Source organism: Muntiacus reevesi, chromosome 12 (genome assembly GCF_963930625.1).
Source record: "Muntiacus reevesi chromosome 12, mMunRee1.1, whole genome shotgun sequence".
Taxonomy (NCBI): Eukaryota; Metazoa; Chordata; class Mammalia; order Artiodactyla; family Cervidae; genus Muntiacus; species Muntiacus reevesi.
In genome coordinates, this window is record NC_089260.1 from 56,605,584 (window position 1) to 56,677,258 (window position 71,675).

General features: G+C 43.2%; 1 protein-coding gene across 3 annotated transcripts; it reads left to right on the top strand.

The window, feature by feature from the left end:
* Window positions 1-1,599: 1,599 nt before the first annotated feature.
* On the top strand, window positions 1,600-46,379 carry ATP6V1H (ATPase H+ transporting V1 subunit H). Of its 3 annotated transcripts, none has more exons than XM_065902996.1 (14): window positions 1,600-1,775; window positions 3,296-3,439; window positions 4,702-4,804; window positions 5,747-5,836; window positions 7,699-7,812; window positions 8,827-8,931; window positions 11,689-11,742; window positions 20,089-20,186; window positions 23,691-23,883; window positions 27,285-27,463; window positions 29,760-29,885; window positions 30,501-30,602; window positions 32,197-32,310; window positions 45,911-46,379. In XM_065902996.1, the coding sequence occupies exons 2-14, from the start codon at window positions 3,327-3,329 to the stop codon at window positions 45,969-45,971; spliced, it is 1,452 nt and encodes a 483-aa protein (XP_065759068.1). In that variant the 5' UTR covers window positions 1,600-1,775; window positions 3,296-3,326; the 3' UTR covers window positions 45,972-46,379. The 3 variants fall into 3 exon arrangements, with proteins under 3 accessions (XP_065759068.1, XP_065759069.1, XP_065759067.1); XM_065902995.1 differs by having other exon boundaries at window positions 1,601-1,777; window positions 3,293-3,439; XM_065902997.1 differs by lacking the exon at window positions 11,689-11,742 and having other exon boundaries at window positions 1,600-1,777; window positions 3,293-3,439.
* The last annotated feature ends 25,296 nt before the right edge of the window (window positions 46,380-71,675 follow it).

Genomic DNA, 71,675 nt, shown 5'->3' on the forward strand with positions numbered 1-71,675 from the left:
AAAACTTAGGAGAAAATTTATTTGTGATCTTAGATTAGGCAAAGCCTTCTTAGATACGATACCAAAAGTGCAACCGACAAAAGACAAAACAGGCAAACTGGATTTCATTAAAATGAAAACCTTTTGTTTTCCAAAGGACATCATCAAAAGAGTGAAAAGACACCCACAAAATAGGGTAAAATATGGCAAATCATACATACATAGTAAGGGGCTTATATCCAGAATATATAAAGAGCTCTTAAAAAACAACTAGAAATGGGTGAATTATGTTAAAAAGACGTTTCTCAAAAGAAGACACGCAAATGGCCAAAAAGCATATGAAAAGATGCTCAACATCTTTAGCAACTGGGGACATGCAAGTCAAAATCACTAAGGAGATACCAATTCAGTTCAGTTCAGTTCAGTCACTCAGTCGTGTCCGACTCTTTGCGACCCCATGAATCACAGCTCGCCAGGCCTCCCTGTCCATCATCAACTACCGGAGTTTACTCAGACTCAAGTCCATCAAGTCAGTGATGCCATCCAGCCATCTCATCCTCTGTCGTCCCCTTCTCCTCCTGACCCCAGTCTCTCCCAGCATCAGGGTCTTTTCCAATGAGTCAACTCTTCGCATGAGGTGGCCAGAGTATTGGAGTTTCAGCTTCAGCATCAGGAGATACCAGTAGGTAGGCTTTAATCAAAAAAACCGACAATGACAAGCTTTAGTGAGGATGTCAAACACTGGCACCCTCACACACTGCTGGGGGGAATGTAAAGTGATACCTTCACTTTCAAAAACAGGGTTACCATTCAATGTAGCAGTTCCCTTGTAGATATCCACTGAAGCCAGAGAAGTGAAATATGTTTACCAAACACTGGCATGCAAGGGTGCAGTATTGTAAATCAACCCACATGCCCATCAACTAGTGAAAGATAGACAAAGGTATACCCGCACAATGGAATATTATTCAGCTGTAAAAAGGAATGAAGTACTAATATGTATTGACACAATACATATGCGAGTCTTGAACATATATGAAGTGAGAGAAGCGAATCACAAAAGATCACGTGTTGTATAATGCCACTCCTAAGAGGTCCAGAATCGGCCACTCCTTAGATACATAAAGTAGAGGAGAGGCTGCCTAGGGCAAGAGGGTTTGGGGAGAGATGGAGAATGATGGCGAAAGAGTAAGAGGTTTCTCTTTGGGGCGATGAGAATGTTACAACACTGACTGCAGTGATGGTTGCCAACTCTGAGAATACAGTAAAAACCTGACATTTGTGATCTATGTCTCAGCATCAGCTTCATAACTGAGTCGCGTTTTATAAAAGCCCGATTCGCTGAATTGTCAAATCCACGTGAAAGTTAACCGATTTCAAAGCTCTAAATTAACCTTTTCGGAATGACGGTTGCGATAAATGATCAGTGAGCTTTGGCCCGGTTCTCCGCCTCTGGCGCTCCCCGGCCCGGTCCAGGGAAGCGCCGGGTGTCGGGGTGGGGAGAGTCCCTGCATGCCCGACCCTCAGAGAAACCCTCGTAGGCGAAGGGCGCTCCGTGAGCCGTTTTGGGCTCTCCCGGCATCCGCCTTCCGGGCGGTCACGTGCTCCGGTTCACGTGACCCGCGCTGCTGTCATTCGGCCGCGGCCGCTCCGGCTTCTTCCAGCTTGTGCCGCCCTCAACGTCTCCACCGTGCGGGATCGCCCCCGCCGCCGCCACCTCCCAGGCCTCCGGACCGGGAGGGCCCCCGACTCGCCTGTGACTCGCGCCCGGACCGCCGCGTCCTCCCGCCTCCTTTGGGTGCGTCGGGGGGTCCCGTGGTTCGCGGGGTGAGGCTGCTCTCGGGTCGTTCCGGCTGCGGCCCCGGACCGGCGAGCCTGCGGTTTCCCCGCGTCCCTGGCGCGCTGGGTCTCTTCTCCGCCCAGGCGCCCCTGGGCCCTTCTCCGGCCCCGGGTTCCCAGGTGTCTTTCCTTCCAGGCCTCAGCGGCGTTTGGGGAACCGCAGAGTCTCCCCCGCAGGGAAGGGCAAGGGAGAGCGTGGACCGGCGAGAGGTGCTTTCCCCGGGTCGGGGCCGCGGCCGTGGCCGGCGCGGGGTTCGGGTTGTCCAGGGCCTAGGTGACTGCCCCCCCGCAAGCCCCGTCGGCCGCCGCGGGAGGGCTCGCCGAGGCTGGGCCTGCTGGATTCCGCGATCCCAGCTTGGCCCGGGCGGAGCCTGTTTGTACCTGGGCCCTGCCCGTCCGCAGTGCCTCTGTTTGTTTAGACAGCAAATCCTCAGATGTAGAGATTCCTTCCAGATTGACTTAAAGTCATTGGGACCCTGGAGAAGAATTTGGGTTGTGGTTTTAGCTTGTTTTTGGTCATAACTAACTGTGAGCTTTTATTTTGTAAACTGAATCTTATATTTTGTATCGTGATACAATGAGGCTTAAGGTTTTATCTTTGAATTTAGGAGTGAGAATTACTTAAAAGCTCATTATTGTGCGTTCATATCATCTGATCAGTCTCCCATTGTTGACTGAGCCTAAAATGTAATCTGTTTCAAAAAATTCTCTCAATATTGATTTTCAAACTGCTATTAATTTTGATTGAAAAAAGAAAGCTCTGCCTTCTAAGATCTTACAGTCCCACTTTGAATGTTTTAATTTGAATAACGTTATAAAAAGACATGTAGGTTTTTCATATGTCACTTTAAAATTGTGCTTAGTAAATGTGAAGAAAATAGTTGGTTCTGTCTATGTTATGCAAGTTCTTATTTTTAAGTCGATCTCAACCGTATGTATTTAAAATCCTTTTTATCTTGTATGCCTATTCTAGTAAGTATGATTTCTGAATTCAGTATCTTATGAAAGTGAAAGTCGCTCAGTCCTATCCAACTCTTTGTGACCCCATGGACAGACCCTATGGACTGTATAGGCTAGAATACTGGAGTGGGTAGCCTTTCCCTTCTCCAGGGCATCTTCCCAACCCAGGGATCAAACCGGGGTCTTGCGCATTGCAGGCAGATTCTTTACTATCTGAGCCACAAGGGAAGCCCAATATCTTATGATTACTTTTAAAATCTTACTGTGATATTAGTGCCAACAATTGGAAATCATTTCCTGAAAAAGTGAAAACCTATAGAGGACACTCTTATGGAGTTAGTGCATAACTGGACAAGATTTGAAATATAATGATGTTAATGTTTAGGCTTTTTAATGTTGGAGATGAATGCTCCTAGAGATTATGGCGATAATGATGCTATTGATGATAATAGTAGCAGTTGTTAAAAAACAATCACACCTTGTATTCTGGTTTTGCCTTGCATGCAAATTGAAGATCGGTAGAAGAACATTCAAGATCATAAGTTTAGATGACCAAGATGGATATCCGGGGCGCTGTGGATGCTGCTGTTCCCACCAACATCATTGCCGCCAAGGCTGCGGAAGTCCGTGCGAACAAAGTGAACTGGCAGTCCTACCTGCAGTAAGTGCTGGTGTGCTGTGAATCAGGGCTGTCATGTGCTTTGGCCTTCTTCATGATCATGCTTCTGTGAGAGGAACACTGGAAAAAGCCTAACAAATGTGGAAGAAAACACTTCCTCCTTAGAACTGTTAGCTGTCACCTGCTTAGTGTGATGGAAACAGCTTGGGGCTCCAGTGGGCAGGCTGTGCTGCTCACAGTGCTTAAAAAATTAAAAAAAATATATATATATATTTATTTTTGGCTGTGCTAGGTCTTCATCACTTTGCCTGGGCTTTGTCCTGTTGCAGCAAGCAGGGACTGCTCTCTGGTTGCAGCGCACAGGCTTCTCATTGCAGTGGCTTTTCTTGTTACGGAACGTGGGCTGTAGAGTGTGAGAGCTCAGTAGTTGTGGTGCACGGATTTAGCGGCCTCGCGTTACGTGGGATCTTCCTGGACCAGGGATTGAACTGGTGTCTCCTGCATTGGCAGGTGGATTCTTTACCACTGGATCACCAGGGAAGCCCCTGATAAAGGTTTTAATTTGTCAACTGACTCAAAAAGGACTTTTGTTGAAAGCCTTTGCCTAGGTGCTAGGTAGAACTGCCTTTTAGATTCATAGTCTGATCAGGTGAAAGGAGTAAAGCAGTCAGACGTGTGCTTGACAGGACTGCAGGGTCAGGGGGGCGTTGGGGGGATGGAATTGGAACTAGGAAGCCCACTGGGCTGTGACTCTGGGGCTGAGCCACCCCGGAGGGGCATGGAGGAGGGTGGGATTGGAAGCCAGAAACCTGTTGGGCCGTGGCCTTGGGACTGAGCCGTCGGAGAGACAGGGAAAGGGGGAGCAGAGTGAGATCAGGAGGAAGAATTGTCAGGATGGCTCAACTGGGCTGGCTGTCATGGAAGGGGCTGGAGCCACCGACCTGTTGGGTTGGCTTGGGTGGGGACAGGCAGAAACCTGGCTAGTGCCCAGAGGTGGTATTTTATCGAGTTTCGGTGGACCAGGCCTGTGCTGACCACCTCATGAAAGTAAATTGTTTCATCTTCAGTCCAATCCCTTGAAGACAATGTGGTTCTTGTTCCCATTTTGTGGGTCGGTGAGCTCAAGTCCTGGGAGGCCCGTGAGCAGGAAGGAGGTGGTACAGCTGAGCTCTGAAGACAGGTCTGTGGGTGCCAGGTGTGGGGTCAGCGCTCGAAGAGAGAGGAGAGAGGCAGGCATTCTGTATCATTAGCTCATAGGGAGCCTTCAGCCCTTAATGAACAGAAACCTCATTCTCTCTTTCTAGGGGGCAGATGATTTCTTCTGAAGACTGCGAGTTCATCCAAAGATTTGAGATGAAAAGAAGTCCTGAGGAGAAGCAGGAGATGCTTCAGACTGAAGGCAGTCAGGTGATCGGTACAGATAGAAGACCATGAGCCTTGCCCTGGGTTGTTAGACATTCTAGAGGTTTTCTCAGTGATTCTTTGACATTCCTCTTAAGCAGCTGTCATAGTTTTACTAAAAATTCTCTTTTATTGGAAGACATTTGAGTGATTTCTAGTTTTCTTTGTTAATGTTGGAAAAAATGTCATACTGAGTTTGTAGATGTTCCTCCATCCTTTTCTGCATTTTCTGAAACACTTTTTTTTTCGAAATAGCATAGATTCCTGGCATGAAAATTACTGTTTCAAAGTATACAGTATTTTCAAAGTTGCTTAACTTTTTTTTTTTTTAAAGAAAATTCTTTGTCTACTTTGTATTTTCACTAGAACAACATCTAACTCTGCCACCCATGAGATTTTCTGATATGGGGTCCTGATGGGCTGAAGGAGCTGGTACAGGCTAACCTGAATGTACAATCCTGGGAAGTGTGGGAGGAGGCATGTTGTGGGTGCCAGTCTTGTTGAATTCTAGAGCTGTCATGACTCAGTTATTAAATTGTAGGATGGAGCTTTCTTATTGCAGCGCCTGAACTGAATTCCTGTACTTTTGCTGCCCTGGTATTCTGCTTCCATATAAGTGCAAAAGCCCTCGCAAAAGACCAAAAAGACCCAAACACCAAAACAAAAATTGAATATTAGATTGTCCATGTAACTCCTTTATGGTATCAAGAGTTGATGATGGCTAGGTCTATCTATTTTAAAATAGTAAACATTTTGATGTGACTAGAAATTATAAAAAATCTGATGTGAGTATGGCCCTCCTGTACTTCATCACATATATGTGAAAGGATGCATCTTCTATATTTGCATCCTCATTTAGGCAAGAGAATAATATCTTACTGAAATTCCATTAGAGCATTGTGTTTGCAGTTGAAAAAAGTGATTAATGTTCATTTCCTTTTTTTTTAGTGTGCTAAGACATTTATAAATCTGATGACTCATATTTCCAAAGAGCAGACAGTTCAGTACATACTCACCCTGGTGGATGATACGCTGCAGGTGGGTGTCTTCCTCAGCAGACATGTTCAGTCCTCACCTTATTGTATTCTCCCGGGAGCAGCATTTCTGAAAGGTTTCACTTAAGCACTTGTTCACTTTCAGGGTGTGATGGTGTATTTTTCTTCACCGTGGGAGTTGTCATTTGCTGATCGTGGTGAAGACGGGGCTGTCCCCACACTGGCTGTTGTTGTGATTTTCAGGATGTTGGGGGACTGGTGTGTCTTTTTTCCACGTTTCCTCTGAGTTCTGTGCTGAACACAGCAGTGCACCCCCCCACACCCCCACAGAAAGCACCCCCACAGGCTTTCTGGATGCTCTGCATACTCACAGATGACACAGCTCCCTCTCCTTCAGTCTTTCAACAGATTTCAGCATCCCTGTGTCCTGGGCCAGGGCCGAGTATTGGGAGCTCAGTACTGACTGTAGGCAAGGTGTTCGTCCTCAGAAGCACGGTGTGTTTGGAGAACATTTTGCTCATCATTTGGGACCTTTCCACTGGCTTACAGTTTCTATTTACTGCTCTGTTGTCCCTCAACACAGAGACTCCCTTATTCACAGTTTTGTATTTTTACATCCGAGTGTAATCTCGGTTTAGGTTGTTGGAATCCAGAGTAGTCCTTTATGAAACAGGCCAACTGGCTGCAAAATCCACAGCCTATCGAAGTTAATGATGAACTACTTGAACTTAGAGTTCTTTGATGAAGTCATTACCATGACTATTTCAGTTATTACTCTAGACTCTGATAATGTGTTATTGAAGGAGATAGTTTTCTACTCTTCAAATATGTAACTGCTAGTATAAACCAAAATGAAAATCCTTGGGGATTTCCCTGGTGTCCAATGTCTCCCAATGTAGGGTGCATGGATTCCATCCCTTGTCAGGGAACTAAGATCCCAAATGCTGCAACTAAGACCTGGTGTGACCAAGTGAATGCATATTAAAAAATATATTGTATATATTTATTTTGGCCCCGTCTTAAAGCAAGCATATGGGTTCCTAGTTCCCCAAAGGGGATTCTGACCTGAGTCCCCTGCATTGGCAGCACAGAATCTTAACTACTGAACCGCCAGGGAAGTCTCAAAACCATTGCATTTAAAAATATTTAAATATTGATCTGAGAATGAAAATGACTGTTTATGTGGTTTTTTGTGTCATTGGCAAATACTGCTACTTAACCACTGTATTCACTTAGTGAGTCAGATAGTGGATTTCAGCCATCCACACACAGAGAACATTTCAGTGAGAGGTAGAGCTTGTATTATTTGAACTAAGAAGCTAAGAATTAATTGTTCCTCAGATCTGTCTGCTGGTATATGTTGGTTTTTGCCATCTTCATCTGCCCTGATTTTTCTATCACAACATACTAGGAGTAACCATGAACATTCGAGATTTCTTTAATTCCCTGTTTCCCCTGTCTGCCTAGAAGTAGCTTGAGGTGCTTCCTGCGAATCCGTCCATCTAGAGCTAAATTGGCATCTTTCTGCCTCCTCCCGACTTTGTTTGCGTGGATGGAGGGTGGAGGTGTCCAGACAGCACTGGGAGGGGCGGGGCAGGTCAGGAGGGGGACAGACTGAGAAGTGGAGCTAGGGCTGCTCCACCTGCAGGCCTCTGTTAGCATGGCTCACCAGATTTAAATTAATCATAATACATTGGAGGTGATTTTTATTTAAAGACATCTACCCCTGCCCCCAGCACCACCCTCTCCTCCACTGTAATAATAATGGGGGGACAGATCTCATACAGACTGGAAAAAAACACACTGATTGAGGGGATGGAGAATGAAAGGGTGAGAAGGCAGTGCATAATCGTCATGTTCTTTAACCAGATGCATTCTGATCAGTGATTATTCTTTGTTTCTAAGGAAAATCACCAGCGTGTTAGCATTTTCTTTGACTATGCTAAACGTAGCAAGAACACCGCCTGGTCCTACTTCCTACCGATGCTGAATCGCCAGGATCTCTTTACTGTTCATATGGTGAGTTTTGAATTGATCACGTTTCTGATTTCAGGAAGAACATCAGTTATGACTAGGTGACCTCCCACTTGCCAGGAGGAGTAGCTGCTCTGATGCTGAGCAGAGCTCCATTTCCTTATTGGTGGTTAGTGACAGGGGTGTTGGGGGCAGGGGTGGGGGGGTGGGAACAGGGCTGGGAGCTCAGAGGAGGTGGGGTTGCCCTGATACAGTTCAGTAATTTTGCAGAGTGTTCCATGAATTCATTGACATAAAAGCCTGGAATTTTGAAACAATGACTTGCTTATAAAAAGTACTGAAAGAATATTTACTAAATTGAGTTTGTGTGAAGTAGTATTTTATATTGCCTTTCCCCCCTGTCTATATCTGTCAATTTCCAAGTTTATTGATGTGTAACTGGCAAAAACTGTAAGATACTTGAAGTATACATCATGATGATTTGATAAACATATGCTGCTTATTTAATAAAAAAATTTTTGATTCACTTTATAGTTTGAATAAAATTGAGAAATTTTTCAATGAGGAGAAAAGAGTATTTGTTTCTATTGCAAGAAATGACTATTTCATACCCAGAATATATTTTGTATCAAGATACAGATATTTAAGTATGAGACTCGCAGGGGCTTGAATGAGTGAGGTGGTGCTGGCAATGTGTTGTGGAGATGGCTCAGGACTCTGGCAAGTGGTTTGGTGAGAGTCTCTAAGGACTTCTGTGTTCTTTTGATCTTTGCTGGTCTTGAATGAACCCCAGTCTTACTTTTGAAACTCAGAATAATGTAGGCAATGTTGTGAAATTCTTAACATACTATTGATTTTGGTTCACTTTGATGGAAATATTTAAAACTACATTTGACTGTATTAAAATATTTTTAAAAATGAAATATAATCTGTTATCTTGGGACAAGTTGAGTTCTAGAAGAAGTCATGCCGCAAAATGGTTACAAGTCCTGATTTTTAGGGTTGATGTTGTGATTTTTAGAATCAGAATAATGGTCAAATGCTTTTCTTGTTTTTCAGGCAGCAAGAATTATTGCCAAGTTAGCAGCTTGGGGAAAAGAACTGATGGAAGGCAGCGACTTGAATTACTATTTCAACTGGATAAAGACTCAACTGAGTTCACAGGTAAGAGACTCTCCTCTTAGTATTCTTAAAAGAATATAACATCTGGTTCTCTAAAGCTACTTAAGATATTTATGTGAAGTTGCAGAAAAAAAAAAAAAAAGTGAAGTTGCAGAAATTGTTAAACTAGAGCCATCCTGAACTCTGACTCAGCCATGCTGCTCACAGGTCTTATAGGGGCTTCACCTTTTCTATCTTTGACTGGCTTCAATGCAGACCTTCCTGTCTCTTCTGCACTCGGGATTTTCCCATCATGCATTTCTGCAAGTGGGGAGGATTGTCCTTCCCAGAAGGTGGCTGCCGAGGTCACGTGGATTGGAGGATTGGGAGGACTCACACAGCTTCAGAAGACACACTCTGGGTGGCCTGGGCTGCTGTGTCTAGCTGGAGATGCTGTCTCACACAGCAGCTGCCTCTGGATCCTCCCGTGTCCTCCTGGGATTGAGTTTACAGTCACAGGGAAACAGGTGGCCTGCTTGCAGGTTGTCTCGCTGCTGTCAGGCCTCTTGAACCTCGCTGCCCCGTGGAGGAAGACAGCTCGCGGGTGTGACAGCTGGCAGATGACAAGTTGTCCCTTTTGTCTTTGTGGTTCCCTGGAGCAGGACAGGTGACCGGACACTTCCAGTGGCTGAGCTGAGGGTTCTTTCCTTCTGGGGGTCCAGTGAGCAAGAGTGAGGTGGTAAGGGGGCATGGAGGGAGTAGCCTCAAGGGAGGAGTGAGCCAAACTGGGTGGGGAGGAGATCTGTGGAAGGACAGGTAGGAGAGGGGGTGGTGTGTGTGGCGGGGTGGGTGACAGCAAGGGTGAGACCAGGAGAAGCGTTGCTGGTAGGTGTGGTGGTGACAGTGTTAGATCACAAATAAAGATCTGCTTGAAATAAAGGTTTGGAAAGGTGTCATTTAGACTTTAGGTGGCTTTATGATCTTAATAGATTTTAATTTGAAGCATAAGAGAGACACCATGACATTTTGCTTGGATTTATTTTTTGTCTTATCCTCCCTTGCCTTCGTTTGGGTGGGGGGTGGTGGAGCCTCATAGTCTTTTCTGTTTGGACAGGGAGATTCTGAAGTGTCTTGAACAAAATCAGTTATTTTCTCTGTCAACAGCATACATTTTAACAGGTTTTGGGCTTAATTTTTAAAAGTATCTTTACATGAGCCACAAGTTTGCAGATTTTATAGAATTGGTGAGGGATTTCAAAAAGAAAATATTTAGAAAGTGAAAAATAGCTATGTGAAGACAAGGTTTAAAATTCTTGAGTGTGTACCATTTGGGATCAGAATGTTTAGTTACGTAGTTAACCTCCCATCCCCATTTCCCCCCCTCTATTTTGAGGTTAGTTCTCCCTTTGAGCAGACATCATCTTGCTTTGGGGTCAGCTGTGAGGCTCTTTGGTAGCTGGACTCCTAAAACCAGAGTGAATAGCAGAGACTGCATGCTGCTGTGTGCCTTCAGCACGCTGGGTTGTTTCAGCTTAGACATCTCCTCGTGGGAGTAACGATTGTGTTGTGCCTCACAGACTGTCTGTCCCTGTTAGCACCATTAGCTGCGGTTGTAACCATGGCCAGCGGTTGGGGGATATTCTTCCAGTCCCTAGTAGAAGCAGGTGTTTCAGTGTTTGGAACAATTTTCATCAGACCCGAGCTTCTTGGTGCGAGGTGATTGCTCTTAGAGACCTTTCTGTGTCTTTCCAGCGTGCTGGCTCTCTTTTTTTTAATCGCCGAGTCTCTGGCCTTGTTCAGTTCTGGCTTCTCTGCTTTGCACATCGTGCTCCAGGGAGAGTCTTCGGCCCGTCTGCTCTGAGTCTCGTCACTGCTTCCGCAGGGCCCGGCTGCTGTGGGCAGACACTCCTCCCCAGCCTCTGGTCAGGAGTCAATTATAGGCCTCTTGTCTGAGGAATGAGGTGTTGGCTTGTTGGGGATTTTTTTTCTTCTTTGCTTAAAGGCCATGTGATAACATTGTCTCTGCAAGGTCTCTTTCTCTCTGTCATAAGCATTTTTTCTCTCATAAAAAAGGACCACACTTTCATGATTCTAATAAAAATAAACTTTCAAAAGTCTGAATTAGGTGCAAATTTGAATATTTTGTTTTTCAACTTCACAGTGACATTTAGGAGCCTTTTTTCTGATTGCTTGAGTGCTATACTTGTGTTATAGGGGCTCATGCCTGGCACTTAGTCAATAATAGTTGTTGAATAAAACAAAAGAAGAATTTTCTTGAAGAAATTCATTATCAGTTTTCTCTTGCATACCCAGTTTCTGACTTTCTACTTTAAATTTCCTTTGCCCATTACTGTATAACATGTGAGGCTCTGATTGTCATTATAGTGTGTTAGCCTTGCTGTGAATAGTCTCATCTTTGAGTCCCATATAGTATCTTTCCATCATCAGACACCCGTTTTGAAAGCTTTGAAGCAGAACACAGTGTAGATAGTTGCGCTTAAGACATTGTCTTATTGGAAAAACAATTCAGACAGTAAATCTTGAGACTTGGAAATTTTGTACCAGCTTCACTTAAACAATTTAGCTGGAACTTAGTATTGAGTTTATTATTTTAAGATAATTTAAGATAAGTTACTGATTAAGGTATTATCTGGAAGAATGTAATGATGTTTAGAATATTTTATGTCATCCCCATGCTTTTTATTTGTTGATGATACTCCATTAAATAGGGCTAGAAAAATAATGATAAAACTAGTAAGCTAATAAAGTAGGATAAGATTAAAAACAAAACTAAGTAATGAGTTATTTATTTCATAATAGAAACTGCGTGGTAGCAGTGTCGCTGCTGAAACAGGAACAGTCTCTTCAAGCGATGTAAGTACACTCCCTCTTCGTTCGTTGGCCTCCTCCCGCCCCGAGCATAAGTTACTTTGAGTTGTAGACAGTTAGCATCCCCTGGATGTAAATCCACGGATTTGGTGCAACCTCCATTTGGGTTAGTGGCGTCCTGAACGCTGTGCGTGAGGCTTCCTAGGCTGTGGGGTCACTTTCTGCTCTCGCTGGACGTGGGATGCCCTCTTCCTGTTGCGTTCCTCTTCAGGCGGCTGTATCTCAGGCCTAAGAGTCAGAGTGACTCGAGTGAGTTCACCAGAGCTGCTGTCTTGCTTCACCATCAGCCCTGATGTCCGACAGATCCATGAGCCCTCTGCCAGGCAGCTGGAAACAGTTCAGTTCCCTGCTGGCCCAAAGACCCACTACTTGCCCTTGTTGCTCAGAGCTTTCTGGAGGGCTGTGGTGGGGACAGATCCCCCCTTTTCAGGCCAGACATGCCCCACACTTCTGTAGAGCCCAAAGGTTAAATGTTAAAACTAATCATATCTCACCAAATTCCTTTCCTGGTTAGAGTAATCTCCCCTGGTTGGGAATGGTTTGATTTCACTGTATTCAGAAGAGTTCAAGAATTGGCAATAAATGTGGACAAATAGGAGCTGGCATGATTAGTGCCACTTGAGAGAGAGGTGGGAAAAGAGTTAAAAATATAGAAGAGTTGTGTCTACATTCCCACCTGCCTGTGATAGACCTCAGCCAAGTTCAGGGGGAGCCACGTGGGATCCGTGTTCATAACCTGCAGCAAACACCCCATGTGTGTGTTCGCACTCTAGGGAGGGCAACAGAATCCATTTCAGAGCCTAGAGGGGTGCTTCTCTTGGGGCATGGGTGGGGGGACTTGACCTCTTGACCCTAGCACACTTGGGTGTGTTAGGCCAGAAATTGGCACGCGCCTTCTGAGGTGGAATCAGAACAAGGTGTAGAACCAGGTGAGCAGTTTGGGGGCGGGGTAGGGAAGGTAGAGGTAGGCTCCAAGTCTAGATGCTCAACCACAAGCAGATGTTTAAGTTGGGAATCTTTGTCTTATATGACTTGAGTTTTTTCCTATCAGTTAGAAATTTTGAAAAATTGTTTGAAAAATTATCTGGTTAGATTTATTTGTCAAAATTTTAAAAGGTGTTTTGACTCACACGTGTCTATAAACTGAAGTGGTTGTTAAAGGGTCTGGAAGTTATTTAGGCTTCCGCAGTGAGTGAGCTCTGGTCACGTGACATCCCTTTCTTGCTCTCTTCTGTCCGTCATGTGGAACACATGATCCTGATGACGTGGGTGGTCAGTCAAAGTGGGTTGTCTGGTGGACTTGACACATACATCTCAGCAGAGTTTGTAGCATCGAGGGTGATTCTGGGTGGAGAGAAGATGGCCTTTGATGTCTAGTCTCTTCCCTTTAGTGCCTTGCACACCTGAACACACTCCTTGTCTCCTCCTGAAGGGTCCTACTTCTTCAGAAGGCTCTCCGCCTGGAAAGCAGATGAGAGAGGGGTGTTAGCACTTCCTTTGACGGTTTCATTTTAGTAGGGGGATCGGAATTGGTAACTGGTATTTATGGTGCTCCTACTATATGCCTGGCACTGTTTCAGTCACCTGGCATTTACATCACCTTGAGTATTCACAGCTCGTCTTTGACGTGGGTCTTACCATAAGCTAGCTGCATTTCAGGGATGAGCAGTGAGGCCGCTGAAAAGGCACACGGGCTCGCCTAAGGTCATCTGCTTGCCCACGATCATCTGGTCATGGTTGCAAAACCGCCAGGGAGATAGAGTCCTTCCCAAGAGGGGTTCTAAGACCTGTGGACTGAACCTGGAGCTATAGACATTCTCCAAGTTGCCTCGCCTACTCAGACTTTTAAAAAATAGCCATGTTGCATCTTAAAATCCGTTTAGGGTTTCAGGCAGTGTACAAATGGGTTTTGGTAAACTGCATTCCCTACTGCTGCCACTTGATGTCTGTATAAGACAAACGGCTCAGCTCTGCACTGCAGTGTGAGAAGCGTGATGCCACAGTCCTGGCTTCTAAAATGGCACAGAAGTGACATCCTAAGTTATGAGTGGACCTGTGTAGACATTGTTATTTAAATGATGTTCCATAGATGAACTTTTCTTAAAATGCGTTGTGTTGTTTTTACCTCAATGTGAAGATCATGAATGACTTCAGATTTCTCATACTTAGGCTGACTGATCTTCTACTGTTGTTCAGCTCTTTGCTGACTCCTGCATGTGGATTATTAGTTTTCGATTTTTTCGAGGAAGTCATATAGCCTTGGCATTGATTGCTCTGTTGATGCCCTGACAGAAAGAGGAACCCTGTGATATCTCCTGGCCTTTGGAGGAGTTAGAAGAGTCTGGGCATCCTTTTCCCTTTGTCCAGGTTCTTCCATACCTCTGTGCAGGGGAGCAAGGGGACTGCCTGCTCCCATGTCTGGCCATGTCCTTTTCTCTGGCCATCTCTGCTGTAGACCCAGCTCAGCCCTGGTTATTGCTGGTTGGACGTAGTTTCATCGGCAATAAGTAACACAGTGAAGTTGCCAGGTTCTCTTATCTGTCTTGCTATTTAATATTCTGGAGCAGATCTGTCCAGTGGAACTTGCCATGATGATGGAAGTGTTGTTCTTCTTGTTCTCATTGTCTACTCTGGGAGCCCCTCGCACACATGGGTCTTGAGCCCAGAAATGTGGCAAGTGTGAGTGAGCAGATCAGCTTTCCATTTTATGCAGGCTTTTTGGTTGCTTTGTTTGCAACTTTATCAAAGTATGTTTCTCATACTATATAGTCCTTCCACTTGCAATTCAACAGATTTTCATATATTTACAGGGTTGTACAACCATTGCTACAGTCTAGTTTTGTAGCATTTTCAACACCCCAGGAAAAAACCGTGTTCTTATCAACAGTTGCCCTCATCCTAACTCCCTGCCTGCCTCTGGCAAGCACTCACCTGCTTTCTGTCTCTGGGCTTGCCTCTTGCAGCCACTTCATGTGAATGAGTCATGTGATACATGGTTATCTGTGACAGGCTTCTCTCACCTAAAAGTGTAATGTTTTCAGTAACAGCATTTTAGAATGGAAGGAGAAAAAAGACCTTAGCATTTTTGACTTTTGGCCAAATTCCTTAAACTGTATTCTCTGGCAGTTCCGATATCCTTGTTAACGTGAAGTTAGTTTTACAGCTTTGATTCTATTTTAAATTTAAGGCTGTGTTTTTTCTTTTTTATAAGTTTATTTATTTCATTTTTGGCTGTGCTGGGGCTTCGTTGCTCTCTTGTTGTGTGTGCAGACTTCTCATTGTGGTGCCTCTTGTTGCAGAGCGCGGGCTTTAGGGTACAGGCTTCAGTAGTTGGTGCTGTACAGGTTTAGTTGCTCCACAGATTGTGGGATCTTCCCAGACCAGGGATTGAACCCTGGTCCCCTGCATTGGCAGGCGGATTCCTAACCGTTGGGCCACCAAGGAAGCCCAGCTGTGTTTTTTTTTAAAGACTTTTCAGTCTTTCAGAGGAGGTGGAGAACTTTCAGGATTTGCTTCTTTACTGTCTGTTGATGAGTTTATCAGAAGTGCTGCCCAGTAGCAGATGTGAGTGAGCTGCGTCAAACACCTGGATAGGGCAGGCTTGTTATTAACTCCAGTCCCCTCTCGCTGGTGACTTGTCAAGTCTGCGAGGACCTCAAGAAGTTCATGACCAATTATGTGTCTTTGTGCAGGTTTCCAGAGCATTGCTATTTACCACAAGCACTTCCTGGATCATTTTCATTGTTCAATTGCCTTTTATTTTCTTGTCATAAAATTAGTATGTTTTAAACATTGAGGATCATTAAAGTATATGCAAAGAATGAATGTTACAAAAAGGAGAACATATAAGAAGCTATTAGTTTTGCTTTTCTGATCAGATGTGTGGAAGGATTGTGTATATTCTAGCAATGCAAAGGAAAATTAAATGGTAAAGTATTTCAGTACCAGACTTTCCTTTACATAACATTTGTTACCATGGCTATATATTATCATAATAAAGTAACCTAATATTGTGCTTCAAATATGTTCTTGGAGTTGCATACAAAGCAATCATTTACAAAGTAAATCATATTTTCTGAAGTCCACAATAATTTTTCCCTACAATAAAAGATCCCTGTAGTCATGTAATTAAATTACATGACTAAGCAAATTAGATTGAAAGCAGTACTTGAAGGAGATTTATAAGTTTGTAAATTAATAGTGAAATTACTTTTTTGGTAAGACTGAAATCTAAGATGAAATTATTTTAATTTAGGTATTAATTTAATATAGGTGTTCTATGAACGTTGACTGGAGAGTCTCTTTTAATAAGCCAACATCAAGAGAATTCTTGCACTGTGTGTGTTTTAGTTCCTGAATATGAGGTAATAATGATGATGATGTACATTATGTTTTGTGTTTAATGGAAACTGATGTCAGTTCAGATTTGAGTAGCAGAGGTTTGTTGTTTTTTGATTTGGTGGGCTGGTATTGTTTTCTTGTGTTGATGAGGCAAAAATTTTGAAGAGTTTCAGTGATATGCCAGAGATAATTTAGGAAAACTTCTGATTGCTAAAACCTCTCTCCCTCTTTACCTCCTTTCCTTTCTTTGGTCACTTTTTTTTTCATGTCATAACTTTTTGGGGAGAAAAAAATTACGCTGTCCTCTTTCTGGGTTCTTCTGGCTGGTCAAAGAATTAAATTGACATGAGACAGAGGAACCGGAGAAAGTCAAATGTAATTACACATATACAGGGTTACGTCATTTTAAGTAGCTTCCGGTAGATGTAACCACCCATGCCTGGAGCGCTTGATTTCTGGAATGGAGTTGCCAGGGCACCGGGCACATGTGAATTTAGATCTAGCAGTCCAGTCACTTTTCTAAACCCGTTTGCACATCCGTCAGCAAAGGGAGACAGTTCCCGTTTCCTCCTGACACTGGCATTGTCCTGCATTATTCTCTAAAGTGGGTGTCATGATAGAAGCAAAAACTACACGTGCACACTTGTGTGTGTGTGAGGTGTGCACACTGACTTTCTAGCTCTATGAGTAAAGATTTGTTTCATAGTCATGAAACATTGAGTGCATTGGGGTGGGTTAATCCCCAGTCCTGGGGGATTTCACTTACAGCTGGCTTCTGGGCTTTGTTTTGGTTGGTTGTGTGCGTGATGGGTTCAGCTCTGTGCTTCACTGACACCCTCAGACACATGTGTGTTTCCAGTATCTCTAGACAGCTGTTCTTCTCTGCACTGCAGTCTTTTTCTTTTTTTTAAGTGCCCATGATTGCAAAATTTAGAGGAATATTATCTTTACACTTTCTCTTTTAGTTTGTACTTGAATCCCTGCATTATGGAGATGGGTGTTGAAAAGTGGTCTATAAACACTGTTGCAGCTCTAGTGTAACTTTGGCATAATGTCTCTGCAATTCCTATGTGTATCTTTTGTTGCCTTCCTGCTTTATCATTTATCGCTGCTTGAATTATTTTTAATTCTCCAGAATATGGATCTGGGGGCCCCTCTTGAATTCTGCCAGTTGCTGTTTTCCTTAGGTGCCTAATCCACCATAATGTAGGAGAATTCCCATTGTCAGCCATATTGGAGAGTGTATTTGATGATCTTCTCTTAAATGTGTTGAGAAGTCAAGTTGCTTTTTCTCTACCAGGGAGGCTTGTGCACATTGTAGCTAGATCTCCGCCTAGCCTGTCACATGTTAGCTAACGAAATAATCCCACACCCCGTGGGATGTGCTGTCTTATTCCCCCACTTTATTGGCGGGAAGCTCACTCAGGGACCTGAGGCTTGGAGGTGGCCGAGTATGGCAGGCTGGTCTCAGAGCCTTTGTTCTTAACTGTGATACTCTGTTACTGCCTTTCTTTCCTGGTGGAGGAGTCGATGTTTGAGCCTGTGAGTCAGTTCATCTGGAGAGAGGAGGGGCCGGAGTTCTGGGAGGTAACTGGTGGTGGAGGTCTGGTCCTCAGCGGGGAAAGTAACTGTTGGACCTGGCACTTGAAGGTCACTGCTGACCCTGGCAGTTGCCATGTTAGTGGGGTAGTAAGATGGAAGAGAGGTAAGAACCTGGATGAATCTTTACAGAAACCTTCATGTATTAGGAGGAAGAGAGATGCAGAGGTTGGTACCACATTTAGGGATAACATGAAGATGAGAAAGATAAGAGTATGTTTAGGTGGTGAATAGAGGAAACCAACAGACCCTGGAGCTCCAGATTGCGCTGTGAGGGAGGAGTGGGCTGCAGGCCATGTGGGGCTGGGGGTCTGGACAGGAAGCACTGCCCACCTCTGCTGGAAGAGAGGGAGGTGGAAATGGCTGTAGGTTTAGTTCCATGTAGGGGTGTGGTGTTGGCAGCTGAGCGGCTCTCTGGCTGATGGTCTCTTTCTTCTCTGGCTGCTGAAACGAGGGAGGAAAGCAGGGCAGGAGGGTAGAGGTGACGGTAGTGGTGACAGCATGGGTGTGGATCGGAGAGGGCAGAGAACGGGCAGAGCTGCCTGGGCGCCACATGATGGTGCACCGTCTCCAGCAGGGCCTGCATTATGCCTGTGTGGGAGCAGAGGCGGTGACTCACTGGGTTGATAGAAGGCTGATTACTCTCTTTAAAAATAAATCATTGAATAATTTTATACGTGAGACTAATAGGATGATGTGAGAGAAAGCTAAGGAAGTGATATAGTTTCCTTTGTTCAATTGAAGGCAGTCATTCAGTTGTCTGTCAGCATTGCCTTCACTGAAAATAATTTCTGTGCTGGTGTTGGACTGCCTGGCGGTGCATCACAGGGGAGAGTGTGGTTTTACAAGCAACATCTTTTATCTGCTCGTTTATATGTGAATGCTGAAGCTGTAACTAGCAACGAAGAAGCCATTTTTAAAAGGTGTCACGTATTGCAGTATAGAATGGTAAATGGACTCGGAAAAAGAGAGCAAACCAAGAAATTTTTGTGTTGAGATCGTTGATAAGTGGAAGAGAAGAGTGTGCCCTAGGCTGCCTTTTTGTTCATTATTGGAGAAAGCCTGCCCAGACTCTGTCTCTAAACAAGAAAGAGGGACTTCTCCTTTCACAAAGGGCTACTTACCTGCTGACCTAATTGGAAAAATACATATATATTTTCTCCCATTATGGAAGGTTGTTTTAGAACTGAAAATTCACCTTTTTGGGGGGTCATTAGTTTTTGCTAACATTTTTGAGTTTTTAGGCAAATTATGTTAGTAATACTGGATATATTGTACTTTCGGTAACTGTGTTCACTACTTTCTAGGTAAAACCTAAGATAACCTTTCCATGATGACTTTTGATTATTCTACCAAATACAGTCATATCATTGTGTTTCTGTGTTTGAGTGCCTGGAATTTCTTTAAAGTGTTAGTTTTTAACAAACTTAGTTTAAATTGAAACATTGAGCTTCAGTAGCATCATGTGTGTTAGGTTTTGAGTATTTATGTGACGTCCACTGTCCTCTCCTTCCTTTTTTCTTTTTGTCAGCATGCTCTTTGAGGCCAGAGTCTGAAATTTCCCCTTGTTCCTTCATTTCTTACAGATGTAAGCCTCATGGTAATATTTAGGGAGAAGCCCAGGCCAGATGTCACCACCCGCTTTTCTAATATGGAGGTTCCTGTAACTTCTTGGGGATTATTTACTCATATTTATTTCAAGCTTCAGATTTAACCTCAGTTTCTCTAAGAAAGTGCCGCTGAACTGATAGTTTTTAAAAGTCATAATCTTTTTCACGTGTTTAATTAGGTTTGCATATGCTGTATAGTTTTTTTTAAGTTCTTTTTTATTGAGTTTCTGTGAAATGTTTTAACTCTGTGCTGTATGAACTACTTTACTTAATCCTAAGAGTACTTTTTCAGAGTGCTTAGTGGTATCATCCTTACTAAGGATGGAGAAATTGAGCATTAAAAAGGTTCGGCAACCAGCTTCATATCATTCAGATATGGGCCCATCTCAGAGAATACACTGCTGTCTTTTTCATTCTATTGTTGATTTTGATATTTATATAATTATGAAGAGCAGTATTGTCTGTATCGTGCCTCTCTTCAGGGCTAAGTGAAACACTGCAGGATAATAAGCCATTTTATCAAACCATATCAAAGACATAATTACTGTGTTCCTTGATTTCCCTGACTGGATGTAGGCTTGAACCATGTAGGCTTAATTTCACAGAAGAAGAAAGCTTCATTTCTGAGAGTCAGAGAGGAAAGTGAAAAGGAGAACTGACTTTTGAGAAAATAATAGAGACCTTTGGGCATTATGATATTACCATCAGAAGCTCTAGCAGACAAACTCCAGACTCTGGCATCTTTGCAACCTGGTGACCTGAGGTGCTTTCTCCCACGCAGAGTTCCCAGTATGTGCAGTGTGTGGCCGGGTGTCTGCAGCTGATGCTCCGAGTCAATGAGTACCGCTTCGCCTGGGTGGAGGCAGATGGGGTGAACTGGTGAGCCCTCACTTGTCATGTGGGATAACGTTTAAGAGCATCTCTCCTTGACATTGTCAAAGAAATTAATATGTTTAATCACTGAAATGAAGGTGTTTTTTAAAAGGATTTTTTGTCAAATGTCTTGTGTGATGTTTTTCCCCAGGAAACATGCTGGAGACTCAGGGCCCCCAGTTTTCACTGTTAGTATTTATGTATGTCAGGATGGTACTCTCCACCTTGCACGAAGCAATATTCCAGACTCCAGAGGGAAAGCAGGCCTTCAGCATAGACATAGACATAGACATCTTGTTTGTGTACACAGTTTAGTCCTGGTGGCTCAGCGGTAAAGAGTCCTCCTGCCAATGCAGGAGACACAGGTTCAATCCCTGGGTTGGGGAGATCCCCTGGAGGAGGAAATGGCAACCCACTTCAGTATTCTTGCCTGGAAAGTCCCACAGACAGAGGAGCCTAGTGACCATGGGGTCACAAAAGACACACAACTTAGCAACTAAACAACAACAGCATCTTCTAGGCAAAGTTCTATTTCTGTGTAGGGGGCTGATCGCCAGTCATGTTCCCAGAGGCCAGCCAGGGGCCTGCTGTGCAGGCAACCTACTTCTTAGGACAGCTGTCTTATGTGTTAGCTCTCCTCCACATAGAAACCTGAAGGTGACTACACAGACGGTGTTTCTGGTCTATTTATCTTTTTATAAGTGATGTGATATTTTGGGCAATGCAATAAGAAAAGATAGTTATTCATTTTACTATTATATCATCTTCTAGGTGATTCCATCCAATTTTTTATAACTTTAGTCTTTACTGTTTTTTTTTAATCACACTTGAGAATAATGAGTGAATAATGACGAAATAAGATCTAGGATGGTGAAATAATGTGATTCTTCAAATTATAGTTAACAAACTCACAGTATATCTTAGGCTTGTAAATGGGTCCAGTAGACCTGTATTGTGATCGTAAAATATATTGAATTTTATCCTATTAAACAAAAAGTGCATTTTCTTTTTGTTCTTTGAAAGACCTGTAAGAGAGAATAAACGTCATGAAACAGCTGTTTCTAAAAATAGTTATAATTTCTCAAAAGATAAACTCAAACACCTAAAGTTTGGTCTAGTGGACCCTAACGGCATACAGAGAGGCTAACCAGATGCTGCTCTTCTAGTTATTGGCACTCGTATTTTGGAGGACGGTAACGTCAAAACCTTTGACTGTGTGGATCACAACAAACTGTGGAAAATTCTTCAAGAGATGGGAATACCAGACCACCTTACCTGCTTCCTGAGAAATCTGTTTGTAGGTCAGGGAGCAACAGTTAGAACTGGACATGGAACAACAGACTGGCCCCAAATCGGGAAAGGTGTACATCAAGGCTGTATATTGTCACCCTGCTTATTTAACTTATATGCAGAGTACATCATGAGAAATGCTGGGCTGGATGAAGCACAAGCTGGAGTCAAGCTTGCCAGGAGAAAAATCAATAACTTCAGATATGCAGATAACACCACGCTTATGGCAGAAAGTGAAGAAAGAACTAAAGAGCCTCTTGATGAAAGTGAAAGAGGAGAGTGAAAAAGTTGGCTTAAAAAGCTCAGCATTCAGAAAACTGAGGTTACGGCATCTGGTCACATCACTTCATGGCAAATTGATGGGGAAATAGTGGAAACAGTGACAGGCATAATTTTGGGGGGCTCGAAAATCACTGCAGATGGTGACTGCAGCCACGAAATTAAAAGATGCTTGCTCCTTGGAATAAAAACTATGACCAACCTAGACAGCATATTAAAAAGCAGAGACATTACTTTGCCAACAAAGGTCTGTCTAGTCAAAGCTATGGTTTGTCCAGTAGTCATGTATGGATGTGAGAGTTGGACTATAAAGAAAGCTGAGCGCCGAAGAATTGATGCTTTTGAACTGTGGTGTTAGAGAAGATTCTTGAGAGGCCCTTGGACTGCAGGGAGATCTAGCCGGTCCATCCTAAAGGAAATAATTTCTGGGTGTTCATTGGAAGGACTGATGTTGAAGCTGAAATTCCAGTACTTTGGCCACCTGATGCGAGGAACTGCCTCATTTGAAAAGACCCTGATGCTGGGAAGGATTGAAGGCAGGTGGAGAACAGGATGACAGAAGATGAGATGGTTGGATGGCATCACTGACTCAATGGACATGAGTTTGAGTAATCTCTGGGAGTTGGTGATGGACAGGGAAGCCTGGCATGCTGCAGTCCTTGGGGTATCAAAGAGTCGGACACAACTGTGCAACTGAACTGAACTGAACCAGTATTAACTATTCAGTTTAGCAACAGTAAAAGGCATTAATACAATCTAGAATATGTCATGTCCAACCTACACTCTTTGATATGGTAATACCCACCAACAAGGTTGAAAGTGAAAGTGAAGTCGCTCAGTCGCGTCCAACTGTTTGTGACCCCATGGACTGTAGCCTACCAGGCTCCATGGGATTCTCCAGGCAAGAATATTGGAGTGGGTTGCCATTTCCTTCTCCAGGGGATCTTCCCGACCCAGGGATCGAACCCAGGTCTCCCGCATTGCAGGCAGACGCTTTAACCTCTGAGCTACCAGGGAAACTCATAGTTGTAATCAAATTAATACAGAGACTTTTAAGTTGAGAACAGGTATTACTAAAGGTAGTATATATTAACTTGCTGAGATTGGGACAGTTTAGAAGAGTCATTGAATTTTTCATTTTTCATTTTTTAAAGAAAGAAAACGTGTAATTTCTACTCTGCCATTTCTTTTGTTTAGGATTGAAGGTTTTCTTTTTTTCCTTTTTGGTGCTCCTCAAATCACAAGCAGGGATCCTGGGAGGAGAAAAAATTGTGAGCATAGCCTGTTTGAGGAGAGTGGAAGGGGACTGTGGTTTAAGAGCCCAGGACCTGTTTTCTCTGTGTAGTTTCCTTTTCGGTTACATGACTGGCACACACTGTTTTGAAAGTTTATGTGCCTGGATAAGACCAAGAATACACTCTTACATTACTGGAAAGTCTGGAGGTCAGCGCTGACGTTTTAACTGCTGGAGCTAAGGTGGATGGGCTTCCGCTGAAGTAATTGCTCCCCCCTGCCCCATTCACCGGCCCTTTGTGAACATTTGTACTCTGACATTTGAAGTTTTTTTTTTTTTTTTTTTTTTTTTATTTGAAGTATTTTTAAAGTATATAGTAATATAAAGTAGCATATAAGTGAAAGGTAAGATTCGGAAGGAAATTGCGTGCTGAGTTGCAAGGGTCGTGTCCTGAATGCCAGTCAAGCCCTCCTGCTGTTCGCTGTGTGACTACGCGCCCTGCAGCAAGGGGGCAGCGTCCTGAGACTCCGGCCGTGTGGGCTGGCCCTCTGAGGGCAGGGGTCTGGCTCGCTCCCTCCTGCAGGAAGAAAGGAGAGGATGTGACTCTGAGAGACTGGCCCACTGGGGCCGAAAGAGCAGTCAGGTATTTCCACTTCCGGTCGCACTGTCCTATTACTAAACGTCGTCTCCACCTGTGTTCCTTTCAGCATCATGGGCGTCCTGAGTAACAAGTGTGGCTTTCAGCTCCAGTATCAGATGATCTTTTCTGTATGGCTCCTGGCTTTCAGCCCGCAGATGTGTGAGCACCTGAGGCGCTACAACATCATCCCTGTCCTGTCTGACATCCTGCAGGAGTCGGTCAAAGAGAAGGTGACGAGGATCATTCTCGCAGCGTTCCGTGTAAGCATTGTGGGGAGTGTGTCCCGTGGGGGGTATGTCCTGTGGGGGGGTGTGTGTGTGCTGTGGGATTGTGTGTATGTGGTGTTCTGCTGTGTGTCCTGTGGGTGTGCGTATGTGGGGTGTGTTCTGTGGGATGTGTGTGGTGTTCTGTAGTATATGATGTGTGTGTGGTGTGTTCATTGCAGTGTTTGTGTTTTCTATGGGGGGTGTGTGTGTGTGGGATGTGTATGGTGTTCTGTAGAGTGTCATGTGTGTGTGGTATGTGTGTGGTGTATTCAGTGGGGGTGTGTGGTGTGTATGTGGTGGTCTGTGGTGTGTGTGTGGTGTGTTCTGTGGGGGGCTGTGTGATGTGTGTGTGTGTGAGGCATTTTTTGTGCAACCTGAGGCCTTTCAGCAGGTGCAAATGTTGCTTGTTCTCCCAGTGGTCTTGGAGCTGTGGATTCTTGGTGAGCTTAGACTGAAATATCACAGATTGTATTTATGGCAGGAAAGGGGACAAGGGAGGAAGCTGTCTCTATGGATGATATGTGAGGATTGAAGACACTTGTTGGGAGTGTGACAGTGCTGTATTCAGGTGGCCTTGTTTTCCAGGAGGCTGTTTGAGGTTTTTTTTTTTTCTGTCCAGGGCCCTTCTTTTAGAAGGGAGTTGTATTTCTGATCCTGGGTCTGCTGACCAGCAGTCATTTCTAAGACAGCTTTAGAGATCTACAGTTACTTTGAGCAGCGAAGTTGTCCTCTTAGGATGTTAGGATGTTGGCCATGAGCTCAGTCAGCATCTTCCCTTAAATAGACCAGGAAGTTGAGGGTGCAGGGGGCCATGCTGGACTCTCTAGAAGTCACAATGTTCAAAAAGTCACAGGAAGTGTACAGCCAGACTGAGATTCTTTATTTTCTTTGGCCCTGATTTGGGAGCTCTCCAGATTGTTGATCAGCTTTTTATGGACATCTTAGAAGTAGGATAGTGTCACTTTTTTCTAGTTTTCCTTTCTACGTGGTGTGTTAGCAAGAGTGTTGGCTCTGGAGTGGGCAGACCTGGAATGAGTCCCGGCATGGCTGGATGGGAGGGTGGTGTGAGCTCTCAGAGCTGATTCCTCCATCTGTAGAAGGTGTTGAGTGAAACTTAACTCACTTCAACATTGGGTAAGGATTCAATGAAGCAACAGACAAAGGGCCTGGCGATAGTAAAAATACAGGAAATATTTCTTTTCCTCCTTTTCTGTCCATAAAAGCACAAAATAATAGTCATCTGCTTCTTTAACCCCCACCTCTATGAATTGCATTCTAGGTTAATGTGGCATGTAGGCAGAGGTCAAGGGCTGTTCTGTTAGATTTAGAAGAGGCAGCACGAATGTTTTACTAATATTTAGCAATATTTAACAATCTTATTTAAACTTTATTTGCAGATTCAATTTTTCTATCCACACACACTGCATGGAACTTATGTTAATTTCTGGACTTCTGTTGTCCAATTTGAATTTCAGAGTATTTAAAATAGACTCAATCTATTGACAGGTATATTAGTTTTTTAGACTTTCCTTACTAAACTGGGACAATATAGTCATTTGTATGATTAGACTGAAGACTGAATATCAGAAGAACATCCTTAGACATCCAAAACTTTGATGTACATAACTGAGTTAAAATCGAACCATTAGTAAGGACATAGTAAAGCCATTTGATTTAAACCATCAAATAGGTGAAAAAAATGACAATGACATGTTCTTCTTTTTTTTTTTATCATTCTCAAATTCCTGTAACCTTTAATAAAGATTTCACTGATGAGGTTGTTTGAGGATCATCTAATTATACATTTTCCCCCACATCCTGAGGAAGAAAATTTTTATGCTGAAGACTTTAGGAAGCTTGCTGAGCTGCTGTGAGCTGAAGAAATCTAGCAGCTGTTTTGGCTGGGTGAAATTTTATTTTTGAAAATGTCAGTCTCACTTATTCATAGCAGGTGCTGAACTCCAGGTCTCCATAAATGTTATTCCATCGGTTAGCTTGATGTGTCAGTCTTCTGTTTCTAAAATAAATTAGAATGTTTTGAGGCTGTGACTGAGAAAGACACTTCGGACTGTATTTGTTGTTTAGGGCTCTTCATCTGTTGTGATTTTCTTTCTCTTTTTTGGCTCTGCTTAGTCCAGACCCTACCTAATATGTCACATAATAAGATAAATTATATTTTATAACTGCATGAAAGCTTGGAAAGGCTCGGGAAGAAACCCCACCCAGTTGAATTTGGATTTATATTAGCTTGTGTTAACTATGATGTTTAATTCACACCCACACACGTATACTGCTCACGGGCACAAACTTGCACAGACTTGCATATTCTCTGCAGAGAGTTCACAATCATAACCCTTCAGAGAGGCCCTCCATTCTGTCTCATTGATCTGTGTATCTGTTTTATGCCAATGCCATCCTGTTTTGATCACTGTAGCCTTGTAATTTAGTTTGAAATCAGGAAGTGTGACCTCCAGCTTTCTTCTTTCTCAAGATTGCTGTGGACATTTGGAGGCTTTTGTGTTTCCAACCAGATTTCAGGATTGTTTTTCTGTTTCTGTGAAAAACGTCATTAGAGTTCTGGTAGGGATGGGTCTGACTGATTTTCATACACTAAGCCAAAGCCTCTCTGCATTTATTTAGTATAATTGTTAGAAATGTGACATCCTTGCAGAAATAAAGATTAAAATTTTGGTACATTTGATTTAGAATTGTTATTGCAGGATTTGTGTGGAAGCATGGAGGAGGGGATTAGACAGCCTTCCTTGCCAACTTTGTCTAAGTGGCTTTCTTGAGAGTTTGTTTGTCCTTATTCCAGTCCTGAGCATGGGCATGGTCCTTGCTTAGAAACATTGGTTAATTCAGTGAACACTTTATCTTTAGAAATGCTTAGATTCTTTTGCTGCTTTCATAAGTACTCCTAAAAACAGAAAATTGCTTCTGATAATTGTTGAAGCAAGAAAGTTCTTTATTGCTGTCCTGTGTGCACTGATAGGTTGATGTGGGGAAGAAAAAGGTCACCGATTGGGAACAAGGGGATACTGAGAAAGCAGTCTTTCTTAGCATGCTATGGGCTTTGTGTGGCTGATGAACGGAGTGTTCATAGTGGTGCTCCCAGGAGCAGGGCTGTGACCAAAGATGGGGACGGCCCCATTGTAAATATGTGCAGGGTTTTGAGGCTTGTCTGGGGCAATAATTTAAAATGTTCAGTGAGCCAGTAGAGAAAGAGGGAATCAGAAGGATGCTTCTGAGGTGGAACAGGTGCTTAGGAGAGAAGTCAGAGTTTGCAGCGCAGACATCCACTTAAGGTGATGGATAGATACCCTGAGAACAGGTGGAGGATAACAGGATCACATAACAGGTTACATCATTTCTCATCATGTCTCCGTCTAATCCAGAACTTCTTAGAGAAGTCTAGTGAACGAGAAACTCACCAAGAGTATGCCCTGGCGATGATTCAGTGCAAAGTCCTGAAACAGCTGGAGAACTTGGAGCAGCAGAAGTACGATGACGAAGACATCAGTGAGGATATAAAGTTCCTCTTGGAGAAACTCGGTGAGAGTGTCCAGGACCTCAGGTGTGCTGTCCTCTTTGATTCTCACGGGCTGGCTATCCCGGGCTGTTGCCTGGCCTCCTATTTTAAGGAAGTCTCCATTTGTTACTAACTACGAACTCCGAAGATTGCGCTAAAACGTGGTGTCTTCTGTTGAAAACTGAGGGATGTGGAAACACTGGCTCATCACCATGGGGACAGTTGGTCAGAGCTGTGTGTGCTCTCTGCTCTTCTGGGGGGAGAACCAGAACCCACCACTCTCTGTTGTCTGAAATCCCAGCCACTGTTCTCCCTCAGGTTGTGGACGCCACCCTCGGAAAATCTGCCGGTTTAGAATCTTTTTTTAAGCAGCAGTCATTTCATTTATGGAGGAGGTTTGCTCATATAGGGAAAGAGTATTTTTTTCATGCTTTTTTTTTTGTTTCTGTTGCTTTATTGTTTATATTAGAAAATTATGCAAGTGATGTACATGCAGTATAAAGAAGAATCCCTCCCTTATTACAGTCCAGAAGGGACTCCAGGACACTTCCCCATCTTCCTCACCTCTTCCCCCAACACTCTGATTTCTAAACAGCTTCTAGCCCCCACCCCCAACACACAAATGCAAATGGGCTCCACATATTCTTCTGGTATTGTTTCTTTTTTGTTTAATAATAGCTTGACAATCTTCCCCATTAACCAGTGCATTCTTTGTTTTTAAAGTACTGACACATTCTGGAAAGAGAGTTATTTACTAAGAAGAGTTGGGGTTTAGGAGCTGGGGTTTGAATTATTGGGCTACTTTGTCCATGTGTGGCCTTGAACAAGTTTCTTGACATCTTGAAGTCTCAGTTTTCCTTTTGGTAAAATAGTGATAGACGTTCTAATCTTGTAGAATTTTCCGTGAGGTGTCCAGCACATGCCTTCAGTGTAATGTGTGCTCTGGGAATGTATTTACCAGATAACTCAGTGAAGTCCATAGTCTTCAGGCCCAAATGCCTTTGTCAAGGTGGGAGCTGTCACCTGCATCAGTGGTTTTTACAGAGTTTTATGGAAGAAAGCCAAATGAGTTTTCTCTTTTTATAATTGCAAATATGAGTAAATTATTTGTAGTATAATAGGCCAGCCATGGGCTTGCAGTTTATATAAGTTCCATTTTATTATGTTTATTTTTAAAAATTATCATTAGTTCTTTTATAATAATGATTTGAGATCCTTTTAAAAATAATTAAGATTAGTGATAGTTTTCTAAATTATTTAATCCATGGTCGCCAGTTTTTACTACTTAATGATTCTTCTGACTGAAAACCACAGTCACAGAAAACTAACCCATCTGATCACATGGACCACACAATCTTGTCTAACTCAATGAAACTATGAGCCATATTGTATAGGGCCACCCAAGACGGACGGGTCATGGTGGAGAGTTCTGACAAAATGTGGTCCACTGGAGAAGGGAATGGGAAACCACTTCAGTATTGTCTTGAGAACCCCATGAACAGTATGAAACGGCAAAAAACTAGGACAAGGAAAGATGAACTCCCCAGGTCAGTAGGTGCCCAATATGCTACTGGAGATCAGTAGAGAAATAACTCCAAAAAGAATGAAGAGATGGAGCCAAAACAAAAACAACAATCCCATGGACAGGAACTGGTGGGCTATAGTCCATAGGATCTCAAAGAGTCAGACACAACTGAAGCGACTTAGCACATAGGCATAGTGAATAATTTTTTAATTAAAATATATTTCAGTTTGTTCCATGTACAGAGGTTTTGTTTCTATTATTAATCTATAGTGGGCTAATTCAATTAGTGAATTATCTCTACATTGTTGATAATCACGGTTAAAAATATTGTCCTGAGGTATGTGTTTTTATTTTTCTAGTGCCATATCACAGTTTGACAATTAAAATATAATAGAATATACTACTTTATTTTATGTTAAAGTAACACACTGTTTACGTAAATGTATCCTACCATATTGAGTGGTCTGTTAAGTACAGTATTTTAGTGGTGTGGTAGAAATGATGCTAAATTATCAGATATTTTAGTGACATATATTCATGTGTATATTAGGATAAGGATTTTGGAAACAAGTGCTCCTTTTAACATCTCATAATGAACATTCAAATTTGACAGGAACGTTGTATCTCAGTGCTCTAAATCAATTTCACGTGGCTTACTGAAGATGATTTAAGCGGTTTAAACTTTGTTTAGGGGCAATATATAAAGGATGCTCAGTCTCTATAGTTAAATCATTAATGAAGATGTTCTGCATTTTTTACATTTTGGAGTATCTCTCAGATTCTTATAAACTTTGAATTCTTTCAAATTTTTTATAGCTCATTTGATGAATACAGTTCAGAACTTAAGTCTGGAAGGTTGGAGTGGAGTCCTGTGCACAAATCTGAGAAATTTTGGAGAGAGAATGCTGCGAGGTTAAATGAAAAAAATTATGAGCTCTTGAAGTAAGTTTCACATTCAGTTAATTCCAGTTTACATGCTAAATAAACTCCATCATTCCACATACTCATGGACATATTTTTGTCCTTCTTTAAGTTTTTGGATAGTCCATGGCTTTAACATATATTTTCTTGCTTACTAATGTGGTTGAATACCTTTTCATATGCTTATTGGCTGTTTGGGTTATCTTTTTTCCCAGGAGAAATGCCTGTTCAAGTTTTTTTGTTGTTGTTGTTCATTTGTCTTCCCCATTTTGTAAGAGTTCTGTAAGTATTCTAAACACGTGCTGTGTCACACGGAAGTGTTTCACTGCCCTGAGATCTCCCCGCGTGCCACCTGCAGTTTTCCCTCCCACTCTCCCCGACATTGTGGGACTTGTGGGCAGTGGACATTATGAATCTGAAAGTGACCTGTTATGTGTGTTTAAAAGGTCTGAAGGCTGCTAACTTATGTTCAATAAATGATGTGCAATGTACTGTTTGTAATAGTGAAACTTGGAGAAAATAAGGTTATATTTGTAAATGTACATTTTTGAGAAAGTATTACCATTATACGTGTGTTCTCTTGTGCTCTAGAAAAGGATTAGAAATCAGTCTCTCTTTGAATTAAATTTATTTCAGAATTTTGACCAAACTTCTGGAGGTGTCCGACGATCCCCAAGTCTTAGCTGTTGCCGCCCATGACGTTGGGGAGTATGTGCGCCATTACCCTCGAGGCAAGCGGTAAGGGAAGAACCTGGTTACCTCGTGTGCCCTGAGATGGTCAGCAAGGGTCCTTATCATATACTCCTGTAAAGTAGTCATTTAGCTGGGAGCTGATGGAGTAAGTGGAATCAAGGTGACCATAATGCTGGGAATCATGGCAAATGATAAACCTAATTAAAAATGGGTGGTATAAGAATAGAAGCACATGTGTGGAACACAACTGTGCCTTAGCCAATAGAGATCTCTCTAGAAATTTCACGTTCAGGATTTTCTTTGGTCTGTATGATGTAATTTAAAAGCCATTTCATGAGTACTGGTAATTTTTTGATTATTACTGTTCTTGTTATAACATTGAATTGTTATTGAACTGAGTAGGATGAATGAATGTGATGGAAGAAGCTCTTTTGGGGGGAAAACAATCACATCAGCTTCCTATTCTGCAGTCCCCACATTAGCACCACAAACGGGGGTTTGTTGTCTTCAGTGACAGGAAGAAATTTGCTAGATTCAGCGACTGAGCTACTATAACGTAGTTGGTAAAGGACTGAACTGATGTGTTAGGTAAGGTGCTGTTTTAATCCATAGTACCTGGCATGGGACAAGCACTCATAAAGACTGGATGTAATTATACTACACGTTTCTTTTTTCTCAATACGGTACATTAAAAAAAAATCATCTAAAAATAACATACAAGAAGGTCTCCAGGTGAAGCCTCTCTGTCACCCGACCCGTGTGCTCCCCTCTAGGTTGTCTTGCCCCACCGGCAGCCTCGCTGCACTAAGGCGTCCCAGCCACTGACTGTATGGTGGTGTTGGCCACCAGGCACCCACGCTGCTGGGCTAGACTTGAGACACCCACTGGCTCTTGGCAGGGCCCTGTCCTGGCAGACAGTCAAGGACCCTTTTTCCTTTCGTGATGCAATAACCGTTTACACTTCGCTTTTGTGTCTGTAGTAACTGGATTTTTCGGGGTGTTGCGGGGGGCAGTGACAGCGGTGTGATTGTCAGTCCTCTTGGCGCTTTTGTCAAGAGGAATCTCTCATCTCTTTCACTGCCCACCAGGTCATGATGGCATACTCCATCATTGCAGGAAAGGGCAGATATCTTAACAAACTGTGTCTTTCTCAGGAAATTAACATGGCTTCATGAGGTGTTTTTTAACCTTGTGTTCCCTGCTGCCTGCTTCTGAGCCTGTATCTGGCTCCCAGAATGGCAGCCGCTGGGCTTAATATTGATCTGATATTATTTCAGCCATTAGGTGGTATGCAGTATACTAATTTTTAAGCAAGCCACAAATGCTGGTAATAAAGAACTTAATACTCAACTGCCTGGAACACTGTAATATAGATTACCCTAGCAGTCCAGATTGATCATATTTGCCCAGACTAGGAAATGAGGATAACAATTGGATTTATCATTAGAAGTTCAAGAGAAAATGTATGAATACTTCAAATCTGTGATTTGGGAGAAATGATATTTTAAAAAGATGTGTGTTGTTTACTTACCAGTATGGTAACTTCTCTTTGTGAAACTCCTGGGCGGTTGGGGGTTGGGGCTCTGTCTGTGTGACTAGCAACAGGCATTGGGAAGTCACTGCCGCTTCTGTCCCACAGGGTCATCGAACAGCTGGGTGGGAAGCAGCTGGTTATGAACCACATGCACCACGAGGACCAGCAGGTGCGCTACAACGCCCTTCTGGCCGTACAGAAGCTCATGGTGCACAACTGGTAGGTGCCCCCCGACCCCTGCGTCTCCATCCACATGTTCTTATGGAAATGCTTTCTTGAGCGCTGGTTTTTAAAAGCAGTGATTTAGGTTATTACCTAGAGTTAAATTTTAGCCATTCAGAGCAGTGATGTGATAGTTTAGAAAACAACTGCATTAATGTTCTCAAAAAATGCATATGCAAAGTACTTTGTTGTTCAGTCATTGTCTGTTGAGTTGGTGATGCCATCCAACCATCTCATCCCCTGTGAGGTTCAGTAGGGTTGCTGAAGTATGATTCTTGTCTTGTTAATAAAAATTTCATTTGAATAGTTATTTCTCTTGAAAAGTTTATTGTTCAGTTTAGCATTTTTATTTTTTAACTGTGCATTTATGATGTGGAAAAAAAAGCTGAGTATGGCATAGGATGGCTAAGAGTGTTCCCTTTGGCAGTGGAGAAAATTTTTTGGTCGAGAATTTTATTGTTCAAATGATCATGCATTCAAGATGAAACATTTAAAATTTAAAACTTGGCCTTGAATTTAGGGATTTGATTTAGTCTCACAGTAAATTTTTTGATGTATGATTACAAAAGGAAAAGTAAATTTTTTTATGGCCAATAACTGGTCTATTTGCTCTTTATCATTGACTAGCCAATTAGAGAATATCCTTTCTCCCCCTTTTCTCTAGTTATGTGCCAAAATATTTTAGCTTTAGTGTTTTAATTATGATAAATCCTCTTTAGTGGAGAAGCTTAGCTTTAGCATTTTCCTGTACTTTCTTTATTAAAAGAATTTTCATATGAAGATTAGAATCCAGTTAGAAAGAATTTTAACTGTGGATTAGAATCCACAGTTGATTAAACTGTAGCGTTTGTGGTGACAGACACATTTCTATGGCATTTTGTGCCAGAGGATGTAAACTGCTCCAGTAATAGCAAGTTATTCAACATCAAATTGGTGTGAGACCAAATAGAATGCCATTTGGAAGGAAAACCTTTGGCAGCATTATTTTCCAAATGTAAAAGGATTTTGAATCAGTATCTTTATGCAGGTAACCAAGCTGGTAAAGCCTACTGCTCTACTTTCCTAAAATAGAGGCTTTTTAACTAAACCATGGTACTGGTGTTTAGAAGATGTTTCACACCAAATAAAACCTGAAAACTTAATTGATTTGGTTTCCTCTGAGCATTTAGTTTGTCTTGGTTTAATTAAAACAAATTTTTAGAAATGGTGTATTTTAGTACAAAACAGTGACAGAAATCAATTGAAAATAATTAAAATACAGCTATGGGTAAAAGTAGAATACGAGTCTATCTGAGTGGCGGCAGCAGCAGCATTTCCTGACAGTATCGAGCATGTTTTCTCTGTTACCGCTTTGCTCTGAGGCCCAGTTTCCAGATTTCCAGCACTCTCCTGGTTTACTTTTTGACTTTTCTACCATAAATGATTTTTACGTTTTTGGTGTTTCATTATTCGCAAGATTTCTGTTGATTAGACTAAGTTATAATTGTGGATATAGTGAAGTTAGCATTTCTTTTTTACTGTGGAGAATGACTTTTTGGTTTTAAGTCTAAAATTACATTTTGAGTATAAACTGGAAACTTAGGAAATCATGGACCTGGATTGTCTCTGGGTCTCGATTTGGATTCTGCTCTAAGGGTTCAGTTCACTTTTCTTGGTGATGCAGAGATGGATTTACCCCTGGTTTATGGAACATGGAGTGTAGAGTTTTACATTATCATGTGAAAATATTGCTCACTTCTTTGTCAGGAGTTTATGACTGATTACTGGATTGTTTCTTTTTGTTTGTTTGTTTTTAAATTTTATTTAGTTATTTTTTTTTTCAGTGGGTTTTGTCATACATTGATATGAATCAGCCTGGATTATTTCTGTGACTTGCAGGATGTAGAGTAGCCAGCGTTTCCCCCTCCACTGGACACATGTGTGTATGAATAATGGGTTACATGTAGCCCCAACTGATGTGGGTGGGGTGTGGGGGGCAGAATGGAAGGAGGGGGCAGTAGGCACACACTGGAGTCCCTGCAGCTCAGGGAGCCTCGAACGGGCCAGTCCCACCCATGGCCCTGCTGAGTGGATGTGCAGGCTCTGGCCTTCCCGTCTCCACATGCAGTTCCTGGTATGTCCCTCGTTCTTTTGAACAAGACTGGATTTTTATATTCATGAATTTGGCAAAATAGATATAAACAATGACAACTTAGTGTAGAGAACTTTTGTATAGACTCTCAGCTCTGCGTTATAATCTAACATCATAAAATGTCATCGTTTCTCTCCTACAGAATGATTTTAAATGTAATCAGCCTCTAATTCAGAAGCAGCCATATGTGCATATGGACAGCTCAGGACTTCAGGAAAGAAACACTGAATTTTGTAGGTAGAGGATCTTGTGTAGAACTTTCTCTTTGTTTCTAGATTCTTTTCCAACCTATTTTCAAGCAGAATATTAAGTTAAGAGCGTTAGACTCTCTAGTTCTTTTATGTGTAGGTAAATAATATAACCGAGAGACCTCACAAAGCCAAGGGTGTGGGTGATGCTGCTTTTATTCTCAATCTTTACATCTGACTCTGGGGTATTTTAGTTTTTCTGTAAGTACATAGTCATAAATGCAGTGATTAAAAGAGTTACATATGAACAGAATTGAAGGGAAAAACCCCTTAGTAAGTTTTAATTTTTAGCCTTAATAATCATGTTACTATAACATTCCATATAATTTTAAATAAACGTATGACATTTCCGAGTTTAACATTTTCCAAAATCAATTTAGAAAATTGTGGGCTGCCTGGAGTTTTCCACATTATTCTTATGACATTTTTAGTGGAGGAATTCTCAGGTAAGACTACTGTTACATTCTAAATATAATTCAAGTAAAAGGAGTCTACAGTAAGCCCTGAATGTGGACTTTGCTCCTGTTCTGTCTTCGTAAGAGTGCTTGTAACAGCACATGACATGTTGCATAACTAAATTTGTTTGTGCTGTGGTCATTTAGAGGCGTGTTCTGCGTTGTACTGATTGCTTTTGGTTATAAGTACTTGATCCGAAATTGACATTTAAAGTGAAAAGGAGGGACTTCTGGTTCTGGTTATATAGGTATGGAGCTTGAAGTCTCCACTCCATCTGAATAAGTAAACAGCTGAACAGACTGAAAAGTCAAGCAACCCATGTTGAACCCACAGTAGAAGGCAGGATACACTTTGCAACCGAGACTGAAGAGGCACATGAATGCTGAGTTGCTGCTCAGAGGAGCAGGACTCAGACGAGGGGACAGTGAGGGACCAGCACCTGGAGGAGGCTGGACTATGGCTGGTGAATCGCAGGAGGTGCGGTATACACTAGTCTAGGGGATCTAGACGGGGGGTTGGGGGGTGGGCCAATACAGTGAGAATTCTCTCCAGAAGCCAGACCAGTGTACCACAGTAAATATCTAAAAAGAACTTCCACGGCCTTTTGTCAGAAAGGGGAGAGGAACCATTCTGAAACAGCCCAGAGCTCTTCTTCTTAACCAGGCCTGTACTCAGTGGAGAGTCATTAACCCAGCCTGCCGGGGTGTCATCAGAGTCTGACTGACCTGGGGAAGGGAAATGACCAGCTCCAGCATCTCTGACCATCCTTTCCCACCCAGGAGGGTAGAAAAACCCCAAGGGACACTCGTGAAGGTCACAATCTCAGGGTCCAGGTTCAGTGACAACTGAGACCAGATCATAGGACTCCAAATAGCTTCCTTTCACCCTGCCTCACCACCATGTTACTTAAAATTTATTTATAACAGTTTCTTTTACCCAGCACACCAAATCCAACTATCAAGAAAATACTACAAAGCATACCAAAAAGAAAAAAAAGACAAAGTAAGCATCAGAACAAGCCATGGTGAGAATGTTGGGAGATCAGGCTGGAAACTTTAAACAACCATGATTAACATACTTAGGACTCTAATGGATGAAGTAGACAGCATGCAAAAACAGATGAACAAGTTAAACAGAGAGATAGAAATCCTAAGAAAGGACTAAAAAGAAATGTTAGAAGTCAAAAATCGTGTAGCAGAAGTGAAAAATGCCTTTGATGGACTTATTAGTAGACTGGATATGGCTGTCTACAGAAAACACCAGGCCTACTTGGGTTCACTATTGAATTCTACCAACCATTTGAGGAAGAAATGTTAGATCAATTCTTTGCAATCTTTTTAAGAGGTTAGAAGCTGACAGAATACTTCCTAACTCATTTTGTGAGGCCAGCATCACCTAATACCAAAACCAGACAAAGACATGAGAAAACCATAGACCAGAATCTCTTATGAACATAGATACAAAAATCCTCAATGAAATAGTAACACACTGAATCCAACAACATATAAAAAGAATCATACACCAAAACCAAGTGAAATTTATTCCAGATATGCAAGGCTGGTTAGGCACTTGAGAATCATTTAATATAATCCATCACATCAACAAAAAGAAGAAGAAAAATCACGTGATTTTAACCATCAGTTCAGTTCAGTTGCTCAGTTGTGTCTAACTCTTTGCGACCCCATGGACTGCAGCATGCCAGGCTTCCCTGTCTATCACCAACTCCTGGAGTTTGCACCAACTCCTGGATTATAACTATAGATGCAGAAAAAGCATCTGACAAAATAAAACACCTGTTCCAGGAAACTAGGAATAGAGTTCTTTCTCAATATGATAAAGAATATCTATTTTTAAAAAACCCTTTAGCTAACATCATACTTAATGCTGAACAACTGGAATCTTTCCCACAAAGATCAGGTACAAAACATAGGGGTCTCCTTTCACAACTTCTTTGTACTGGAAGTTCTAGCCAAAGCCTTAAGACAAGAAAAAATAAATGGTATCTAGATTGAAAAGGAAGACTTGAAACAGTCTTTGCTCCTGGATGACATGATCATCCATGTAGAAAATCCTAGAGGCTTGACAAAAAAAGAGTCTTCTTGGAACTAATAAGCAATTATAGCAGAGCTGCAGGAAATAAGGTTAATACACAAAAGTCAGTCACTTTCCTATGTAGCAGCAAGGGACAGGCAGAATTTGACTTGAAGACTTATAAGACTACAGTAATCAAGATAATATGGTATTGGTAAAAGAGTAGGCAAACAGATCAATGGAACAGAATAGAAAGCCCAGAAATAGGGCCCCTTAAATATAATCAGCTGATCTCTGCCAGAGGAGTGAAGGCAATGCAGTGAAATAAAAGTAGTCTTTTCAACAGATTGCAATGGAACAACTGCACATCCACATGCCAAAAAAAAGGACCTGGACACAGACCTTACAACCTTTACAAAAGCTAACTCAAAATGGATCATGGACCGTATATAAAAATCCCTAGAAGATAATGTAGACAATCCTGGTGACCTTGGACATGGTGATGCCTTTTTAGATATACCACCAAAGGCCTGATTCATGAAAGAAATAATTGAGAAGTTGGACTTCGTTAAAATTAAAAAGTTCTGCTCTGTGAAAGACAATGTCAACAGAATAAAACAAACCACAGACTGGGAGAAAATGTTTGCAAAAGGCATATTTGATAAAGGACTGTTACCTGAAATACACAGAGAACTTTTATTTTTTTTATTCGTTTGTCCATGCCACGAGGCTTGTGGGATCTTAGTTCCTCAACCAGGGATTGAATTTGGGCCCCTGGCAGTGAAAGCGCAAAGTCCTAAACACTGAACCACTGGAAATTCCCTACAAAGAACTTCGGAAACAACAATAAGAAAACAACTTGAGTAAAAATGAGCCAAACACTTCAGCAGACACCTCACCAAAGAAGATATACTGATGGTAAGATTAAGAAAAGATGCTCCACATCTTATGTCATCAGGGGAATGCAGATTAAAACAAAAGCTAAATAACACCACACACCGATTAGATTGGCTGAAATCTGGAACAATGACAGCACCAAATGCTGGTGAGGGTGTGGAGCAGCAGGAATCCTCATTCATTGCTGGTGGGGATGCTACATGGTGCAGCTGCTTTGGAAGACAGTTGGTATTTTCTTACAAAACTGAACATATTCTTACCCTGTGATCCAGCAGTTGTGTGCCTTGATATTAACCCACAGGGTTTGAAAACTCACATCCTCACAAAAATCCAGCACATGGATGTTTGTAGCAGACATTTTGGAAGCTACCAAGATGTCTTTCCTTGAGTGAATGGATGAACAGATTGTCATGTGTCCAAACAGTGGACTGTTATTGAGTGTTAAAAAGGAATGAGCTATTAAGTCATGGAAAGGCACTGAGAAATTCTAAAGGCATGTGATTTAAGTGAAAGAGGGCTTCCCAGGTGGCTCAGTGGTAAAGAGTCCGCCTGCAGTGCAGGAGACCCAGGTTCAATCCCTGTGTTGGGGAGATCATCTCCCCTGGAGAAAGAAATGGCAACCCACTCCAGTATTCTTGGAGTGGGAGAATTCTGTGGACAGAGGAGGCTGGCAGGCTACAGTCCCTGGGGTTGCAAGAGTCAGACACGACTTAGCAGCTAAACAACTGAAAGAAGCCAATCTGAAAAGGCTACATACTCTATAATTCCAATATACGGCATCTAGAAAAAGCAGAACTGTGGAGACAGTGAAAAGATCAACTGTGAGAATCAGGGAAAGGATGAACAGGCAGAACACAGAGGAATTTTAGGACACTGAAAATACTGTGTGAAATTATCATGATGGATGTGTGTCGTTGTACATTTGTCCAAGCATTTGTTACCAACCATGAACCGACACTGACACATCTTAATCACTCAGAGTCCTAGCGCACGTGGGGGCTGTACAAATGTGATGGTGTACAAATGTGAGCTAGGTGAGCTAAGACTCTGGGTGATTAAGATGTGTCAGTGTCGGTTCATGCTTGGTAACAAATATACCCTCTGATGTGGGACGTTCACGGTGGGGGAGGCTCCATGTGTGTGGGGACTAGGTATATCTGGGAAATCTCTGTGTTTTCCTCTCAATTTTTTTGTGAACCTAAAACTGCTCTAAAAAGAAAATCTCTAAAAAATGGAAAAAAGGGGCATTTGCTGCCATACCTAATGCTTTGAGTGGCCTAATGCATGGCACATCAGAACCGTGTGTGAGAAAAATGATAAAGTGCTTAAGACTGCTGCTTTGTGGATCACAGAGGGTAGAGGTGATGGGTAAGGAGGGACTGGACTGGTCTGAACATAAACTGGAGTTGAAGAAACTCTGGATTTGGCTAATGATATTTACATTTTGTAGCTAGTTTATTAAGGTTTGATTGCTTGAATTCCTGTGGGAAAGATATCTTTGTTATTGTGAATTTTGCCCAAGTTGCTTTCTTAATAGACTGTAATACAACTGCCTTTAAAACTTACATTTTTGTCTTAGGACCAGAATTCATGTAAATAGATTCTACTTTTAGAATCACTGATTGTTTTGTTTTTTTTAATTCTGTGGATCACCTCTTCAGGGATACTGCTAATTTGTTTAGTCTTTGAATTTAAATGCTATTAGAAAATGAAATAGCTAGTGGTGATGAAAATATATTTGAGAAAATAGGTTGAGGACTCACGCTGTGATGTTCTTAAACTGTTTATTCTCACATCTACGCAATAACATGTCTTCGGCCACCAGGGGTTGGAATAATGTTCCATGAAGCAGTGCTATTTAGGGATGAAGACTCTGAGGTTTAAAATCAGACAGACTTGGGTTTATATACCCTACATGCTGCTAAGCAGCTTCACTTTACAACATGTCATTTAATGTGCTAAACTCCAGCTCCTCATCTGAAAAACGGACTCTGCTGTAGCTTCTGTGGACGTTACTGGAAGAGTAGAGATGAGGATGCACGTCTGGCAGGCAGTGCTGGACTCTGGAAGAGGCAGATGTTGGAGATGGCACAGGTGACCTTGGTCATGGCTTTTCCCAGGCTGGGACTTTAAAGTGCTGTGAAAACAGTTTCTCTGCTGGCTCAGATGGTTAAGAATCTGCCTGCAGTGCAGGAGACCCAGGTTTGATCCCTGGGTTGGGAAGATCCCCTGGAGAAGGAAATGGCAACCCACTCCAGTATTCTTGCCTGGGAAGTCCCATGGACAGAGCAACCTGGCGGGCTACAGTCCATGGAGTCACAAAGAGTTGGACACGACTTAGCGGCTAACACACACACACACACACACACACACACACTTAAGTTTGCAGTTTAAATGTGTTCCTTTCAGTTAGATACAGATGAGGGAGAGCACTAAGATTTTTCACATGGTTCATAAAACATAATTTGCTTTGTGTATAATACTCAAAAGCATCATAAAAGCTGGACGAATAACTCCAGCTGAGTAAACTGTAGTGAATTTGCATGAAAGAAAACAGAACTATATATAACATATTTGAAATTTGTTTTTTCTCTTTACTAAGTAGAAGTCTATACTGGAAACAGATATAAAGTCTGTATTTTCAAAAATGAATTGTTTTTATACATTCAGAAGAGAATATTTCCATTATGTTTTATACCTAATTGTTTTCCAAAACAGAATTGGTAAAGATTAAGAGAAATATAATTATGACTCTGTTGTAGTTTTAGTCATTATTATGATAAACTCATGGAAAGGTGTGGGATGGAGAATTCTAGGTTCATTATCATTTTAGTTATGAAAATGTACATACTAAAATGAAGACTAGAGAAAATAGTTCAAAAATGATAGTAAAAGTACATTTTCTACTGACCTTCTTGGCAGCCAAGGCAAAAAGGAAAATAAGTGAGACCATAGTTTTCACAGATTAATATGTTTGTCAGGAGACAGTTCGTTCACTGTTTTCCTGGCACTAAATTGCATAGCTGAAGTTGCCCTGCTTTTAAATCATATGGTCATAGGTATACCTGTGACTGATCCACGCTGATGTTTGGAAGAAACCAGTACAATACTGTAAAGCAGTTACCCTTCAATTAAAAAGAAATAAATTAAAAAAATTACATAGTCAGTGTCTTCAACTATAGTTTTAAAGAATGAATAAAAATGTTTGAATATTTAAACAACCCTAAGTACCTGATGCTGGGAGGGACTGGGGGCAGGAGGAAAAGGGGATGAGAGAGGATGAGATGGCTGGATGGCATCACCGACTCGATGGACATGAGTTTGAGTAAACTCCGGGAGTTGGTGATGGACAGGGAGGCCTGGCGTGCTGCGATTCATGGGGTCGCAAAGAGTCAGACATGACTGAGCGACTGAACTGAGCTGAAGTACAGTGAGGGTTTGGCCCTCAATCGTAATACAGTGCAGGCCTCGTGTTGTTCTTGGAGTTAGTGTAAGTGTAGGCCAGGTCAGTACTTCCCGGTGCCCTGGGGCTGGCGTCACCCTCAGACCCTCTTTCAGGTTTCAGCTCTCTCAGGGGGTGCTCACAGCAACTGGGAAGCTGTTTGTCAGGATCATGGATGCTGAGATGTAGATCTTTTATACCCCTGACAAGAGAATGAAATTGGTGTTTCTTAACCACATACGAGCTCTCTCTCAGCATTCAACATGATGTCTTGTGTGGGCTGTTTCTTACCTGGATTTTTTAAAAGGGAAATATGTCTTCACACTCTCCATTTTTTCAGTTTTCAGAAGTGCTGACATCTCAAGAGATGTTAAGATTTCGAAAAAAGAAAAAAATTGTCCTCTGCCTTTCTAGGTTCTTCTAGCTGGTCTAAGAATTTGACATGAGCCAGATTAACAGGAGAAAGTCAGAGTTAATCACATATGTACAGGGGCCTGTCCTAGGAGGCTTCCATGGCATCTGAGAGGAAGAGGAGAAGGGGTGGACACTGAGGACTTAAGCAGACAGGAGGCAGTTCACACGGAGACAGACAAGCAGGTGTTTGGAGAACAGATGTTTGTGGGGACTTGCTGGGATGGTGGGACACAGAGAGGACTCTGTTTTCCAGGCCCCATCCAGCTCCCCACACCCGGCCCATGCTTTTTGTAGATCTCCCAGGATAGTGCTCTTCTGGGCCAGGCCCTTCATCTGAGGTCTGTAGGCAGGTAAGGGGCAGGTGAAAAGACTTCATGAACTGTCTGTTTCTTAAAAATAATCATCATAAAATAATCATCGTGTTGAAGAGACATTCTGTGGGGTGGCAGATTTTGTTTCCCTACAGAGTTATGGATGACGTTAGAGAAGGGAGTATTACACATCTCAAATTTTGCTTTTTGAGCTGTAGAAATAACAGTTTAATGTCCAGCTCCTGTGGATTGCTGGTACATATCAGATGCCCTTTCAGTGAACTGTGAGTTGAATTGGTGTATTAATCTTTATGTGTAGAGAGACTGACTCAGTACTCAGATAACTCACTTAGATAGCTTTGTGAAGTCCTGTTAGAGATGCATTTTTATCCCCTGAAATGAAGTCTATAGTCGCTTTTCCTCTTGCCTGACAGTGAAGTGAAATGAAGTCACTCAGTCGTGTCCGACTATTTGCGACCCCATGGACGGTAGCCTACCAGGCTCCACGGCCCGTGGGATTTTCTGGCAAGAATACTGGAGTGGGCTGCCATTTGCTTCTCCAGGGTATCTTCCCAGCCCAGAGATCAAACCCAGGTCTCCTGCACTGCAGACAGACGCTTTACTGTCTGAGCCAATAATGTAGCCTTAACCCAAAGACATAGTAGCTCAGCTGGTAAAGAATATGCCGGCAATGCAGGAGACCCAGGTTTGATTCCTGGGTCAGGAAGATCCACTGGAGAAGGTATAGGCTACCCACTCCAGTATTCTTGGGCTTCCCTTGTGGCTCAACTGGTAAAGAATCTGCCTGTGGTGTGGGAGACCTGGGTTCAATCCCTGGGTCAGGAAAATCCCCTGGAGAAGGAGATGGTGACCCAGTATTCTTTCCTAGAGAGTCCCATGGACAGAGGAGCCTGGCAGGCAATGGGGTCGCAAGAGTCCAAGAGTCAGATACAACTTAGCGACTAAACCACCACCACCACTCACTCCAGTATTCTGGCCGGGAGAATTCCAGCTACTGTGTAGTCCACGGGGTCGCACAGAGTTGGACATGACTGAGCGGCATTTCCTTACTCATTATTGTTGTTGTTATTATCATCATCTACTGTGAAGGTGGAACAGTGTCTGCTCTCTGCACTCTCTTTTATTGGAGGCCGGGCAGCCTCTCAATAGAGAGAGTAACGGGCCTGTGCCTGGCAATTCACCTGCCCGCTCTGCCCTGAGCAGGTGGCCACAGCTTTCCCTCCCCTGTGGGTGGAGATGAGACACCCGCTCCCAGGTGCTGCGGAGGGGAGAGGAGGACATGCAGGCACACCCGTGCCCAGGTCTCCATGGTGCCCTGTAACTCACTGTGGGTGAGGCGACCTCTGTGTGTTCCCAGCCGCAGGCCCCTGGTGTCAGGACTGCCTTGTGCCTGGCGGCACACAGGACTCGCAGGCAGCTCAGGTGTGCTCAGGAGTGTTAGAATTGACCACGCTGGGTGTCAGGACAGCAGATCACCACGCTTTCCAGGCCAAGCCCAGGGAGTCGATTTTTCTCCAGAGCTTTGTCAGCTGGGTCCCCATCATGTAGGGCAGGCTCTTGTGCCTCCATTCAGTATTGGACGGTGTTTATTCCAGGACTCAGCGTGGCTTCAGATGCCCGGGCACTCGAGCCCTTCACAGACGATCCTCCATGTCTGTGGATGGTCTGGGAGGAGTGTTCTGCTGCTGCTGCTGGTTGAATCTGCAGACAAGGATGCTGCAGGGGTGGAGGGCAGACTGTGTATCTGAGGTCTGGGCTTTCTACAGTAAGCATTTCATTCCCCAGCCCCCTTCTACCTAAACCTCACAGACCTATGCAGCCACAAACGCTCCCTGGTTGGAATCTTCCTCAGGGCGCTAGCATTGACTGTGACTATAAACTCTTTTATTTTCTAATAAAATTTGTAGGCTTCTGTTTTGACCTTTACATAAATTAAAACTTAGCTATTGGTTGAAGAAAAGATCCCTATTGTCTATGTTAGGGTGGTTATTCTCACTAATACAATAATAGATGATGTGCTTCATATGATACCTAGAGTGAGTCAGTGCTAAGAACTTTTCTACTGGGATAAAAAGATAAATCCACAAGCCATTGTCACGCCACAGGAAGTTCAGTCAGGCTCGTGTGTTTAAACCACAGCCTCCTCCGAGCCCCATGGAGTTCTCTCCCCTCACTTGTGCTAGTTCCCAGAGCTCATGCTCTTCCTGTCTGGGTTCTGTGTTGTTTGACAGGTGTCTTCAAGCTGGGACGGCTTTGGGCTGAGACTGTGATGGGAGAGGGTGGACCGTGCAGGGGCCAAGACTCACCCCATCCCAGGGTTCTGTGCCTGTGGATCCTGGGGGCCCCCAAAGGTCACTTGACGGAGGTGCTAAGACCAGAAGAGGTGGAGCGGTGGCTGAGGGCTGGAAACGCTGACCCACATGCCCACTGAACCGCCTTCACACCCATCCTTCAGCCAGCCCCCCAGTGAACACCAAGAGCTCTCCAGCAAGTGGTCAGCTGGAGACTAGAGAACTAGAGACTAGAACCTGATCTCTAGTCCAGAACTCAAGATTTTCCCCTCTTTAAAGGAGGAATCTTGTAAATGTTCTTAAAAAACCTTTTTCTTGTCCTTACTGGGTACTTGAGAAACAATAGTTTAGGCGAGAAACAATAGTTTAGGCAAGTCCTTTGTCAGAAGATAGGGAAAGGTTTTCTGTCCTGGAATCACAGTGGTACCCATCTGCAGTTTAGACCTGAGTATACACAGACAGTGGGCTTCCCAGGTGGTGCTGGTGGTAAAGAACTTGGCTGCCAGTGCAGGAGATGTAAGAGACGCAGGTTCGATCCCTGCAGGGGTCGGGAAGATCCCCCGGCGGAGGGCATGGCAGCCCACTCCAGTATTCTTGCCTGGAGAATCCCATGGACAGAGGAGCCTGGTGGGCTACAGTCCATGAGGTTGCAAAGTCGGATTCAACTGAGCAACTTCGCACAGCACGTACACAGACAGGGTGCTTGTCCAATTGATTTTCTGAAGAAGAGAACGTCACCTGAAACATTTGGAGACCACCTCTCTAAGTCACAGTTTGCTTCCTCTATAAAATGAGATCACTTTTCAGCTCTTGTGATCGTCTGTGGGTTCAGCAGGACCATCTTGGCAAAGGTTTCAGACTCCACCAGTGTAGACGGAGTGAGTGCTGAGTAACAAGCAGCTCCGATTAACTGTCGGATCCTGGAGGTTACTTCCAGTGGTGGTTTTCACATGTGCTTGTGTCAATCTCTAGGGATAGACAGCTTGTATTTTCTAATGTCAGGAAGCTTCTCATATGTTGGGCCATTGACTTGGACTTGTACATACGTTGATTTTGAACTTGCTAGGTTGCAAAAGAGAGCAGCAGACAAGACTTTACAGGAAGGCAGATGGTGCCTGTGGTCAGATGCGAATTACTCATTTATGTGTGTTGCACCTTGTCTGTACATGGTAAATGGAGTGTTTAAAATTCATGCAGTACTGCTACTTTTGAATTTAGGCAAGATCAGTTTTCTGGGGCTCAGTTTTTAGATGTTAAAGTGAGCAGAGATGACAGTGTATATTATGCTTCAGTTTTGAAAAGGACTCTTTACTGATTCAGTTCTAACCTCCCTTGCTGTCCTTCCTGTGTTTCAGGGAATATCTTGGTAAACAGCTCCAGTCTGAACAGCCACAGACTGCAGCCGCCCGGAGCTGAATGGGCTCTCAGGGCTTCGCTTGGATCTCCAGCGGTCCCCTCACCTGGGGTAGAAGACCTGGAGTGGGTCTCAGTAACTGCGGTCAAGAACAAACCATTCCTCATTTTATGTGTCATTTTCTTCTGTTGTGTAGCTTTCCCCAATGCTGATTTCCCATTAAGTTGTCTTAAAGTAGGTGCTTTCTGTATCTAAGAAAAATATTGCTGTTACATATACTACTCGTAATTTGTGTATTTTTTGTTCTCTGGAATGAATATAGGATTATTAAAGCATTCTCACTCCAAATGCATCTTTTCTCTTTCCTTGTTCCTGACTTGAACTGTAACAAAAATACCGTTTGTCCCACCCAAATTGGGAGAATTGTATTTGCAGAGTGGTGAATGGTAAATAAATGTTTTGAATTCATATGTATTTTTGTCTTCTATCCATCTGCCTGCCCATCCACACATGCACTTTGCAGCAATCTTCTGCTAGTATTGAGAAAACCTTAAAATGTTAAATGAACTCTTAACATGATGCTGTCATCTAAGAGACTTTCTTATGAAGCGCAGTGAGGAATTTTAGCTTTAGGTTATTTTCACTGATTTCTTATTTACTCTTGGATTTTAGTACTTCAAGTCTATTTTCTTTTAATACTTTCTGGTTTAAATATTACCAATAGGTATTTTATTTCTACCTCCCACCTTTTATTCTGGAACTCCCAGCCTTCATGGGGACATCCATAGCCTGTAGGTTTACCTCCCCCAGATCGGAGCCTTTTGTTTTAACCTCATCGCCTGATCTGAGTCTCATTTTTCTTTCATTTTCACTTTTCATTCTGAGCAGTTCTCTGATTGTCGAGTAAAGGTGGTAAGGCTAATAGTTTACATGGTAAGTTTTCTTCTATAGAAAGACACTCCTAGCATCATCTCCTGTTTAAGGATAAATGATTGAAAAGGTTGACTTGACCACCTTCATCCAGTTCCCACTTCTCCCACCCCATGCCTCTGACAACCACAAATCTGATCGCTTTTTGAACTAATGTTTTCATTTCCTTTGGATAAATACCCAGAAGTGAAATTGCTGGATTGTATGGTAGCTCTATTTTTAACTTTTTGAGGAACCTCCATACTGTTTTTCCACAGTAGTTGTACTGACTCACATTCCCACCAACAGTGCACAAGGGATCCCTTTTTGCCACATCCTTGCCAACACTTGTTACCTCCTCTTGCTGATAATAGCTTCTCACAACTGTGAGGTGGTGTTTCATTGTGGCTTTGATTTGCAGTTATCTGGTGATTACTGTTCAGCATCTCTTCATGTGCCTGTTTGCCATCTGTATGTCTTTGGAAAAATACCTCTTCAAGTCCTCTGCTCATTTAAAAATTATTTTTAACTACTTTTATTGTTTTAAAATTCTTTTTTGTGGTGGGAGACTTCTTTTTTGGGTCTTGTTGACCTTCATATTTTAGGAGATATGCGAAAAGGGCCTTCCCATTGGCAGGTAAAGCTTATTCCCACACATTGCACCTGGACAGTCACAAGTACCAGATTTATAGAATATGTGACAGGCTACCTGTTTGATTACAAAAGACCTAGTTAGAATGTTTTTGGCAGTTTCCAGTGATTTTCAACATTTGGGCCAAGGTCTACCTTTGGAATAACACAGAACAAGTCTTATCCTTAAGATTTTACTTTTTGAAAACACGTTTATTCTAGAACAGTGCAAAGTCTTTATTTTTGTCATGTAAACATGTTTCTGTTTGAATGCTTGACGCCTCAGACCACGTTTTGACAGAGCATGGTGAAACAAACATGTGTCATGTGATGTGTCAATGTGAGACGGAGACCTTCCCTCCTGGGTGGCCCAGACATCAGGAGAAACTGTTGAAAGAGTGACATTTTTTTGCTCTGAAGAGAGCTGCAGTGCCTGTAACCCCCCCAGAGCAGGGGTCCTGATGGGCTTGCAGACACACTGCCTTGCTGGCACCCTGCCACCTATTGCACCCACACAACCGACGGCTTGGCATGGGAGCCCGACCTGCAGGCAGCAAGTCTGGAGATGACATCCCCAAGCAGGTGGGCCCAGGAGGAGACACGCTGACCAGGATGTCTTGTTTGGGATTTTGACATGAGGCGTAGATGAAAGTAACTGGCAGTGAGATGACACATGTGGAAGAGATACCTAGAGAGATGAAAAGGCCTTAAAACCCGAGTAAAAATCCCTGAGGCAGAGAGGAGAGTGGCAGGTGAGCTGGGTGACAGCCAGGTGAGAAGGGCAGGATCACTGGTGCCCAGTCATCAGACTTGTGGGAGGCCAGCATCCCTTGTGGGAGGCGGAGGACAAGAGCCGCTGCCCAAGACCAGTGGGTGGACCTGGGTGATCACTGAATACAAGGTCCACATGTGAAAAACACTTCTCTCGGGTAGCAACCAACAACTGGAAATTAAAAATAGTGTAAAAACACTCCCCAAATTTAAAGAGTATCTATAAGCAATATGTGAACCGAGAACTTCCAGATGTTCAAGCTGGATTTAGAAAAGGCAGAGGAGCCAGAGATCAAATTGCCAATATCCGCTGGATCATCAAAAAAGCAAGAGAGTTCCAGAAAAACATCTATTTCTGCTTTATTGACTACGCCAAAGCCTTCGACTGTGGATCACAAAACTGTGGAAAATTCTGAAGGAGATGGGAATACCAGACCACCTGACCTGCCTCTTGAGAAACCTGTATGCAGGTCAGGAAGCAACAGTTAGAACTGGACATGGAACAACAGACTGGTTCCAAATAGGAAAAGGAGTATGTCAAGGCTGTATATTGTCACCCTGCTTATTTAACTTATATGCAGAGTACATCATGAGAAACGCTGGGCTGGAAGAAGCACAAGCTGGAATCAAGATTGCCAGGAGACATCAATAACCTCAGATATGCAGATGACACCACCCTTATGGCAGAAAGTGAAGAGGAACTAAAAAGCCTCTTGAAGAAAGTGAAAGAAGAGAGTGAAAAAGTTGGCTTAAAGCTTAACATTCAGAAAACCAAGATCATGGCATCTGGTCCCATCACCTCAGGGGAAATAAATGGGGAGACAGTGGAAACAGTGTCAGACTTTATTTTTTTTGGGCTCCAAAATCACTGCAAATGGATGGTGACTGCAGCCATGAAATTAAAAGATGCTTACTCCTCGGAAGGAAAGTTATGACCAACCTAGATAGCATATTAAAAAACAGAGACATTACTTTGCCAACAAAGGTCCATCTGGTCAAGGCTATGGTTTTTCCAGTAGTCATGTATGAATGTGAGAGTTGGACTGTGAAGAAAGCTGAGTGCTGAAGAATTGATACTTTTGAATTGTGTTGTTGGAGAAGACTGTTGAAAGTCCCTTGGACTGCAAGGAGATCCAACCAGTCCATCTGGAAGGAGATAAGTCCTGGCTGTTCATTGGAAGGACTGATGCTGAAGTTGAAACTCCAATACTTTGGCCACCTCATGCGAAGAGTTGACACATTGGAAAAGACCCTGATGCTGGGAGGGGTTGGGGACAGGAGGAGAGGGGGATGACAGAGGATGAGATGGCTGGATGGCATCACCGACTCGATGGACATGAGTTTGGGTAAACTCCGGGAGCTGGTGATGGACAGGGAGGCCTGGTGTGCTGCTATTCATGGGGTTGCAAAGAGTCGGACACGACTGAGCGACTGAACTGAACTGAACTGATAAGATCTGTGCACTAAGAACTAAGGTTCCTGAGGCAAATGAAAGAAGATGACACACAGGAGGATATATGTTCTGACCATGGATTGGGAGATGCACATGGTTAGGGTGTCAGTTCTGGGTTGGTCCATAGATTCAGTGTAGTCCAACAGCTTCGATGTAGAAATAAACAAGCTGATTTGAACGTTTGCATGGAGATGCAAACAACCTGGAAGAGCTGAAACAGTTTTGAAAGGATTTAAAGTTGGAGGCATTAACAGTACTTGGCTTTAAATAGAGCTGGGGTGGTACTGGCATAAATATCAGTGTATAAACCAGCGACAAGATAGAGTCCAGGAACAGAGCTTGATGGAATCAGTCTAAATGAGTGAGGACTAATTTGGGAGATTAAAAACAAGATAGGATGAAAATATTGCACGTGATAGAATGTGAACTGTGAAGACCATGATCAGACTGTGTGTGTAGGGCCTGCCACAAGTCCTGTAAATGCTTTTCCTCGTCTGAAGCTTGGAACAGCCCTCTTGTGAGGCTGCGGCTGTTAGCCCTGTTTTAAAGAGGTGGAGGGTCAGAGTGAGGTTAAGTGACTTAGCCAAATTAATGGGATTTGCACTCAGCTTTAACAACTACCCAGTTGACACAAGGAAAATCAGGGGTAGCTGCCTATCAGAGATATTCTAAAGTCAAAACAAGCACCCAATTGACTACGTAAGCAACTAGATGACCGAGCAGTAGAACCCTATTGAAAATGAGTGGAGGGACTTCCCTGGATCTTGGACTTGCTACCCGAGAGGGGCTCCCAGAGGCCCATCTGCCTGGACAGGCCCAGCTTCAGGCTGTGCTGTGTGAGGTAAACCCTCCTATTGTATCTGGAAGTGCTATTTTCCAAGCACATTAAAATTCAGGTGGCATCCCGAGTGAAAACTAACCAGGCACTGAACTGTAAAAGACATGCCGTGCATAACCAAGCTTCAAAGGGATGCTTAATAAGCATATGATTAATGTCTGGTGCAGATTTACTCAAATTAAGTTTTATTTTGAGGTGATAACATGACACTGAGATGGAGATAAATGATTAGCTACAGAGTTTCTGTATCACCACTGTATAATCCAACCATCCATCAACATTTATTTTTAAAAATCTTAGCAAATTTTTTGGTGTATAGTACACTAATTCAGTTCAAATCAATCAAGTTTTTAAGAGCTGTGAGCAAGACTGGCCTGAGTTGGTATTGTGTCCACGAGTGTGTGTCTCTTTAGGTGTGTGTGTGTCCATGTGTGTTTGTTTCCATGTGTGTGTATTCAGGTGTGTATGTGTATATAAAAGAATGTGCAAGAGATGCTCCTTCTGCTTTGAAGAGCTTATAATATAGGAAGAGAGAGGAATCAAAGTTTTAAGACAAGGTAAATGTGCTGAATTCTAAAAGAAAAATTAAAAATGTCTCATGTGGTTGCCAGGAATGACGTACTGCTTTGGTTTAGAGAAACAGGGGGGGAAATTACAGAGGAAGAGATGAGACTTGTTGAAGAGATGAGGTTTGTGTTGCTTGTTCCAGGGGCGTTTTCTAAGTCCTCAGTCACCTGACTTCCTCTGAGTTCCGCCAGCGCAACTGCCCTCCTCACCTGACCGCTGACATCCCTGTGGTCGGATGGGGTAGGTCCGAGTCAATCCCCACCTGACAGACTTCACAGCGCTGATCATTCTTCAACAGCCCTGCTGTCTCTGAGGGTGATCTGTTTGCAGCTTTGACTGATCCTGGTGGGATGAGATGTGTCCCACCTACTCAGCAGAGAGGGAGCTCAGGTCATCACCAAGCACAGCCACTCTTGGGATCATCTTGCAAAGATGTACCTACTAAAACTGGCACCTGGAAAGCATGGGCATTCCAGAAACCAGACTGTCTGGGTGTGGACACCATGGGAGCTCACAGAGAGGACCACGCTGAACCTACAGCCAGTGAAAGGTCATTACCTGTCCATGGGGAAGGAAACAGACGTCGGTTTCATTATCCATCAGCATCTCTTTTGACAGCATCCTCCCTGGGGGCTGTGCCTTGAGGTCATGACTGCTCCTCGCTGGCTCTTTTTTCCACTTCATAAAACAAGAACAATCTGAAGTATTGGTCTTGGTGAACCTTTTTATCCAAGTTCCATAAACCCATGTGGGGTTTTCTCTACCTTAAATATGATAGATTGCTGTTGAGTGAAGGTAACTTTAGAAATTGCATTTTGGTCAATCCTGTGATGTTCCAAATGCAAAGTGGGGCTGAGTGAGAATGCCACTTTCTATTTGGTGCCTTCATTTCCATGCCCTGACCCCTGGGAGCAGGGCATCCATCTTTAGGGAGAGCCCTCTGAACATGGGGTCTCATGAAGGCCTGAGGTCATGGCATTTTATCTATCCAGATACAAGCTCACACTTCCCATCTTGGGGCAAGAGGGGACTGTAGGAAACTTTGTTGCCTTCCCCACCACTCAGGACTGGGTTTGGGAACAGGGACCCTTTCTGGACTCAGCAGCATCTTCATTCCCTCCCGCATTCTTCTTCCCCAACATGTGGAGTCTTTATTAAGTCTTTTCTCTTTATGTCATGCATAAATCTGTTGTTTACCTGCCACATCTATTTAAAGCAAATCACCCCATTTGGTAAAGACAAAGAATTTGTGGCCCTAAATCAAAGTTTCTCACTGCTTTGTGGTTTCAGAGACCCTGTAAGAAATCATGAATTTTATGAAAATGCACACACTCATGATGGGATGTATTTTTAAAAATTTGTTAACTTTTTAGTTGAAGGACAATTGCTTTACAGGATTTTGTTGGTTTCTGCAAAACATCAACAGTGGAGTGTTTTGTGAACTTTTTGAAGCTGAGGTTTTCATGTCCTTGATGCTAACTTCTGGCCTTGCAACAAGCAAAAATTCCGTTCCCCAAATTTCCAGCACACAAAAGACTCTTTCAAGTTGAGTGTACTAAAAACAGTACGTGAGAATCTGGGAGCCAGGAACAGAGGGTGCTAGGAAAACCTTCCTGCTGCCTTCACTGCAACCTTGAAGAATCCCCGAGACAGTGGGCAGTTGGGGCCTGCGTCCCTCGGCCACTGCAGGTGAGGACGCAGGTGTGTGAGCTCCTTCCTCTGTCACGCGAGCCTCCTAGAGGGAGCACCTTGGTCTCTCATCAGACAGTGGGGTGCAGTCACCAGCTAGGTCACCTGGACTGAATGTGAGCCCAAAGTCAGCCCATAGGCTTTCTCTTATGAGAGAAATACGACTAGAAACTAACTAGCCAACCAAATATCTAAGTAGTCAACTAACCAAATGATTAACTAACCAACTAGCCAACTAACTAGCCAACCAACCAACCAATTAAGTAGCCAACGAACCAACTAATTAACTAGATAACTAGCCAATCAACCAACAACTAATTAACTAGCCAACTAATTAAATAACTAGCCAGCCAACCAACCAACTAACCAACTAATTAACTAGACAATGAGTCAACTAACTCCTTCCTCTCTTCCCTCCCTCCTTTCTCTGAAGTTTTTCTTTCCCTCTGCCCTGCTCTCGCTCTCTCTCCTGGTTTTCATGTATTCTTTCCCTCTTTTTTTGTTCCTGCTTTGGTTCCTCCACAAGTTGAGTGTGGCTCTGGCCTGGAGGGTTTCCCAGCGTTGGGGTCAGGATGTCTGGGAGGAGGCAGTGTTGCTGAGACAGGGTGGGGTTAAGGGCATTTGCTAGAAGTCACCAGCTCTGGGGGCTGCAAGCGGAGGCTGTCTGGGGGGAGACGGATGGTGAGCTGGGCTGGGGTCGCCCCTGGGCAGGCCAGGCCATCCCGCAGTCAGGGCTGAGACCTGGCTGACTGCTGGGGTCTGATGACGTCACGCCCCTGGTAGACTCCCCTCAACAGGCAGCCTAGCCTCAGCTGAGTTACGGCCAGCTCCCTGAGGGGGCTGTGGTGCTGGAAGTGGGAGAGGGAGGTTCAGGCTGCATGGTGAATGCCCTCAGCACCCCCAGAACCACCCTCATCCTTGCCTCAGGACACGTCATCCTTTACTCCAGGGAAAGACAGAGAGTTGTGCGTCAGGAAAGAAGCTGGAGCAGGTGTGGAAAAGTAGCTAAACAGATTTTACCACATTTGAGCACAGAGTCAGCGGGGACTGGAAGGGGCGGTCGGGGTGGACCGCCCGCTCAAGGTGCTTCAGCACAGAGTGACCAGCAGTACCGGGGAGAGGCGGTGTCACCAAGGTCCGGCTGGGCTAGAGAACGTCCTGACGCGGGCTGGAGGTCACGCCCCAGGCGTCTCAGGAATGGAAGGCCGAGGAAGGAAGAGAAGGCAGGAGAAGTGTGATTGGATGTTCATTAAGGGGATGGAGGGGTAGTTAGTGATCCTTTAAATTAATTCATTAATTATTTTTTGGCTGCGCCACAAAGCTTATAGAGTCTTAGCTCCCTGACCCGGGACTGAATCCCGGCCCCAGCAGCTCCAAGCTCTAACCACTGGACTGCCGGGGAATTCCCTCAGTGACCCTTCTTAGAAGGCAACACAGCAATAGGTTTCAAGATCTTTGAAAATACTAGCACCGTTGGATTCTGTCACTCCGGCTATAGGAGTATATTTTAAGGAAATCATAACTGACGCTCCCTGAAATTCATCACAGCTATTCATCGAATAGCTATTCTAATGATTTTAAAAATCCAAACCATTAATAGGGAAGTTAATGCATCAGTCAAGAAACATCTGTATGTGAGGACATTACACAGCCACTGGTAATTTGTTGAATTCTCAGTGATATAAGGCAACTTTTCATATTTTAAGTTAAAAAAAAGAACAAAAATATACAGATAATTTCAATTATGTGAGTTGATATATGCCTACATACATAGATTTATTTTTTAAAAAGCCCAGATTTTGTGTTGTATTTAAAATTTGGATCTGCTGTGATCACAATTTATTTTTGTATGTACAATTGATGTGATGAAGAAAGAAACCTTATGGATGATTTTTCACAACTCTAAGAAAATCTATACACCTTTTTCTGTTATTCAGGTCAATTAAAACAAAGCCAGGTTTGTCAAAGTTGAATTAACTACCACGTTTGGTAAGTAACATAAGCATTGATAACATCCATACCATAAATAAAATTCCTTACAAGTAGAATGGTATTAGAGTCTCAAGATCAAAAGTTTTACAGCAGTTAACCATTTTGATTAGACTATAAGCTCACAGGAGTGTTTATTGTGTATTACTCCATTTCTTGGCGAAAAATACAAAATAAACCTGACCGCAGAGAATCTTCACCTGTCTTGGGCCATCATCAGACGATCTGCTGCTCTGTCCCCTGGGTTCTCTCAGCTCTGCCAGAGAATCCCCAAGATTATAAAGCTTCCATTTAATTGTTTCTGGAACTTGTGGCCTTTGGTTTGGTAAAAGACAGCGGAGGAGCAGCGAACAGTTTAAGTTTATCTGAGCAACAGTTGATGGAAACAAGGCAGCACAGTGAAGAAGAAGGTGTTGGAGGTCCAGGGAGGCTGGAGCCTGGAGAGATGCACCAGGGGGAGGAGGAGACGGAGGGAGAAAGGAGGCTGCTCATTGGTGGAGCTCAGCATGGCTGGCCCGTTGTGATGGTACTTAGGTGCAATTTCCTAATGGGAGACAGTCACAGGCTGAGGTTTTGGTTTGTTTTCCTGTGCTATGAAGCCATCAGAGCCTTGTCAGTTTGAGGGCCTCCTTACTGAGTTAACTTACAGGTTTTAATGCTGATTAATAATGATTAGTTATTAATACTGACTAATAATGATGACGATGATTTAATGATGATAACTAAGGCTGAATAAGAGTACTAGAGCACATGCTTCCCTCTGTATACACGTATGCGCTCCTCTCCGTTGACCTACGCAGCACAGCCTACGTCCCAGGCTTCTCTAGACGCCCACCCCTGCCATCCCTGCCACAGTGGGGCCTGTGGGGGGATAAGGTCTCCCCACCCCACTCCTCAGGCTCCAGTCCCACCGGCCGCCTAGAGCTTCCTCCAGTCCTCTGGCTTGTCTCTGGTGACACTCCTGGTTCCTCCTGTTCTCCTCATGGTCTCCTCAGAGCCTGGGGCCTTCCTCAAGAGGCTTCCTGAGCCCAGTCTCCCCTGCCAATCCCCAAGGTTGTGAGCACCCTGAAGACACAGCGTTTTTTGGTATCCCTGCCCTGCACCCAGCCCCTCACTCAGGGCGGTAAACAGCTGGTGCTCAATTTGGATGTGAACTATTCACAGAAAAAGCGAGTGAAAGTGAAAGTGAATGTCGCTCAGTTGTGTCTGACTCTTTGCAACCCCATGGACTATACAGACCATGGAATTTTCCAGGCCAGAATAGTGGAGTGAGTAGCCTTTCCCTTCTCCATGGGATCTTCCCAACCCAGGGATCAAACCCAAGTCTCCTGCACTGCAGGCGGATTCTTTACCAACTGAGCCACAAGGGAAGAAGTGAGGGATGCTCAGTAAAAGCCTATGGAAGAGTAAGTGGTTAAAGTTCAAGGGCCCTTACTCTGTTCTGCTCTCTTCCTTTCTCAGGCAGAAGGGCAGGGGAGACCAGTGTTTGACTGGTGGGATGTCTCCTGTGAAAGATGGTAATTAGCATCCAGACACCCGGGAGTGTGAAGTCAAGTGGGCCTTAGGAAGCATCACTATAGACAAAGCTAGTGGAGGTGATGGAATTCCAGCTGAGCTATTTCAAATCCTAAATTCCAATCCCAAAGAAAGGCGATGCCAAAGAATGTTCAAACTACCACACAATTGTACTCTCATCTCACTAGCAAAGTAATGCTCCAAATTCTCCAAGCTAGGCTTCAACAGTACATGAACCGAGCACTTCCAGATGTTCAAACTGGATTTAGAAAAGGCAGAGAAACCAGAGATCAGATTGCCAACATCCGTTGGATCATAGAAAAAGCAAGAGAATTTCAGAAAAACGTCTACTTTGGCTTCATTGACTGTGCCAAAGTCTTTGACTGTGTGGATCACAACAAACTGTGGAAGATTCTTCAAGAGATGAGAATACCAGACCTCCTGACCTACCTCCTGAGAAATCTGTATGCAGGTCAAGAAGCAACAGTTAGAACTGGACATGGAACAATGGACTGGTTCCAAAGTGGGTAAGGAGTGTACTGTATATTGTCACCCTGCTTATTTACTTATATGCAGAGTACATCATGTGAAAATGCCAGACTGGATGAAGCACAAGCTGGAATGAAGATAGCAGGGAGAAATATCAATAACCTCAGATACGCAGATGATACCACCCTTATGGCAAAAAGCAAAGAAGAAATAAAGAGCGTCTTGATGAAAGTGAAAGAGGAGAGTGAAAAAGTTGGCTTAAAACTCAACATTCAGAAAACTAAGATCATGGCATCCGGTTCCATCACTTCATGGCTAATAGATGGGGAAATAGTGGAAACAGTGACAGTCTTTATTTTTTTGGGGCTCCAAAATCACTGCGGATGGTGATTGCAGCCATGAAATTAAAAGACGCTTGCTCCTTGGAAGAAAAGTTATGACCAACCTAGGCAGCATATTAAAAGGCAGAGACATTACTTTGCCAACAAAGGTCCGTCTAGTCAAGGTTATGGTTTTTCCAGTAGTTACATATGGATGTGAGAGTTGAACTATAAAGAAAGCTGAGCGCCGAAGAATTGATGCTTTTGAACTGTGGTGTTGGAGAAGACTCTTGAGAGTCCCTTGGACTGCAAGGAGATCCAACCAATCCATCCTAAAGGAAATCAGTTCTGAATATTCACTGGACGTGTTGCAGAAACCAGTGCTCGAGAAACCAAGCACCACACTTGGAGAGTTGGAGAACTCAGGTTTATTACGCCGGCAGGCCCAAAGGAGTTAACACTCCAAGCTCTGAGCCCCGAACAAAGGGATTACAGAGTTTTTACAGACAGACTGTAGTCGGCAACACTATCTGTTAATAGACTGGTTTAAACTAAGGGGTTTCACTCCCGAGGGAACAGCAGTAGAGATGGGGAGGGGGATGCCTGATCTTTACATGGACAGGCATGATTAAACAGGTTTGAAGGGCTGGGCAGTTGCAAAGAACAGAACAAGGGTGAGTGAGATAAACTCACTAGTATTCCAAGTCCCCTCTTTCTGAGACAACATGTCTTATGTGATCTACACTTTGCAAGGGGCAAGCTGAGTTACAGAGGCAGAAGAAGAAGGAGATTATGGAAAATTTTAACTTTTCCCCTTCATTCTCCCCTCTTTATGCTTCTATGACTCATTGTAGAAAGCATCATCTCATGTTTTTGGTAGGACATTCAGAGCTCTCCATTGTTTACGGGGCTCTTTTGAATGATTACCATTTGTAACTTTATGGATTCAATCCGAGAGGTTATGAACTGGGTAATTGCATTGAGAATATAAGCCAAAGAAGAGCACCGCCAGGAGTGTGAAGAGAGGACCTGTTAAAGGGAGAAGCCACGATGCCTAGCTCCAGGTATTGTTCCAAAACCCCAGGAATTAGCTAGTTTTTCTCTCTTTTTTATGATTTGTTCCCTTACCTGTTGGGCCATGTCCCTGGCTATTCCTGATTGGTTTATATACAAGCAGCATTTTTCATTCAAAAAGGGCAGAGTCTTCCCTCTTCAGCTGTCAGCAGGTCTAGCCCTCTCCTATTCTGTAAAACCACCTCAGCAAGGGAGTCTAGTTGGTCACGTAAGGCCACTAAAGATTTAGCCACTCTCTCAATGTCGTCTGTGAAGTCCTTGGGTAACAGGTGGTTGATGAAGCAATTCCTCCTATTCCCATACCTATCCCAGCCGGGGTTCCCAGACCAACTAGTAGGGGTATAAACTGGATGGCTCTTTTTGGCCGCATATGTGCTGCCAGAGGTATGGTGAGAGTCTGGTTGTTAGGGACAATATTCATCTGGGGAGTGAGGAAAGCTAAGGTGCAGATACCCATCTAACTGACAGGTAGACATAAGTAAGCATCTGTCCCACAAACAAAGAAAAGGCCTTGATGGGGGCAGCACCATCTGTTACAGCAAGGGCCCCCCAAAGCCTGCAAAGCAGCCTGCACATAACAGACAACTGAACGCTGTTATGCCCGATGTCCGAATCCCCGAGCGGGAAGAGAGAAGGCTTCCAAGGCAATGCAACTTGCAAAAAAGGGAAGTTTATTACTGACTCGAACCAGGGCCTTCTGCCTCACCCATCACAGTGGTGCAGGGTCAGAAAAGCCCTGAGCCCAAGCTGTTACACAAATTTATAAGATATGCATAATCAATTAGTAGCTGGCTTAAGCGGATTGGTTACATGTTTGCAAAGCAATTCTATTGGTACAGACTTTCGTGGGCTTTTTCAAACCTGGGCTTTCGCGGGCTTTCTCAAACCTGGGCTTTCGCGGGCTTTTCAGCTCTCCCTTTGTCTCTTACTGGGCGCATGTTGATTGGCTGGCTCCAGGTTACCTGATGGGGGTAGGGTATCTTACCATTTCGGGGAAAGCTAAAACTTAGGTCCAGGCTGCCTGTCATGGAATTAACCCTGGCAGCCTCACAAACGCTAGCAAAAGGTTTTCTCCCCATCTTTGGGTTGTGACGGCTATAGCAACTGAGCCTGTCATGAAGGGGGGTCAGCTATACTATGGAGCAGTTTAGGTAGTAGGGAGAATCGATCATAAGAGACATCTAATGAGAATGAGGCTTCTCACTACAGTGAGATAACAGACAGTTAACTGCAGCTTCTGACCCAAATCCCGGTCCTGGGGTGCGACTGAAGATAGTCCTGTAGCGAAGAGCACAGCAATAATACCAATCAGGGATAGAGGCCAAAGTTGACAATGAAAATCCATCATTATTTCAATATCCGGATCCTCAAGCTTCTGCCAAGCATTGACCAGCCAGCTGCCAGAGTGTGGCTGGAGCAAGCCTGAAGAATCCTCAAGTTTCTGCCGTGTGTTGACTAGTCAGCTTCCGGAGCAACTAGAGCAGGGCTCAGCATCCTTCTGAGAGGGTAACAGGCAGGAAGGCCAGGGCTCTCCAAATGGAGGAATGAGGCTGTAAGTGTCAGACATTTTTATCTCTCTTAACCAGCAGGAAAGAACAAACCAGCGATCTGTTTTTCCCTCTCTATACAAAATTAAAAGGAGGTTTCTCCTAACATTCTGTGTGGCCATGACACCTGGTCTCACCTAAAGCTAACTACTCCCAAACCTTGAGTTGACCAATACATTTCTTTTTCGTATGGAAATGTTGTTTTAAGCTATGTTAATGAACCCCAGACTCCATCTTCAAGTTGGTTCCGCCAAACGGCCTAACTTACTTATTCAGGTATTGTTCCCCTAATCTATGTAAACGAAACTATTTGTTGGTACAAGATGCAAGTCAATAGTTTTATGGCCTGGGATGAATTATCTGGTGCCATTCTAGATTTTATGACATTCCTTTCTTTTCATTAACAGACTGTGAGTGACTATATAACATACAGCTAAAGACTAGGAGGGGGGTACTCTTTTGCCCCCTTCTGATGCCTATGTCAGAAGCTTTCTCTATCTCCTTTATACTTTAATAAAACTTTATTACACAAAAGCTCTGAGCGATCCAGCCTCGTCTCTGGCCCCGGATTGAATTCGTCTCCTCCGGAGGCCAAGAATCCCACGTCTTATCGTTCAGCAACAACCTTTCACTTCATGGGTGAGGGCTGTTGTTTTGGAACCTCCTCCGACCTTGAGGAGGTTTTCAGGGTCCTGACTGCTTTCCAGGTGTCCTCATCACAGGAAGCTGCTGCCTTCTTGACTCTGGTGTGGTGGATCCAAGGGATGACACCTACAACTCTTAACAGCAGTAGGGGTTGCCAGGACGACTGTGTGAGGGCCTGTCCAAACTGGTAGAAGTGGCTCCTTTTTTCAGTCTTTAACCCATATCTCATCTCCTGGCTGATAGGGATGAACCCAATTGCCCAATGGAATGGGTGTCCTTTCTCAGGTTTCTCAGGCGAAAGACTGTTCCCAGGGCCTGGAGGTGTTGGGACATCTCCAGGTCAGCTAATTGTTGGTGGTCTCCCTTGAGTTTTTCTATCACTGGGGGTGGTCTCCCATAAAAGATCTCAAAGGGAGAATAGCCTGAGGACCTCGGGGTGCATTTACAGAGGGAGATGAGATCCACAGATTGATAAGGCAGCTTGTCCTAGCACTGTCTGGGTGTTGGCCGGGGGATATTCTTGTCATACTGCTACTTGGAGAAACAAACTTAGCAAGAATAAAGATATATGGCCTAAAGATTAATAGAAGTAGGAAAGCTGCTGAGGCACTAGCTAGGAGAACCAGGTCCAGACGTTGGTTCGTGACATTAGTGTTTCTCTAGGTGTGAGAAGGGAGAAGGAAATGGCAACCCACTCCAGTGTTCTTGCCTAGAGAATCCCAGGGACGGGGGAGCCTGGTGGGCTGCCGTCTATGGGGTCACACAGAGTCGGACACGACTGAAGTGACTTAGCAGCAGCAGCAGGTATGAGAAGATGCAAGAATTTGGACTCATAAAAATCTTTACCTGAAAATATCTGACTATCTGAAGGCCTGTTTTCCTGGGTTTTTCCCAGAGCACAGAGTGCCTTATTTTTTGTCTCCACGCTAAACTCTTTTCAACGGGGTGTTGAGGTTCAGCATCTTGTAGTGGTCATGATTTAATCTTTGTAGAGGCAGCTGGCAAGGGCCAACTTCCAGTCAGCAGGGCCCCTTCATAGTCATATTTAACCCTGTTTGGGGGACATTTCATGGTCATTGTGTCCTGTGGTGCTGGGAAGGCTCATTCCCAGGTCTAACAAAGATTCCACCGACAGTCCACTCAATGTGTTATCACTAGACCAGGCCTTGTAAGTAGCAAAAGTCTCTGGACCATACCTGTCTTCTAACCTCTTGGTCCAGAAAAATATTTTCTCTTCTTGCTTCTTCACATATCTAGAGTACATTGTTACAATTATTGATCTCATACGAAACTGCATATCAGCATTTTATCACAGGCTCAGTCACACATTTGGTAATGTAAGAAATAATTTTCTGAAGCAAGTTACATAGAAAATAATATAGCTAGCAGTTATTAGTAAGGTCACAGGCAAGAAAGAATTTAAGTCAAGAACTTTCATTGGGTATAGCCCGGTATACCCCAGGTCATCTGTCTCAGTTAAATGATTATGGCCAAGTGTTACTCTCCCGGTTGTACATTATGGAGCATCTGGCCTTTATCCAAAGACTGGTTACTGAGATAAGCTTTGGAAACAATCTTAGAGTGACCTTTTTAGTAACTCAATTAAACCTTTTAGCAATGTAACATAATAAGGAACTGTCTCGGAAGTGAGTCTTAGTAAGCACAGATGTTAATTAACAAAACTAGAACTTAATATTTGTGAAATGTAATTTTTTCCTCTTTTGGAGAACTCACTGTGAGGGCGTTACTACTGTAGACAGGTAATGCTTTAACCCATCAAATAAAAATGAGGTCTGTCAGGGAGCCGGGAAAAGTCAGGCGGCCGTCTTGGATTTCCCATAACCCTGGCTCTGATTTTTAGCTGTTGTTTATTTATTTTTTAATTTCCTGATTTAAGAGCAGATTATCGCCATGTTTTAAGGACATCAAGAAAGCAAAAGTCGAACCATGAGGGGGTTTTCTTGTAGAAGCAAAATGAGCTTTGTCTACATGTACCATAATCTTAAATAATGTTTATTTATTTTACCAAATTAATAAAAAGATTTTAAAAACAAATCTAAATCACTTAAAGGCAAAGAAATTTATAATCTGTTATTGAAAGCTGCATTTTAAGAAAACTTTGTTCCCTAAACAGAGAGAAGACCAAATTCCAGTCTGGCAAGAGCTTACTGTTAATAACAAAATTTGTTTATGTGTTTAATCTTAGAAAGTCTTTTCCATAAATCTTGTCAAAGGCTTTCTCTGCATCTATTGAGATAATCATATGGTTTTTATCTTTCAATTTGTTAATGTGGTGTATTACATGGATTGATTTGTGAATATTAAAGAATCCTTGCATTCCTGGGATAAAGCCCACTTGGTCATGGTGTATGATTTTTTTTATATGTTGTTGGATTCTGTTTGCTAGAATTTTGTTAAGGATTTTTGCATCTATGTTCATCAGTGATATTGGCCTGTAGTTTTCTTTCTTTGTGGCATCTTTGTCTGGTTTTGGAATTAGGGTGATGGTGGCCTCGTAGAATGAGTTTGGAAGTTTACCTTCATCTGCAATTTTCTGGAAGAGTTTGAGTAAGATAGGTGTTAGCTCTTCTCTAAATTTTTGGTAGAATTCAGCTGTGAAGCCATCTGGTCCTGGGCTTTTGTTTGCTGGAAGATTTTTGATTACCGTTTCAATTTCCTTGCTTGTGATGGATCTGTTAAGATCTTCTATTTCTTCCTGGTTCAGTTTCGGAAAGTTATACTTTTCTAAGAAATTGTCCATTTCATCCAAGTTGTCCATTTTATTGGCATAGAGCTGCTGGGAGTAGTCTCTTATGATCCTTTGGATTTCAGTGTTGTCTGTTTGGATCTCACCCTTTTCATTTCTAATTTTGTTAATTTGGTTCTTCTCTCTTTGTTTCTTAATGAGTCTTGCTAATGGTTTGTCAATTTTGTTTATTTTTTCAAAAAACCAGCTTTTAGCTTTGTTGATTTTTGCTATGGTCTCTTTAGTTTCTTTTGCATTTATTTCTGCCCTAATTTTAAAGATTTCTTTCCTTCTGCTAACCCTGGGGTTCTTCATTTCTTCCTTCTCTAATTGCTTTAGGTGTAGAGTTAGGTTATTTATTTGGCTTTTTTCTTGTTTCTTGATGTAAGCCTATAATGCTATGAACCTTCCCCTTAGCACTGCTTTTATAGTGTCCCATAGGTTTTGGGTTGTTGTGTTTTCATTTTCATTCATTTCTATACATATTTTGATTTCTATAAATCTTGAAGAACTAGCAGTATTCTTCTAAAGGCATGAGAGTAAAACCATAGAAGACATGTTTAAAATCTGATTCTATTGCAATTGACAAAAAAACCTGGTCATAACACTTTAACATGATAACTAGAATTATAATTGACCATATTTTATCAGGGCATACCAGATCTATATGAATTTCACATAATTTTAGGATACCTATATTAGTAACATCAACCATACAGTATAACCTGAAAAGATTTTTCACCCCTTTAACAGTACTTCGCATGTAATTTAACATGTCCAATGAACCCAGGTAGCTTAATAGCTCTTTGGGATGTCTCAGGGGACCTCTGAAGCATCCCAAAGTTAGCTAGAAGTCAAGGAAGTCAAGTTCTTTTTTTTGTTGTTGTTGGAGAACTCAGGTTTATTACTCCAGTGGGCCCAGAGGAGTTAACACTCCAAGCTCTGAGCCTCGAACAAAGGGGTTACAGAGTTTTTATAGACAGACCATAGTGGGCAACACTAGCTGTTAATAGAAGAAGTCAAGTTCTTTAAGAGGTTTTGTCCGTAAATATCAAAAGGGTTTATAACATTCAGTTAGGTAGGATCATATAAGTTACTGTGAAATAATATTTATTTACTTAGCCAAAGTTAACAAAAGATTTCAAAGCTAAATATAGAATAGACCAATTAAGAGGTAAAGAAACTTAAATATATTATTAAACGCAGTTCAACATCTGAAGAAAGTATGTCCTCTTAACAGAGAGAAAGGCTGAATTTAAGTTTTTGCATCAGCTTACTTTAAAGTCATTTAGGTAAACTTAATTAAATTTATTTTAAACTTAGTCCTAACCATGCACAAAACTTTTTTTCAGGCTCCACCTTCCACAAACCTTTTAATCACTTTCTGTAACAGCCACTTGTAAGTAAGACCTACTTTCTTTTCCCTTTATAAAATGTAATTTTATTTTTTTACATCTGCTTTATTAAAAACATACATCCTACTTTCTTATTAGATTAGCAAACAAACATTAATACTAGATATTTAATATTGAATATTTCCCAGTTCACTTGAATCTGAAATTTATTTAGGTTAATTTTTTTTTATTCAGAATTGTTTGATTGCTTACTTTTCCTTAGGCCAATTAAATTAGAACTCATTTACAACTTCAACAATATTATCAGAAAAAGACATATACTGAGACATATATAAATTCAGACAGATAGACTGACAGAGATCTTATAGTTTTCTGTTTGAGATTTAAAATATCTCTTTGACCCCCTTTCATTTTTCTTCACTTGAAGTTCTAATTTGCCCAACACTGAGGTCTCAGGCCAAGCTGGCTGTGTATTTCAAGGACATTTCAAGGGTTAACTTCAAGTTTTTCCCTGGGCAGGTCTTTTTAACAGCCTAGTTGTTTTTAATTGCATATGCAAAAAGATTTTGTTTTGCAGTTTCCAAAAAGAAAAATTTCTCTCCCTCCGTTCAATCAGCAATCAGGCACTCGCAATCATTCAGAGGCTATCACAGCACCTCCCTTCTCCTGAGTCCCCAGGTTTCCTTAACTGCTGCTCCCCTCCTGGGAGCTCCAGGAGCTGATCAGTCTCCTCTTCGACCCGTTGGGGTAGGTTCCTCCTGTGGTAAGGAAGAAGGTGTAGGTTCCTCCTGGGGTAAGGCCTCCCCCGGGGCCTTACCTTATCCTGTGGCCATTCCTGGTGAGTTGGTCCATCCCTCCAGTGAGTCTGTTGCAAGAAGGGGGACCCCTTCCAGGGCCCGAAACTGGACTCTTGTCTAACACTCGGAAATGCATTGTCCGAGGAGACACATGTGCTGACAAAGCAAGGGATTTTATTGGGAAAGGGCACCCGCGTGGAGAGCAGTAGGGTCAGGGGACCCAGGGGAACTGCTCTGTCACATGGCTTGCAGTCTTGGTTTTATGATGATGGGATTAGTTTCCGGGTTGTCCTTAGCCAATCATTCTGACTCAGAGTCCTTCCGGTGGTGCACGCCTTGGTCAGCCAAGATGGATGCCAGAGAGAAGGATTCTGGGAGGTGGTCGGACAGGTGGTATCTCCTTTTGTCCTTTCCCGAACTCTTCTGGTTGGTGGAGGCTTATTAGTTCCCTGTTTCTTACCAGGACCTCCTGTCGTAAAACAACTTATGCAGATAGTTACTATGGTGCCTGGCCAGGGCGGGCGGTTTCAATCAGCGTGCTTCCCCTAACAAGTCCAGTTGGGTCTTGGCCACTGGAATACCGTCAGGTGGTGTGACTCCTTGTTTGTCTCGGGATTCCTTCTCTCCAGCCTGGCCAAGCCACCAGTCTGGTGGCTCAAGGGGCCAGTGTGATTGCAATCTTGCTGGGGCCTCTAGAAATGTTGCAGAAACCAGTACTCGAGAAACCAAGCACCACACTTGGAGAGTTGGAGAACTCAGGTTTATTACGCCGGCAAATCCAGAGGAGTTAACACTCCAAGTTGTGAGCCCCGAACAAAAGGATTACAAGAGTTTTTATAGACAGACTGTAGCGGGCAACACTAGCTGTTAATAGGCTGGTTTAAACTAAGGAGTTTTGTGTGCTCGGGAACAGCAGTCAAAATGGGAAGGGGGATGCCTGTCCTGGTCAGGCATGATTAAGTAGGTTTGCAGGGGCTGGGCGATTGCAAAGAGCAGGACAAGGGTGAGTGAGATAAACTCCAGTTCCTAGTAGTCCAAGTCCCCACTTTCTGATACTATGTGACCTACATGATCTAGACTTTTCAAAGGGCAAGTTGAGTTACAGAGGCAGAAGGAGAAGGAGGTTATGTAACATTTTAACTTTTCCCCTTCAGAAGGACTGATGCTGAAGCTGAAACTCGAATACTTTGGCCACGTGATGCAAAGAGCTGACTCATTTGAAAAGACCCTGATACTGGGAAAGATTGAGGGCAGGAGGAGAAGGGGACGACAGAGGATGAGATGGTTGGATGACATCACCGACTGAATGGACATGAGTTTGAGTAAACTCGGGGAGTTGGCGATGGACAGCAAGGCCTGGTGTATGGCAATCCATGGGGTCACAGAAAGCCAGACACAACTGAGTGACTGAACTGAACTGCTTCTTGGAAGAAAAGCTATGACCAACCTAGACAGCATATTAAAAAGCAGAGTCATTACTTTGCCAACAAATGTCTGTCTAGGCAAAGCTATGGTTTTTATAGTAGTCATGTGTGGATGTGAGAGTTGGACCATAAAAAAAGCTGAGCACTGAAGAATTGGTGCTTTTGGACCATGGTGTTGAAGAAGACTCTTGGAAGTCCCTTGAACTGCAATGAGACCCAACCAGTCCATCCTAAAGGAAATCAGTCCTGAATAGTCATTGGAAGGACAGATGCTGAAGCTGAAGCTCCAATACTTCGGCCACCTGATGCAAATAACTGATTCACTGGAAAAGACCCTGATGCTGGGAAAGACTGAAGGCAGGAGGAGAAGGGGATGACAGAGAATCAGATGGTTGGATGGCATCACCGACTTGATGGACAGGAGTTTGAGCAAGCTCTGGGAGTTGGTGATAGACAGGGAAGCCTGGCATGCTGCAGTCCACCGGGGTTGCAAATAGTCGAACAAGACTGAGGAATTGAACTAAACTGAATTAGCATTGCATTTCCTGGGGCTGAACAACTGGATGTGCAGCTTTCCATCAATAGAATGGTGACAATTGTGCTATTTGATGGCATTGTTATGAAGATGAAATGAGGTCAGGAATTTGCAAAATTTCTTTCAGGTCCTGACACAGAGTCAGTACTTGGTGACATCCTCCAATAACCAGGAAGAAGTCTGTGGGATGGACTCCTTATCAGAGAGAGGCTCCCCAGGGTGGAGGGCCCTCCACAACACTCATGCACAGTTCTATTTAGAATCGCATTCGGGATCCATTGTCCAGAGCACTCGTGGGTCTGTAACTGTCCTCTGTACTTGCTCGCGACCTGAATTCCCAAGCCGCCTGATTGTTTTCCTAGCTACCTGCCAACATCCGCTTTTTCAATACCACTTAGTCATTACCTTGGTGATGCTAATTTTGGTGAATAAAACACAGATGGATTCTTTTTAAAATTTCTGTGAACACAAATGGGTTTCTGGACTTGAATATCATGACCTTGTTTTGGTCACTGATTCATGGTGGGTGTCGTGAGATGTCCTTTTCAAAAGAGGGATTGTTTTTTCGAGAACCTTGACCTCCAAGTGAAGTTTCTGCTCCTCCTTTCAGGGAGGCAGACAATAGAAGTGATGCCCTGTACCATAGCTTGCTGGCTTTTACGTACTCATCTGGACACATGGCAAGCCGAGTAGAGAGCAGCACTTTCTTACAGTTCTCAAAGGGGCAGGGAGGATCAAGACCACCTGAATTGTCAAGTCAGTCCTCACAACAGAGGAAGAGACATTGTGAGCAGCACAGAGGAAAACTGGGGTGAACAAAAACAGGCACGTGCTGGGGCCAAGCCTTGGCCCTGCCCTTCAGGTCTTTACATGAGACACACAAGGGCAAGGATCACAGCACTGGAGGGAGGGGTGGTCTTCATCTGAGACACAAGAGGGCAGACAGCGCTGGAGGGAAGGGCCTCGGGTTCTAGCTGAGAGTCTCTGATGTTGCCCAGAGAACTGTTTTCCCACCCTCCTCAGGAGCTCTGTGACCTTGAGCAAGTGACAACATCTTTGTGTTACTGCTTCTGTAAAATGGTGATAGGAAGGGTACTCAACTCGTAGGGCTATGATTAGCAACGCATGTGATAACATTCATGTGACCTTAGGTAGCGCTTGTGTTAAATAAATCCCATCCATTAGTGCCTGATGACCCTGCCAGTTTTCAGATGAGTTGGATGTAAAGAAGGCTGAGTGCTGAAGAACTGATGCTTTTGAACTGTGGAGTTGGATGTCGTGGTCTGGGCACAGGTTGGAAATAACTTCCAGACATTAGACAGAATGAGAGGGAAATTAAGTTTATTAGAATGGAAGATGCTGTTAGAACAGTGGGCCAGCTCAGGGGAGAACTGACGTTGAACAGGGGTCCTTAGTCCACTTTTATAGCCAGGGTACAAGAAGTGGGATAGGGGTCTCGCTGGTCATTTCCTGATTGGATGAGGCATGCATACTGGGTGGGGGGAAGAGTAAGGCAAATATCTTCTTCCTATGGAGTGGGAGGAGAGACAGGTTATTCTGGTCAGGAGGACCTGAAATTCATTAATAGTTATAACATTGGGGATGGGAGGGAAGGTTGATAAGGGTCTGGTTTTTCCATTCCTGTATTCTAAGACCCTCCTTGGTTTCATCTGCTGTTTCATCTTCCTTGGGTCACCACGTTGGAGAAGACTCTTGAGACTCCCTTGGACTGCAAGGAGATCAAACCAGTCAATCTTAAAGGAAAGCAACCCTGAATATTAATATTTATTGGAAGGACTGATGCTGAAGCTGAAACTCCAATACTTTGGCCACCTGATGGGAAGAACTGACTCATTGGAAAAGACCCCGATGCTGGGAAAGATTGAAGGCAGGAGAAGGGGATGACAGAGGATGAGATAGTTGGATGGCATCACTGACTCGATGGACTTTAGTTTGAGCAAGTTCCTGGAGATACTGAAGGACAGGGAAGCTCAGTGTGCTGTAGTCCATGGGGTCACAAAGAGTCGGACACAGCTTAGCGACTGAACAATAACAGCGGCAAACACACAATATCCTTGATAATCTGACATTTGCAGCTCACATTACCTGTGAGCAGCCCTGGCTGAAAATCCAAAGACTTGAACCAGGAGATAAGACTTAGTTCTTTTTTCATTCAGCCCCAGAATGCAGGTCTGAATTCCCATTGCCAAGTATGCCGTCCCTTGCTTTTTTGTTTTGTAAAGTAAGAAAACAATATTTATTTATTCATTCACTCCCAAATATATACTAAGTGCCTGCCATCTGAGGGATGGTACGATATGGAACCTAAAATTAAATGACATCATTTGTGCCCCCCAAGAGGTCTGAAGATGGTTGATCTTCCTTGGTGGTCCACCTTGCAATACTAGGTTCAGATTCCACCTTACAATACTGGGGACGCTGGTTCCATCCCTGGTCAGAAAACCATGATCCCACATGCCATGGAGCAACTAAGCCCACACACCGCAACTAGAGACCTGGAGTGCTGAAGCTAAGTCCTGATGCAGCCAAATAAGTAAATACATATCTTTTAAAACAGAGTTTTAAAGATAATCAACAAATAAGCGACTAAAATGCACTGTGGAAAAGGTTAGTCCGAGGCACTGCAATCCTAGTGTTATAGCCACGCTTTCCGGGAAACAGACTCACTCAGAAGGACAATGCAGATAGTGGAGTGCAGTTTATTACACCGGCGGGCCCAAGGCAGAGTCTCCTCTTAGCCAAGGACCCCAACCAGCATTTGTGAAAATCTTTTATACCCCATGTGTACGTGTCCAAACCCACCACCTACCCCATGTGTACGTGTCCAAACCCACCACCTCAATTCCCTTGAGACTTACATAAACAAAGTTAGGGTAAATACAGCTACAATAACCCCATCATTCACGTGTTATGTGTTCAAACAGTCAATAATCAATAAGCCTGCAGTTACATTCCAACCAGTTAATAATCGATAAGCCTGTGATTACATCCTGATAGATACGGAAAAAGTTTATGACCTGTCCGGAGACAGGGGTGATTACTGTATGCTTCCTCTCAGGCAATGAGTAACCTGGATGTGATCTTCAAGATTCCCCTGTCTGGAGGGAGTCTTATCCTTCCATTGTTGTTCCCACAGGCACTAAGCAGAGAGTTCAGAGTCCACTGGAGAGGCAGCCGAGCACGATCAGCACGGACAGGCCTGAGATGGAGTCCTGGCCCTATAAATTCCTTCTTCACCAGCAGGAGAGTGTAGGCTGGGAGTCAGGGAACAACAGGATCTTGAATTCTGCTTTCCTTCATAGTTTACTGCAGGTGAGTCCTCAATCAGTATACTCAGTTTTGCGTGCTTTTTACATTGTTATATGAACACACTCACATGGTAAGACTTCTTCTGCAACATAGTTTTCAAATATCAGTATTTTCCAAAGATTCATCTTTATTGATCAGTATAACTACTGTATTTCTTATTTTTTAGCCTCTGCTGTATAAGGACGCCCTGGATGGAGAACCATAGTCTACTGACCTTTTCTCATTGGTCTTTGGGTTTGGCTACATTTTCTGTCTCCTACAGCCAGCATGGCCATGGCTTACTTCCAGAACTCTTCTGCACTGGGCAGTAGTTTCTCCAAGGTAGAAGTTCTCAAACTTTTTGTTCTAGAATCCTTTACATTCTTAAAAACTACACATTAAAGGGCCTTTGTTTGGATGGCTTATATTTATTAATGTTTACCGTATCAAAAATCAACAGTGAATGGTTTAAAATGTTAATTCATTTAAAAATAGCTCTAGTCCACCTGTGACATGTTAACATGGATAACGTTTTAATGAAAATAGCTCTATTTTCCAAAGCAAAAAAGAAGTCTCTATAAAAATCCCCAGAGTTGGAGAGCATCTGGCTGGTGAAGACACTCACACACCAGATCCTCTCCAATCCTCTCCAACCAGAGGGTGGGCTGCCCCAGCTCCATAGGGACAGACGTCCTGTGCCCAGAACCTTCTGACCTATGTGTATCTTTTTATCTGGCGGGTCATCCTTCATCATATAAAAGTGAAGTGTTAGTCACTCAGTCATGTCTGACTCTGTGATCCTGCGGACTGTAGCCCACCTGGCTCCTCTGTCCGTGGAATTTTCCAGACAAGAATACTGTAGTGGGTAGCCATTCCTTCTGCAGGGGCTCTTCCTGACCCTGGGTCTCCTGCACTGCATGCAGATTCTTTACTGTCTGAGCTACCAGGAATCACTTTCAGTGTATTATATAATGTACTGGTAAATATAAGCAAGCCTTTCTCTGAGTTCTATGAGCTGCTCTAGCAAATGATTGAACCTTAAAGAGAGAGTAATGGGACCCCCGGATTATAGGTGAGTTGGACAGAAGTGTGGGTGACTTGGGCACCCCACTACTTGACATTGGCATTGAATTGAGTGAGTACTCATGGGACTGAGCCCTCAGC

What these genes read in the sequence shown, in the direction of transcription:
- ATP6V1H (XM_065902996.1), top strand. Translation starts at nt 3,327, where the DNA reads ATGACCAAGATGGATATCCGGGGCGCTGTGGATGCTGCTGTTCCCACC. An exon ending in ATCTCTTTACTGTTCATATG is followed by an intron (nt 7,813 to 8,826) that starts GTGAGTTTTGAA and finishes CTTGTTTTTCAG; the next exon opens with GCAGCAAGAATTATTGCCAA. An exon ending in AGACTCAACTGAGTTCACAG is followed by an intron (nt 8,932 to 11,688) that starts GTAAGAGACTCT and finishes ATTTCATAATAG; the next exon opens with AAACTGCGTGGTAGCAGTGT.